General features: G+C 38.2%; 2 protein-coding genes and 1 non-coding gene across 4 annotated transcripts; 2 read left to right on the plus strand and 1 right to left on the minus strand.

The window, feature by feature from the left end:
* The first annotated feature begins 4,515 nt into the window (after positions 1-4,515).
* CTEXP (kinase family with ARM repeat domain-containing protein) lies at positions 4,516-47,921 on the plus strand. 2 transcript variants are annotated; one of them, XM_089165288.1, is made up of 21 exons: positions 4,516-4,774; positions 10,171-10,269; positions 12,940-13,091; positions 20,546-20,618; positions 21,146-21,265; positions 30,392-30,500; positions 31,329-31,408; positions 31,639-31,720; positions 37,743-37,882; positions 38,007-38,117; positions 38,310-38,426; positions 38,573-38,662; positions 39,064-39,117; positions 39,216-39,290; positions 39,677-39,752; positions 39,956-40,055; positions 40,718-40,787; positions 41,328-41,401; positions 42,199-42,305; positions 45,760-45,999; positions 46,735-47,921. In XM_089165288.1, the coding sequence occupies exons 1-21, from the start codon at positions 4,649-4,651 to the stop codon at positions 46,995-46,997; spliced, it is 2,358 nt and encodes a 785-aa protein (XP_089021414.1). In that variant the 5' UTR covers positions 4,516-4,648; the 3' UTR covers positions 46,998-47,921. The 2 variants fall into 2 exon arrangements, with proteins under 2 accessions (XP_089021414.1, XP_089021413.1); XM_089165287.1 differs by having other exon boundaries at positions 4,551-4,774; positions 45,763-45,999.
* Positions 47,922-51,123: 3,202 nt separating this feature from the next.
* LOC149007985 (ankyrin repeat-containing protein At5g02620-like) lies at positions 51,124-54,778 on the plus strand. Its single transcript, XM_089166517.1, has 4 exons — positions 51,124-51,402; positions 51,652-52,202; positions 52,306-52,715; positions 53,447-54,778. Exons 2-4 carry the CDS (start codon positions 51,887-51,889, stop codon positions 54,323-54,325), a joined length of 1,605 nt encoding a protein of 534 aa, XP_089022643.1. The 5' UTR covers positions 51,124-51,402; positions 51,652-51,886; the 3' UTR covers positions 54,326-54,778.
* Positions 54,779-55,798: 1,020 nt separating this feature from the next.
* On the minus strand, positions 55,799-55,913 carry LOC149007986 (small nucleolar RNA snoR100). Its single transcript, XR_016175397.1, has one exon. It is a non-coding gene; the product is annotated as a small nucleolar RNA snoR100 (small nucleolar RNA).
* Between the last annotated feature and the right edge of the window lie 5,035 nt (positions 55,914-60,948).

Consider the following 60,948-nt stretch of genomic DNA (forward strand, 5'->3'; position numbering starts at 1 on the left):
ATTTGTGTAGCCATATTCAATTAAGTATTAAAGTAATTATTCTATTAAAAAAAGAATTATTGAAGTAATTGAACTAAATATGATAAAATGATTCAACAGTGGGTATCGCATGGGCCCACATCATATGTGCGGTGACTTAATGCTCGCCCAATGCCAATGGGGAGTGATCTAGACTTATTATTCACCGCCCCCGTCCCTCCCCAAATGTTTAATCTTGGCTCCACCCCTATATACCTTATCTCCAACCTCAAGGGGTAGGCTCAATTGGTAAAGACCAACTCCTTGTAGTATATAATTGATAACCATCCCCAAGGGATGTATCTTTTTCAGATACCAATAATATGAAGGTTCACAACAATAAATTTTCTTTTTGTAAACATTCACAACAATGGTTGCCGTGTGGAACAAAGGAAGACGAGAGAGGAAAGATGACAGAAAGATGTAAAGTGTGGAGGGGGTATCGTAAGGTTTTGGTTTCAAGTGGTGTGTGCCATATTTCCAATGGAAACAGATGGGGCTCATGTAAAGAATTCTTGGTAATTTTTTTTCCTATTCTTAGGGTTTAGGGTTTCCAGTAGATTGTTTCCCCTAATTATATGCCCAGTAAATTCAAGTGATGGGTAAGTTCTACGGAAAAAAAGAACTGGATGAGTGGATGGATCTGTCTTGGGCTTCTTTTTACATATCTTTTAAATATCCAGGCCCATGTAAGTCGTTATAAAGGTCAGCCCATCTTTCATGTATGGAGTTGAATTTCCCATTTCTAAATTTGCTAGTTTCTGGACCAACCGAAGTCGGTTGTTTGAAGTCTCATGAACAAATGGATGTTTAAAGCTAATGTCATTGTGGAGGATGATTAATCCTAAAATTGATCCCCAGAGGTTTTATAAACCGGTGGTTCGACCCGCATCGCACACCTGGCTGTGGTGGCTGCGGGGATTTTTTGCATCCACAAGGATTCAATACTGGAACCTTGCTTAAGCAAACCAAGCTGCTTACCACTTGGACCAACCCCCGTTGGTATATAATTAATTTTACTAGAGATATGGATATTGCGTTTGTCCATTTACATGAAGATTTTGTTTTTGGTAGAGCTTTACATGAAGATTCTAGTTGCATAACAAAATCTCTGAGACAATATACAAGATTTTGGAGCAGATGGGGAAGAAAAAGTGAGAAAGAGAGAGAAGAACTGTGATCCAGACACCACTACCTTGACAACTGTTCTAGTCTATACATTCAATAGTAGATGAGTGAAGAAAGAGAGAGAGTAAAATTGGGATCAAGATAACACAATGGCACTACATTGATAATTTGATATCCTTTTCATCGTACACATTCAAGAGAGGGTTTATCGCCGATATGGTAGACCTCTCTTAAATGTATGACGGTGGGGGGTCAAGTATTGTTATGAAGATAAAGAAAATGGACTCAGAGAGAGGTGAAAACATGCAAATCAACTCGTGTATGAAGGAAATGAAAATATAGTACTGATTATGAGAACAATAATGGAATGAAAGATTGATATGCTTAATATTGATGAATGATGATCCATGTATAGTTTGATTAAAAAAAAAAACCCTCAAATATAGCTCTTATTGACATGGATCGATTATTTACTGAAAAAAGAAAGAAATAAATTTTGTGGAACATTGTGGTAAATACTTTATAAAACATTATATTTTTGGAAAAAAAAAAACATTTTATTTACCAAAGCCTTAGTCTTATGTTTAGATTAGTTGAGAGTAATTCTTTTCCCCTTTTGATACAAATTTGGAGAGTAATTTATGCTACTTATCAAGGTTCTAAATATCGTCGAAGTTTGCCGTTTTGCGAATTTTGATGATAATTCGCAAGAAAGTTTTCCAAAATTTTACCTCCAACGGGAATAAATAGATGAACCATCATTTTGTGCTATCACCTCACTTGCAACTCAACCCCTTATTCGTCGGGGTAATGTTTTACCACCCAACAACAATTGAGGAGTGCATTTTGATTTGGAGCCTGAATCAGGAAAAAAAAATTTAAAAAAAAAAATGAAGAAATCAACTTCACAACTTGGAGAAGAAGATGAGTTTGCAGTCTTACAAGTGATCTAGCGTAGCAAAGAAGAGGTTTGGGGTTTTAAATCAAGATGTGGATTGTGGTTCCATGCTTCCAACGAGCCTTTCTGTCTCCTTCTCCATCTATTGGTGTCTTCCGCTATTGTTGTTGCTTCTCTTTCAGCCTTTCTCTATATTTTTCTGCTATTATTGTCACTGACCTTCACTAGAGAGACGATGATGTAGAGGGATAAGGATACTTGGTCTTCGTCTCATCTCCGCTACTGTTTCCATCATCTCATCTTTGCAACTATGAGAAGCCCTTCTCTTCTCTCTCAATCCTTATATTTTTCTTCTCCTCTTCATATGGGTTTATTTGTTAATGTTGTCTGCTATTGTGATTCCGTGAAGAAATCTTAAAGGTTCGAAATACAGAGGTTCGATAGCATTTTCGCATATATTCACAAGTACGGCGATTTCCCAGTGACTCATGGCAGATATTGTGTTTTTTTTTTGTTGATACAAAAACAACAAAATACAACTAGTTTGGTACATTAAAAGGTATATTCGTCCAGTCCCATTGAGTTGCCTCTCCTAGTGCTGTAAATGCAAGCAAGTTAGCCGACTTTAAGAGTTCATGATCCTCAACAGTAGTAATAGGAATTCCCTCTATTTTGGAGGTGAGAAGCAGCAAGTCTTCGATTGCTTCTAATGGCCATCTAATTTTTGGATTAGGTATGGCTTCCTTGATCTGATCCTAGTTTGTTAAGATTAAGCCAGGCTGCAACTGTTGATCTTGAGCAATTTTCATTTCTGATGCTAATCCTTTAGCCATAGTTGCGACAAATGAGCTCCCCTCATATTTGCCAATCCAGCAGTAGACTATATTTCCTTGTCGAGTTAAACCCCAACAACATCCTATTTCCTTTGTCTCGTGATGCACAACTCCTGCACAAAATAGTGTAATGAGGTTTTTTGGCATTGATGCTTGTAGTCAAGAGAAATTAATTTCCCTAGATCCCCTATAGATAGAGGTCTGGAGATTACTATTTGTTTCCCCGGGTGGGTATAACTGTAGTTCCTGACACCAATTGTTTATGTAATTCAATACTCTTATAGGATCCGCAACAGCCTTCCTAAATATTATTGCATTACACATTCGCCACATGCTAAAGCAATTAATACTTATAACAGATATCAACCATCTTAGCATAGGTTTGTCAAGCTGTGAATTATAGAACAAATCTAGACATAAATCTGAAAGATTAGAGAAAGGCAGTAATTCTGTTCTTAGACCGATGGGTCCCGATGCCCAGATCATTCGTGTCCATTCACAAGTGAAAAATAGATGCCAACTCGATTCCGTGCTATGACCATAAAACACACAGCCACCTGTATTTGAATTCCATTTGGCAAGTATTGCATTAATTAGGATTATTGCATGCATAAGACGCCACAAAAAAATTAATAAATCTTGGATGGATCTTTAGTTTCCATAAGAACAACCCCCATCTTTTGTTTAGACAAGAGACATGTGAGATAATAGAATTAAAGAGCAGTTGTTGATATGTTAATTTAGTAGTCAGCGTTGCTGCAGAGAGAAATTTAACTTCCCAGAATCCTGTTTAGAGTTAAGCAAGAGAGAATTTAATGCCGACGACACTAATGGATCAAGGGTAAGTGAGATTTCATAGTAAAATCTACCTCTCATGTTAGCCACATCTGTCACCGTCGCCTTATAGGACGCAAAGTACATGTTAAAATCCCCCACAACATGATCATTTTTATTAGATATCCAAAGATCCAACCAGAAAGAGGTTTTTTTTTTTTTTCCATTCTCCACCGATCTAATTAATAACTTCCTAAGATTCGGAAGTATAGATTGGATACTATTCCAGATAGACGAACCATTCCTTTTCCCCACCTTGGGATCTAATAAGGAAGTGTGGGGAAAATATCTAGCCCTAAAACACTTTGCCCAGATCGAAGACTGCTCCGTCAAAAGTCTCCAGCCGAGTTTAACGAGAAGAACTTTATTCATAAGCTCCATTTGCTTAAACCCCAATCCCCCCATAGATTTTAGGAGGCAACACTTATGGCAGATATTGTGTTATCTATATTTCATATCGCTCTCTATAGACACAATGACATATCTCCAACATAATGTACCTAGCTACTTATTACTTAAAGGACTCCTTGAGATTTACCCTTTATACGGAAGAATTTCCTAAGTCTACCGACTTTTACTAATTTTTGACCAAATTGAAGTACACAATAATGCAATACTTGCTTTATTCTCGCAAGAATTTCCCACATGGTTAAAAGTGACACGAACAATATGTTCATAATTTATCGGGCCTCCAATTTGCCGATAGATGTTGAGAGCAAATATGCAAGAGAAAATCTACACCGTTTAAAGTCCAGAGACCAGAAAAATTCGTAGTTCGCGAAACACCAAATCGTCTAGATTCGCAACGAATCGAGTAATTCAATCACAATACCCCAATGCTGAGTGTTCACAGATCGAACGAGGAACTCGCTCTCCGCTTCCTCCCTCCCTCTCTCTGTGGATTTCCTCGCGAGATCCTGTAAACGTTCGAAGGAAAATGTTTAAATTCTTGAAGGGCGTCGTCGCCGGATCTGGAACCGGACCGAAAGATCTACCTTACAACATTGGAGAGCCATATTTCTCTGCTTGGGGCTCTTGGACTCACTATCGTGGAACTTCTAAGGTTTCAAAACCGATCCTTCTGAATCCCTTTTTTATGTTCTTCTACCTCTTCTCATATATTTTGTTTCTCAATTTCGATTTTACTTTACTAGTCATTGGAAGGCGTAATTGAGATCCCCTGTAACAGACAAAGTTATAGTTGCGTTTCATTTCTGAAGTTCCTGTATCGTTTAAATTATAATTCTTGGTTATTTGAATTTTGGTTTGCTTGGTGATGCGTCAAGGGTTTGAATCTATAGTTCGGGTGCCAATTAGAGCATTTACTAGGTTTTAAAGCATTTTAATCACAATTCATCATAGCCTAAGAATGTCATAAGCTATAGGCTTATTGTTCAACCTGAACAATCTCAGCGAACGTTCTCTTTTGATCCACCGGATTTGGTGATGCCTTTTATTGGCGGGTGGCGTGTTTTGTTGGCTTAATTGGTATTTCTATTTTGTGGGTTTAGCCTTTTGAATCCAATGAGCTACGTTCTTCTTGTTTCACCTAAACAAGCTTAGCTACCAATCTCTTCACAGTTCTGGTGGACATTATGATGTGTTTAACTCATTTCTGGATGTTTTGTCTGTTTCGTAAGTGTGAGAAAAACAAACCCGAGACAACACAGAAGAAATTGGACGTTGGTACTTCCAGGAGAGTTACAACGCCGCTTTCCTTAAGACTGTATTCACCCCCATCATTGTGTGCAATTATGTTACAGTGAATAGTCTCCCAAGATACAAGAAAACCCAACTGAAAGTTGTTATCAGATTTTGTAATGCAATGACAAAATTTGACCACCAAGTTCTTATGAAAGTACAATAGTCTGTTTTGTGATATGGGGGGTACTTATTGGCAGAGAGGTACTAATTTGTTAGTTAATGACTATACAAATAGGTACATTTCTGTATAGTCACATCAATACATGGTCAAATCTGGGCATTGTATCGTTTGGCTGCACAATTTGATGGTTCAAATTGATTGGATGTATTGATCAAGATTCATCTTTGTAACGGGTAGATTACTGATGCTAATCTAACTGTTGGATCTTCTCGGATTTAGATGGATCTACCTCCATCACCTTGATCGACCGTTGGTTAAAACAAATGGTCTAGATCAGATCTCGCTCGAAGTGATGCAAGTGTGTGAAGTGGCAAGTGCGTGCGTCAAAAGTAAACAACCCATTGCCCACACCACCGGGCTCGATGGTAAACAATCCTCACTCGTATGCCGCACACACTCATTAGCTTGTCCTGTTATCATAAACTGAGATTAATAGGAACACATTAATTAGTTTGGATTCCGACTCCTCGGTTTTTGATGTGGGACTAAATAAAAAATCTGTCCTAATAAAGAAACCAAATCAACACTTTATTCAATTAATTCCAATGACCTAGTAATTGTATATCCATTATAATTAAAAATATTACAACAATCCCCCACCATTTTTAATGTAATGGAGCTCTCACAAAACAACCTTGGAAATCAAATGCATAAATGAAAGGTGTCTCTTGACTCGAACATCCACTTAGTGAAACTAATCGAAGTTAGTTAGAAGTACACAGTAGATAAGTCCTCAAATTGGTAATTCATTAGTGACAAGCTGGACCCATCTCACACACTTGACTTCTTTACAAGTACCCTACTAAGCCGAGAGGTATAAAGGCCATGTGTCTATATCTAGTATCATGAATGCCTTAGAGTTCAAGCCTAAAACTCAACAGAAGTGGCCTCACTTCATGCACTCATTTAGTAGAGTTATAAAAGATGCCCTATAACCCAACACCTCGACACAAACTGTTATAAACCTTTTAAGAGTGACAATTCACCCTCCAACTCAGCACATTACAGGTAACAAGCCCTTACCTTGGGTTGGTGACACAATCCAATGCGTGCAGATCATTCTATATACCCAGTTTGATATTTCAAGTATTGGGATGAGTTTCCCCTATTGATGATCTTAGGGCCTGTTTGGTTACTTGAGTCTAGAGATTTAAAAAATCTAGAGATTTCAAATTTATGGAGTCATGATTCATAAAATTAACTGTTTGGTTAACCTAGATTTTTGAATGAAATTTGTAGATTCATCATGAAAAAACATATATGGAGTTATGGTTCAAATGTTTAGCACTTTTATAGTTGAGATTTCACTTCATACTCATTAATCTACAGATTCACGTTTTTAGTGTAAAAAGGCAAATCCCTAGATTTCATGCATCCAGGGATTCACACAACCAAACAGGTATAAATCTCTCATTTGTGAATCCAGAGATTTCAAATCTCTAGATTTATAAAACCAAACAGGCCTTTAGGGAATGGGCTTAAGACCCATCTCTCTTGTAGTATTGTTTACCAAATTCCTAGCAAGACGTTTTGTTAGTAGATTTGCCAAATTTTGGCTCAATCTTACGAAATTGATGGTAATCACTCCAGCAGTAATCAATTGTCTTATGTAATTGTATTCCAGTCCAATGTGTCTAGACTTTGTATTATAGATTTGACTATATGCTCTAGCCAATCATGGTGGGTGATCTCACGAGATATCTTGGTTTTTTCATAAGTCGAGATGAGATCGAGATCGAGATTTGCGAAATGGAATATCTCGCTCAAGATCTCGCCATATCTCGCCCCAGATTTAGCCATATCTCGCTGGAACTCTCAATTTTTGCCTCATTTTTTGCGGATTTCAGCCAAATTTTCACTTGCAACTACTTTTAGTACATCTACAACATTAAAGGAAGCTCAATCATTCTTTACTTGTCTAATGAACTTATGCGTTAATGACTTATATAGAACTTCTAACGGTTGTATAATTTTGTCATTCTATTCTAGAAAGTTAAGATTGTAATACTCATATGGATGGAATCTTGATGACATTTAAGTTATTTGATGTATTTGATACACTTGCCTTTTTATTTATATGCCTTAATGGTTTTATATTGCATGTTATATATCTTGCATTCTTTAATCCTACAACATTTCGGGTTCACACTATGGGTAGACTTAGAAATCATATATAGTGTTGTTTTCTCACAAATCCAAGGCCACTACTATGTCCAAAAGGCCTTAAATAGGCTGAATATCAAGTTTTAGCCCAACTGGGACCCTAAAACCCACCGAGATGGGCTACCGAGTTGATGCCTAAAAAATGGCATATCTTGACCAAGATCTCGCCGAGATGGTCGAGATCTTGGTATTTCATTGTGTTGAGATCTTGGTATTTCATGGTAGCGAAATCTCACTCACCATGTAGCCAATGTTGCTTTATTGTCATAATGTATCGATATTGGTACCATAGGTTTTGGCCATATTGGAATTTTTATTAACAAATTCTTGAGCCACTCAGCTTCTTTACCACCAAAAGCCAACACTACAAACTTTGCTGCCATAGTGGTATTAACAATACAAGTCTGATTCTTAGAGCCCCAAGATATTACCCCCATCAAGAGTGGATATCCAACCACTTGTGTGGATTGGTCATCGCTCTCTGTTATCCAACTAGCATCTGTGAAGCCTTCCAGAACAGTAGGATAATCAATATAGTCTATTTGTCCCTTTAAGGTATCTCAAAACCTTGAAATTGCTTTCAGATGTAAATTACTAGGGTTACTTGCATTCCTACTAAGTTTGCCTACAACAAATGCTTTGTCTGGCCTTGTATATGTCATGGCATACATGAGACAACATATAGCACTAACATACTTTGTTTGTGACACTGCTCTTCGATGATTCGACACTAAGTTGATGCTAGAGTCAAACGGTGTGCTCACTGGTGAAGAATCCCAATGGTTAAATTTGTTTTACATTTTCTCAATATAATGAGATTGTGTTAACATTAAACTATCCCCCAATTAAGCCTAGTTTCCCTAGTCCATAAAAATTCCTGCAGTCCATCTTCTTCCTCTAAATTTCTGCAATTTGTTTCAAACTTCTGAAACCTAAATCTACTGCAGCTCAGACCCTCCCTATGTTTCAGAACCGTTAGAATAAGGTCTGAACATTCAAGGCAGCAACCAGACCCTCTCCCACCCTAGCCAAAACCACCCCCCCCCCCAAAAAAAAAAAAAAAAAAAAAAAAAAAAAACCAAAGCTACAAATACCCTTTAAGTTCTAGATCAACCTTTCTCTTTGCTGGAATTCCTGGGCAGCCCTTAGTTTTTTTGAAATTTCACTACTACCCCTAACCCTAAAACTGGGTTTACATCAGTAAGAGGGGTATGTTACCACTTTTCGATGGAGTCCATGATGATTTGCTATTTTCTTAGGTTATTTTAGAGTTGATGTGGGACTGTGACGCTGGCACTGTGCTCCTTAAGTCTGAGGTGCATATTTATGGCTGGCGTCCCTTCTAGCAGTATTTTTAACTAAAATTAGTCTTTACCTCACTGCTGGTTCTGCTGTTATAGGTAAAAGGGATAACAAAGTTTTGTAGTATGAGGTACTGACGTACAGTTTCAGAAATATGATTTCATATGTATTCTAGAAATAGGAATTTGATTTAAGTTCGAAAATAAGCACTCGCTGGGAGCATGCAAAACTTAAGTAGATCTAGATGATATAGGAAATAACAGTAGTGTAGTAAGAAAAATAAGACCAGACAAAATGAAGTAGGAAAATAAGATAGACTAGTAGAAGTAAAAAAGTTGGCAGAGAAGAAGAGTGGAGAACTCAATTAGTTTTACATGTCATGGAGAGAACAAAGCACATGGTTTTATTTCATTATGAACAAGTTTGAAAAGTAATGTGTTTACTGATCTACTTGGACCTACTACTAGATCTTTGAACTTTCATTAGTTAAAATAAAAAAGAAAAAGAAAAAGAAAAGAAAAGCTGAAACCAACCAAACTAACTCCTTTTTTAAGTCAGTAACATGTTCGAAGAGAAATTCACCTCTAGAAAAAATATCTTGACATCCAGTGACTTCTATGATCAAATGGAATTGACTTCCTGCCTTTCCTGGCACTAATAGTGACTTGTCCAGTTAGCAGCATGATGATCCCTACAATTTACATATAAGTGATCACCGAATGACCTGATACAACTTTACGTTTGAAAGAGTAAACATGCAATTGGACCCCATATGAGGATCAGATTCTTAGTCGTTGGAGCCTAACCAATCCATGTGACTAGGCTTCTTGGATGCTTATGCGTCAATCCTTAATAATTTTTTTTTTGGTGAACCATGAATCCTTAATATTTTTTTCTATTTACATTCACTGGCTATAAGCATTGATCCTTTACAAGCCACAGTCAGTGAAACTTGTTTTGTATTTCTTGTATGTTGTCATAAGTAGATGTCGGTCCAACTGAATTGTATAATTATGATTTATGTAGACTGAAACATGATTCTAAAAAACAAAATATTGGTGCTATTTTCATGCCAGTTGATTAACTTTAATGGTCTATGTATTCATCAGGATGATGGTTCTCTGGTGTCAATATTCTCTCTTTCGGGAAGTAGTTCCCAGGATGGACATTTAGCAGCTGGTCGCAATGGCGTGAAGCGTCTTCGCACGGTGAGCTCCATATGGTTAATATTTTTCAATTTTCACCCTGTGGTCAATAATTAATGGCCTTTCAGCTTACTATATATTCCTGGCATCTCATCATATTGTTGTCTGGCTTGTGCCATTGTAGCATCAAGAAGTTGTGCATGCTATTTCTGCAGTCCTTTTTTCATCAAAAGTAACAGTTACTTTTTGTAAAGCAAAGTCACATAATAAAGCCTTACACAAAATTGTGCTTCAGAATGATACTTCTTGTTAAATAGTAACCCATGGTCTCAGATCCAGGGAGGAGCAAGTAAAACCAGCAGTAGAGTATCGGTCTTTCTTGGCTGCAGTTTTGAGATTATAATTATTAGGGATAATTACTGTTGCCCCACTGCAATATAGCTAAATTATAACCTTATCCCCTGGATCAAACTTTGGGACCATTTTCCCCCTATAATTATTAGGGATATAATGCCTAACCTATGCATATCCTTTCTCATCACTTCTCTTAAGATTATCTTAGGTCTGCCTCTAGTTTTTCTAATCCTTCAATTTGGATTATATCACTTCTCTGTACAAGGACATTTATAGGCCTCATTTGAACGTGGCCATGCCACCTCAAACGACATTCTCATAGGTTATCACTTATTGGAGCTACTCCCAGATTAGCTCTAATATGATCATTCCTTGTCTTATCCGTCCTAGTTTTGGCACTTATCCATCTAAGCATTTTCATTTATGCTACATTGAGTTTATTTATATGATTCTTTTTAACAGCCCAACACTTTGCACTATACATCATAGCTGGCCGAACGATGGTCTGTAGAATTTTCCTTTAAGCTTTAAATGAATACGTTGATCATACAAGACTCCGGATGCACCTCTCCACTTCATCAACCCTATTTTAATTATTTGGAAAATATCATCCTTTATATCACCTTTTTTATTTATGATTGAACCAAAATACCTAAAACAATTGCTCTGAGGAATCTCCTTATCATCAAGTTTCACCACCTTGTTGTCTGACCGATCATGACCAATGTAACAAACTAGATATTCTGTCTTCGTTCTGCTTAGTTTAAAGCCTTTTGACTCCAAAGCTGCCCCATGATTCTAACTTGGTGTTAAACCCTACTTGAGTCATATCTATCAACGTAATATTGTCAGCAAAAAGCATACACCAAGAAACCTCGTCTTGAATGTCTTTGGTTAATTTATCCATTAGGAGTGCAAATAAATATGGGCTTAAAGCTAATCCTTGATATAGCCCAAATGTAGTTGGGAATTCTTTATCCCCCCATTGTCCTTATGCTTGTCATTGAACCATCATATATATCCTTAACTATGTCCACAAATTTGCTGCAACACTTGTTTTCTCTACTACTTGCCAAATTAACACTCTAGGAACTCTATCCTAAGCTTTTTCTTGGTCAATAAATATCAAATGAAGGTCTTTCCTACACTCTCTATACCTTTCCATAGGTCTCCAATTAGGTAAATAAAATAAATTGATATATAATAAAATAAATGGAATGCGGTGGAAACACATAGATGTTTGAAAGGAGAGAGAAAATATGAAAAAAATAGTAAATAGTAATTAACTGATATTCTAAATTAGCCAAAATCGGTTTTTGACCATCTTTATTTTCTGATTTCGGACTGACCCGCTCCAAGATTTAAAATTGTGTCATTTTAAATTTTGGACGAAATGAACCCAATATTTAACCTATTTCAAGAAACTTCTGAATTGTCAAAATTATGATTATGTGCTTCTTTTTTCTATGGTTGGGCCCTCTAATGTGCACAACTGCTTGGGCTTTTTGGACTGAACTTCAACTTGTCTCTTGTTATTATAATGAAGCTAATTCTGATCTTGCCCTTGATCATTGATTGATTGATGCAAGTGATCTATAGGTGGTTTGGTATCGAAATATCATCATCTCCATCCATATAGCACTACTTTGACTTTCGACGCGTTGCCCTATAACCTGCATGTGTGTGAAAGCCAATATTATTTTCCCACTTTTATCTAGAATAATGAATAATTACTGATTACTAATTACTAATGGTTTATAAGTGTATAAATTGTGGCGTATGGATATCACCTTCACTTATGGGCATATTTGGCCCATTCATCAGTGAACCCAAAAATAAGAAGCCTAAAGCCTATAGAACCTAAGCATGGGGAAAATAAACTTTTTTGATGCAAAATAGATCCAATTGGACCATCTTGGCTGCATGGGAGGCCTTTCTTTGTAACCTCCCTCCCCCCAAAAAGGAGGGAACCCAAAAAAAAAAAAAAAAAAAGAAAGAAAGAAAGAAAGAAAGAAAGAAAGAAAGAAAGAAAGAGAGAGATCACGACAAAAAAAATCCCTGGATAAAATTTGTTAGGGAATGAGGAGCACTTGTGTCATCGTTTCCCACCTTTGGTGAAAATAATTTGATGTATTTTGGGTTGGTTGACAAGGTTGACTCTGCACCTTTGTTAAAAAATCATAGTTAGGTAAGCAGCTAGTTCAGGTTTCCCATGTCTCACCACTCAAATTTAAAAGAATGCTTAAAGCCATTTTCGACGCAACCTTGGAAGACTCCTTATAGTACTTGTTGACAACTTTTAACATAGTTCTCCAGGCTATTCTAACTTTCCTGTGTAAGTTTTGCCTTTTAAGCTTTTGTGTGCGCGCTTTTTTTCAGGTCAGGCATCCAAATATTTTATCATTCCTTCATAGCACTGAGGTCGAAACTTCTGATGGTTCTTCTGCAAAAGTTACCATATACATTGTAACTGAACCTGTTGTGCCACTTTCGGAGAAGATTAAGGAATTAGGCTTAGAAGGTACACAGAGGTATATAAACTCTCCATTGCTTGTTTCTATGCTTCATTGAAGTCAATTTGTTTTTCCTTTGGCAAGAGAGCTAGGTTTTGGTAAGGTGACGAGAACTACTATGGGATATAGGGTTTTATATGGATATTATGTAAGTAAAAGATGCATGGTTGTTGTGTCTGCATTTCATGTTTGTTAATGTGAGCTACTGAGCTAAGATCAGGGATGACTTAATCACAATTAAACCCTCTAATCAGAAATCTCATAACTAAGATAGAATTAGAAGTCTAAGGGGGCATGGCCAAATCAGATTGTAGAGACTAGATCTGGATTTGAATGAGGTACAGCATTAGTTCAATACAGCAGTAACTTCAACACAGGCTTGAACAAGAGAAGAAAAGAAAAAGGGATAAATGTGTTTCAACTCTCTCAGCTAGGTTCTTCAACCCCAGCTATTTAGCTCTCAACAGCAAGGTCCTGATCCTTCTTATCACTCAAGCAAAGGGAAAAGATAATAAATTCAAAGCAAAGCTTTGTTAATAAGTGCATTAAGATCTGTGGGCTGCGAATGGCCTATTACATATCTATAGAGTGCTATTACTTGCTCTCCAATTTGTATAAACTATAGAAACTATGGGCTGAATATTTTGTCGAGCTAGCTAATATTTTCAGCCACAGAAATTAGAAACTTAATATAATTAGAAAAAATTAGGATCTAGGCTCTATAGTCAGCCACATGCTTGAATGATAAAATAGAAACTTTCTTTCAGAATTTGGTAAACAAATAATACAACAACAACAACAACAACAAGAAGAAGAAGCCTTGTCCCAACTAAATGGGGTTGGCTACATGGATTCTACTAAGGTCTTCAATCTTCCAAAGCTGTAGATGCAAACGGATCTCATCAAATCTTTCATAATACTCTCATTAAGATCCCAAAACAAAGCTGTGACACTGTTAAACGTTACTGCTCAATGAACAGTGTTTTGGCCCTTCTAGAGTATTTCCCCAGACTGGTTTTACTTGGCCCAGTTGGTCCAGTAGAAGCACTGGTTTGATTCTGCCCAGGTTCTACATCAGGTGTAGAGTGTGCTGGGGATCAAGCCAAAGGGAGATGGAGGACCCATCATTTATGTAGAGGAGATGGTAGTGAGGGCTAAAGGCTTGAAGTGAGCAATTTTGCTCAATATCTAGGAGGTCTCTTTAGGTTGTTGAGCAGTCTAGATGGAGGCTTTTTTAGCAGATAAGAATAGACCTAATTGATTTAGATAGAGTCCTGCATAATGGAGATTTTTCAAATTAGTTTGAGAAAGCCCGTAATACTGTAGTCGTAAATTCTGCAATTGCCAACACCTCCTTCCTGTTTGGGTTGGAAAATGGCAGCCCAAACAATGGGGTGTAAGAACCATTAGAAGACTTCGAAGGTGGATTAGGTGGATTTAATTGTGAAGATTGGAGGGCAAACATGCTATACCAATATATGTAAGAGGTTTGGTAGTTTGATTGGATCAACAAAATCTTACTGGGGTAGGAAAGAAGTTTCCCTTCCAAAGCTGGTGCCTCTTATGGGTGAGATCCAACATGGGAGTATAGTGATGGGTAATCGACCTAGCCGAGATAAGGAGGAGCCTAAGGTGTATCACAGGAAGGGATCCAAGGGAAGAACTCAGGTAGGCGGTAGAGAGTGGCCTTATCAGTCCCACAATCCCCAGAGAGCAAGATTTGGTACTTCAGTAGGTTGATATGAAGGCCCGTGATTTTCAAAAGATGGAGGATAAGATGGATGAGATGGAAGAGGGCGACGCCTTGGACAAGATCGTGAAATCATTTGTAGAGGTAAGTGGATGAAATTGAAAGACTTCTATTTGGAGAGGGGAGAAGATTAGGTGTTGATTGGTTTTAGCTTGGATGCCCTAAGACAAGACCTCAGCCTCAGGTCCTAAGGCAAGGAAGAAAAAGAAAGGAGAAAGGAGGCAGCCTTAGCTGGTGCTCAAAGTTGCGGTGTGAATAGGATGCTCCATTGTCAAGAGGAATTTTCCTTTGTCAAGTGTTGTGTAGCAGTTGAGTCAATGCTCAGTTTGAGTTAATACTCTTGTTGGTGTGTTAGCTAGTTATTAGTGGATGTGTTAAATTTCCATGTTTTTAGATTGCCTATATAAAGGAACTTATGTTATCTGGTGCATTGCTTACCACATAATGAAATTTGAAGTAGCTATTTGGAAGTTTGTTAGTGGTGAGAAAGGATATGCGTAGCTTAGGCCTATCTAGTATGGCCTCAAACAGAGCTGATTGGAAGGCAAGAATCCATGTAGCCAGCCTAGTTAGTTGGGACAAGGGTTGTTGTCGTTGTTGTTTTTGCAAGTTTGTTCCTGTGAAATCCCCTTGTGTTTGGTCTAGGAAAGTAGGTGTTTGTTCCAATGGATCCAGCTTGCGGTATGAAGCTTGGGTGTTTGGTTGTTCTTATTGTTCCTTCACTTTTGTCATCCATTAGCCAATCTATTTTGGTGATAGATTCTCTGTTTGCAGTTATTATTCAGATATGTCCATTGTCTCTGATAGAAATCAAGCCTTTAATAATCTAAACAGTAGCTGAACTAATGAAGAGAAAGAGAAGATGAAGAGAAGAGAAATTGAGAAAAATCACAGCAGCAAGGGTCTGCGATTCTAGCTAAAGACTCGTTGAATCGCAGCCTCCTATTCATAGAATTCAAAAAGTCTTGATTACAACTTGAGAAGCAAGCCATCTTGCCGTCTAAAAAAGGAAAGATAAATACATCTCATGGACTTGTGTAAAAAGGAAAGTATTTGAAATTATAAAGAACTTGAAAATAGAAACTATGCTGAAAATATAAACTCTACTTTCTAATTCTCCTAAACCTTGATCACTAAGGAACCTTTTCCAATAAAGGAAAGTAGGCAACTCATGAGCAGACCAAGGCTGTCCAAGGCTTGCGTACCAAGGCAGCAGACTTGGATCATGCACAATTCTCAACAATTTCATGTCAGAATTTCAGCATACCCTTTCTTCTCTATTTGGTAAACTTGATTTCGGCTTTGTCCAATTCTGACCTACAGATCTGCTCTTGTTGTGAATCTACGATTCTGCCCCATTGTCTGATGTTCTTTAGATGTTACCATTAATATATCAATTTTAGTTTCTATCCTACTTACCCTATGATCTTGTGCTATTGATGACCATCTCAAAGCTGGAATTCAATCTCAGTGAAAAGATCTTGTTTGTATATTGTTTTTGATCACTCAAATATTGTACTACATTAGGGTGGGGTTTTGAGAGAAACTAGGAACGACTTCAGTAAGATTAAATTTTTGGTGGTACATTACCATCCAAGAAAAGGTCTCTTATTAAGACCTTCAAGACTTGTAGCTTTATTGGAATTATGCAAGAGATTTGGTTAAAGGATTTTTCGTTGGAAAAATTGAAAAGAAGCTGAAAAGGAAGGGGGAACAAATTTGTTAATGTGGTTTTAGGGGATGAGGAATAGGGTAGGGGGCAGATTGGAAAGAGAGGAGGAGGAGAACATGTTGTCCTCAATATCGGATAGCAGTGACTGAAGAGCAATGATGAGCTAGGGGCAAGGGAGGAGAGAGCTTTTAGAGATTGATGGAAGCATGTCTTATTAGTTACCAAGCTCAAGCCATTCAATACGTAATTTTTGGTACTGGATGCTTTCTTATTGAGAGGAGAGGGAGGATAGCTTAGATGAGAGTATATTTCTTCCTTGTTGACTATAGGATTGTGCCTATCCACCAGAAACTGGGGTTGGAGAGCAGAGAAATTAGAATAACAAGAGAACGTGCAAGAGGAGACGTTATCAAAAGAGGTAGAACTTCAAACTGTGTGAGCAACTTTAGCTTTGCTGAGCTGTTTTGCAATAGCAAGTAGCAGGGAGGGAGAAGCAATGAACATGTTTGTCCTGATCCTCATGGATAGTGGTAAAAGAATAAGGGACTGAAATCAAATGAGAAAAATGTTTGGATGAGTAGATCAGGGGTCTAATAATCCGACAGAACAGGGAAGAGGAAAAAGGCATCGGATTTGGAGAAAAAGGAGAGCCAGGCTTCATTGATGAGTAAACCCAGTCGACACTAAGTATCCATTATGCCATGTGAGAGGGGAGCATCTCAGGTCACTGTTACTAGATCTTTGATACAATAGTTGAAACCCTTAACTGAAGGGAAGTGATTGGCAGACCATCAATTATTTCATGGCCAAAACGATCAACATTGAAATCTTTTGAAATATTCCATGGGAGAGATCCAATCCTAGATTTCAGGAGAGAGAGGCCACATAATTAGAGACTTTCAACAACTCTGTTGAGACTTGAGAGCATAAACAACTGAGATAGAGAAAGTGGATGAGTTGGGAAGGGAGAGATGAAGGGGCAGAAGTTGGGAGAAGAGGTATGGATTTTCGGGGCTACAATAGAATCTGAATGCAACTTTTAGGGGAATGATTGTAGTTGACCACAAGGGGGCGATAGAAGACGTGATATGGGTGGCATTACTATGAAGAGACTCTAGTTTCCAGGAGAGTAGATGCTTTAGTGGATTTTATGATGGCCTTGATATGGGCATGTTTGGCCAGGGAGTTCTGACCCTTGATGTTCTAGATAAAGCCATTAGATATAGAAACTAAAGAAGGATCACGGTGAAAAGACTTTTGTATCCCTTGTTAGGATAGGCAATCAGTTGGTGCCTTACCAGGGAGGGGCTGAAATTGTTCGGATGACCATTAGAAAAGGAACAAGATGGATGGTTCCTGCTGGTGATCAGTAATGAGAAGTGGGTAGGGGCTGGACATGCTAGATGGAGAATCAGATGCAATTGCTCACATAGACAATGTCAGGGTCGCAGTCTGCTTCTGGCCATGATTTGGTTTGCAGGTGGTGACAGGGTGAGGTGGAGGAGGTGGGTAAAGAGTAGACCCCTGGAGCAACTTTGAGCAGCAAGGTGTCAAGGCAGAAGCTGAGGGATCTTGACCAATGACCAGTTGGAGTTGGGGAAGAAGCCAGGGCTGGAGATACTACTTTTGTTGGAAAGGACAAACCAGGGGCATTTGCAGAAGATGGACCTGAGGAGAGAACTGGTCTTCAGGGACAGTGAGACACCATGGGCTATTTGAGCTTTACCAGAAAAATGGTGCCCAAAAACTCGGTACAGTAAGGGGGACATGTTTCATGAATCACCAATTACTCAAAACTAAGCCCTTCTTCTATGATGGAAATGATGGCAGGTAGAGGAGGCTCAGTAGAAATTTCTACAGAAATTCAAGCAACCAAGGGTGTATCCATCATTGTGGTGCCAGCATTGGTGCATAGGGGAAATCCATGGACTGAACGAATTCTACTAAGGCATCCAGAGCTCCAGTACTTAGTGGAAGACCAGGTGGGGCAACCCACATGGTATTGGAGCTGAAGTCGACCTTGTAGAGTTGCAGGTTGGGATCCCACTGGCAGAGCAAGATTGGTTGAGCGCCTACTAACCATAGAGCCCCATCATCAGAGTAGATCTTAAAAATGAACAGACCATTTACCAAGAGCTGAGTATTGCTTATGAGTGATCTTTTGACAATATTAAACGATTATCTGGACCAAGGGAGACCAACAAGACAAGGTTTCCATTTTGATATCTCAGGGCTTATTCTTTTCTTTTCCTTTTTTTTGGGGGGGAGGGGTTGGTATCATAGAGCAAATTTAATGGAGCCATCAATGGAGGGTTTGACATAATGAAGAGAGAACCAAGAGCTAGAAGGTGGAAGGGATGACGTGAAGAAGGAGGACCTTTTTTTTTTTTTTTTTTTGGTTCTTGCAGGGGATGTTCTACACCAGAGGGTGGGGAGTGAGTGGATACTGAAGGTGCAGGAGGGGAGGGAGGGCTGATCTGATAGGTCGTAGCATCTGAGGGTTACTTGGTAGTAGCAAAGGTGGGGGCATAGAACAAAATTCCGTTGAAACTTGCAAAATTTTCACGGAAATTTCTCATTTTGGGAATCTTGAAACGAAAAACTAAGGGACCAAAAACAATCCCCAGTTTCGATCAAAATAGTCAAAATTTCGTCAAAATTTCTCGAAACCTTGAAACCTGTCAAAACCTGGTTCAACCTAGCTGGACCAGCTGGTTCATGGGAAAAAAAATTCCCAAATTTTGTGGGAAACAATGGGAAATTTCGTGGAAACTTGAGACTTTTTCCTACAAGTTTTGTAGCTTTCCCAAATTTTCAATTTTTTTTGTTTCTTTCATGTTTCTCCAAATACCATGACAAATAACCCCTCCATCAGGACTTCCCTATTCAAATTGAGTATTCCCTCAGACTAGTTATTTTAGGCATGTTGATGACCAGACTTATAAAGTTTCAGTTGTTGATTACCTTGACAACCATAGACATAAAATGTCATGGGATGTCTATGTTCGTTGGTTGGAGGAGAGGATGTTACAGGCATAGTCCTACTTAGCTCATAGGATGGATCCACTCTTGGCACTCCTCGTGGCACTAAGTTGTACTTTCCTTTTATTGTTAGTTACTTTGTGTTTGATGTTTTGAAGTTAGAAGTTATATATTGATATGTACTTAAGTAATTAAGTTTATAGTGTACTTCTCGGACAACTCTACATTGATGTTGTATACATTGAATGACATATCTACATTGATTTTTTTAGCAAAATACAACCAATGTGTTCTTTATACTCTAATTAGCTTAAATGTAGAGGCCCACCCTAAAATACTCCCTAAAACCTGTCGAAACTTCATGTCAAAACTTGCACGAAAAAGTCCTAAGTTTCCTCGAAATTTCCCAGTTGCCCACCTAGGTTTCCCATTTTCACCTGGTCAAAACTTGATTTTCCGTCAAATTTTTTTCTATGGTGGGGGCAGGAGGACCACCATCAGTTACTCTAGCATGGAATAGAGGGACCGGGAGGAAGGAGAATGGCAGAACATCAGAAGACGGCAACCTGGTGAATGGTATGGCAACACTTGCAGTTGGACCGCTGGCAGGACAAGCTGGGACTGGGTGTTCCAGCATTTTGGAGGGTGGTGGAGCATCAACTGACATTGCATCAGGCATTGATAATCAGGCAAAGCAAAGGAGGATGAGAGGTTCTCTAGATCTGCCAAGGCAGATCATGCTTGTCTCGGGGTGGGAGCAGGAGCAATTAGGCCTACCAGGTGGAGAACCTGAGCCTGCTTGCTCCTGGCGGTATGGCAAGAAATGTTTTTGGCCATGAACATAAATTCAGCCATACATGATTAAAATCATGTGTTGTGTAGTAGATTCTCATAATAATTTCAGCAGAACTTTGTCAATTTCTAAACTGGTCTTCTTCTTGTTATTATTTGTTGTAAAATCTTATTCTATATCATTGTTTGTTCTTTAACTTTTCTTTAGTACTCCAATATTTATTGGACACGAACAACATTTTGATATTTGTGCTTCCTTGTATTTTTTCCGTACAGGGATGAATACTATGCGTGGGGATTGCACCAGATAGCTAAAGCTGTGAGCTTTCTCAATAATGACTGCAAACTTGTGAGAACTATTTCCTGTAGCCCGTTATCATCTGTTCTGGTGGTCCAGTAATATATTCTGCATATTGGAAAAACATTCATATATTTTAGCATGCCTTGGATAATAATTGGAGAGAGAGTTTTTATACTATTTTTATTTCAGTGGTGAAACATGAGTCGAAGAAAGAAAGAAAAAGTAACTAAAGAAATGGTTGGTAATTTCAAGTTTTTGAGTTTGTCACATGCATGCTTTAATGCAGGGTGATAGAAAAGCTTTAAGCTAGTCCTTTGCAGTCTTTCCGATATTAGTTGCAGCTTTATCTCCTGCTTTTGTATGACAAATGTTCTTGCCATTTCTTTTTATGGTGTCAGAATTTTCGGATTGTTGAACTTTTGTGTGCTTCATGGTCCAACTTATATTGTTCTTGTTCTTCATACCATACCATTATTTCACTAGTGTCTTATATCCCATTATGTAGCTGATGCCTTATATTCTACTCCAGCCTGTTTTGGAAGTCAATTGCCTGATTAGCTCCTCTAATGTCACAGGTTCATGGTAATGTCTGTCTAGCCAGTGTTGTTGTGACTCAAACTTTGGACTGGAAGCTGCATGCTCTTGATGTGCTATCTGAATTTGATGGAAATAGCACTTCTACTGGTCCAATGCTGGTAATTATCATTTTCAGGTTTTATTCTTTTGTTGTGATATGTCTTGTGATGTGGACTTGAAGTCTTATAGGAGTGTCTGGGCATAAGGCAGAGGGCTATATTTTTATTTGGCATTGCTGATATTTTGTGGGATCCATTTAGTAGCTTTGCTAGCATATGAACAACACCACATGCAAGGCATAATTCTTACTTTTTGATGGTTATGTATTTGTTGGGTTTTCAACTTTTAGTATATCATACCTATTACCTATTAGGGTATTCTGGTGGGTCTATGATTGTGCAGAACTTGGCCTGTCCTGGTCCAGATGTTGGTCTCTTTAATATTTTTCTCCTCTTTAGGGTTTACTTTTGCTCCAATTGGTTTGTGTTTTAGTAGTTTAGTCCCATGGGCAATTGGATTAATACCAACCAGCCTTTTTATGTTACTGTCAGTGTAAGAGTTGTGCTAGCATAATCCTGGGAGGCTGACAACTTTCTTACTTGAAAACTAAGATAGGAAAAGGCAGTTGACTGCACACCTTCTTCAAACTACTTGTCTGACCTAGTCTACGAAGTACATTCATCTTGTGTGGGAGAATGGGAATCTGATTCTCTCATGGTTTTGAATGCATGTCTAATCTGTATCCATAGTTACTTCATTGTGTATTGATACCAGTTGATAAGAACCTTTTAGTCACTATGGAATTCAATGGCCAAACAGTAGAAAATTTACAAGATAGAACTGGTTTTAATGGTGCCAGTCACCCCCAACACCTAACGGTGCCCCTCAGCCTACGGCTGCCCAAAACTCACACACATAACATTCCATAATCCCCCCTTTCCTCTCCCCTTCCCCTCTATTTATAACCCCCAATGCCCTGTCTCTTTCCTCTATGTAGCTTAATACCGTGATCCCGGGGCCCTATCACAATCCCAGGAAATACTGTGTTCAATTTGCTGCCATGTTTGAAGGGAAAGTCCTCCTTGATGCCAATGAAGTTGTGGACCCTTTTGAACCTCAGAAAGGAACTAATGGATCCATGACTGGGCCATTGTTACTCCCTCATCCATCGTTAAAAGAGAGGCAAGAAAGATGCTAATTCTTCTATATTATTATTCATGTTTCAAGTCAGTCTTCTCCACTGGTTGCATCTTAGCCTCCACAAATCTAAGGAAAGGTAATACAATGTTCATTGGTCAAGCGGCTGAAGAGTCATAAGTGTGCTTTTATGAGAAGTAAATAATAGAGTGGAGGTTTGGAAAACTTTGCTCATGCACTAAGCAGCATCCCTGAATGGAAAGTAAATCACAATAAGAAATGGTGGAGTAAATCATTTGTAGACTTTATTATTCCTTTCCTTTCCTTATTGATAAGAGCTAACAGAGAACTGAACTAACAGAGAACCCAATTATTATTTGATTACATCATCTGTTGTGCCATATTGTGGAGATTAGGTGAACTTTGTTTGAAACGGTGCTTAATTGAGAGCTATGCCAATCGTGGTTCATGTTTCAACCGAGATGGGCTGGAATTTTGGTTAAAACCAAGACGAAACCATGTGCCAATCAAAGTATCTGGTCATGACAGGTTTCTGCTAGTTTAGACAATAAATAAAAAATATTGATAGTTTTGACCAATAAATACCAAGTTATGACTAAATTCAACTTATTTCAACCAACCGAGTTTCAGTAGTTTTGATTGGTTTTGATAGGTGATGACAAGTTTCGGTAGTTTCAACCATTTTCAATGGTTTCTTCCAGTCTTGAACAGGCTATCACATGTCAGGTTTTACCTGAAAAATTCCTGATTTTGACACTTATTGGCCCTCAAGATCTTGAGCTTTCATGCCAAGAATATTTGGCATTAATATAGATACAAATAGACAATTTGAATGAGGGAGAGTTAAAGATTTAAGAAGTCCATTGGTTTGTGAAATGGGATAGGCTCCTGGCTTTTTATTTATTTACTCTTCTTTGGAAGGTTTTTTTTTTTTTTTCTTTTTTTTTTCTTGGTTCATAGTAGTTGTTATGTAGACTCATTATAAGAGTAGTCTGTATTTGCTCTTTGTTTTTTATGTTTTTTTTTGTTGTAATGAGCTCAACTATTAAGCCCAGAGCTCAAGGATTCATACCTCAGAGGGATGAAAAAGATGACTTGTATCTGTAAGGAATAGCCTCCCTTTTTTAACTGAACCAGTTTTTGGTTCTGTTTCACATGGTTGAGTTTACCGTGTCGTCTATCTTAGGAGCTTATTTGGAGATTTATTTTGTCTTGTGTTTCCAAAAGTAACAGATTTGTATGGGCTAGATAGAAAAGAATCCTTTATTTTATTACCTAGTTACTCTTGTATAGTCTTGGGAAACAGCCTCTCTGTGAAAATTAGAGTATGGCCGTGTACATATTGACCATCCACAGACACTGCAGTGGTGGAGGGTCATAATGTACTCAGTGAGCTTGTTTTGTTATTTATTTATATTCTCTTTAGAGTCTGTTTCATTTAGAACTTCTCTAATAAATGTATTGTTAGGCTCTTGAGCGCACTTTGGTTGAATGAATGAAAGTTTAGTTTGTTGCTTTCAAAGTTCTGTGGTGATTCTTTACGCTTGATTGGTGGGACTTAAATCAAATCTTGTGGTGTGTCCAAGGTCTTAACCTTTTTCCTTTCTTCCTCAGTCAAACAGATCCTAAGCCTCTACATGCGCCACTATTCTTTTTCATTTTAGATTTTGTTTAGCTTAATCCTAGGTGTGAAATTTCGTTGACATTAAGGGGTTCAGTGGCTGGCAAAACCGCCGAAACACTGAAATGTCGGCAAAATTTTGCTGGGTTTCAGGTGAGATTTCACCCCCCAATTTCGGGGTGTATTTAAGGTCATTTTTGTCTATTTTTATTGTCTAGCCTAATGTGAGGCCAATTAACACACTGAGACCGTTATTTTGGCCTGAAACATCACCTAAAATAGTGTTCTTGATCCGCATATGCCTGGCTGTATCGGGCGAAATTGGGATTCTAGAAAACTCATATAAACCAATGTAAACATGCAAAGAGAACACAAGTACACAATTAGTGAAGAGAAGTACTGAAGTCTACAATTCGTTGTACAAATATACAATTAGTGAAGTCAATTGTATAGATACAACATATAAGGTACAATAGAAGTACATCAGTGTAGGCAAGTACATAGGACTCATTTAATCATCTCAAATCTCAATACCAAGTATTGTGCCGAGGTGGATCCATCGCTTGACTCTTCGATGTCATACCCATAGTGGAAAGCATCCTCTCCCCCAACCTTCATACATATTGATCCCATCCCATTTGATATTGATGGTTGTTGAGATAGTCCTGAACTACGGCTTTATAGTGTTCATCTTCCGCCTTTAAGAGAACTCCAATGATAAGGAAGTAAGAATAGGGCCAAGAAAGGTGCTGCAGTGGTGGTGGTAATATTGGTGGTGCCAGTGACTAGCATATGGTGGGTCTATCTACCACCCGAAAATGGACTTTGCAATTGACTCTGGCCCTGAGAGACCACGCTCATAATAACCATTGCCATGCCTATAGTGCAAACTATTGGGGGGGGGGGTACCTATACCTATAACATAATGTCCATAAGGGGGAGGGACACCAAAAAGACTGATAGCCTTATAAGCAGATGTAGAGCCTATAGACTCATCCAAGCTTATGCATCCCATCGCTCCTGCTAAGCTGCCCACCAAATCCGGACCTGAAGGATTTATGTAAGAACTGTATAATCCGTAAGATCCATGTGGAAAAGTGATGTCATTATGACCACCTCCGTGTTGCTTCGCATGGCTGCTCCCCTTCTGGTTGCTGATGCTCACCACCATGATCCTAATTATGGATGGCATGTATGAATTGAGTCTCCCCAGTGTATCTCAGTGGGGGTTGCTGTGTCTTTGGTAGTGGAACCTATAAATGCTCCTCAAGTCCACCACCACAACCACCACCACCACCATCACCATCATCTGAATCCCTCCGAGTCGAATTGGGATTGGGAGCAAGTGTGTCATCTAGATCGTCTTGCTGCGTGCCAAGTGCCACCATCCAATTGTCATCCATAGTAGCAGTTGCATGCTGTGCATATACTTGCCCATCTCGAGATGCTATAAACTCATCCACATACACCCTATAGTTTGAGCTAGCTCTAGGTTAGCCCTCCTTTCAGGTTGGTCCAACATGGGCTCACCCTTGTCCATCAACCACTGAGTGAGGGGATTCTCGTCTTCTGTAGCTACCTCGAAGATATCGTCAAGGTCAATGCCCTGCCGACCATCCTTAGCCTGTTCCCTGGCGTGTTGTAGTTTCAACCTCATGTTGTAGTGGCAATACATAAGGTCATTAAAGCGTTGGCTCTCCAATTGTTCCTCCTCTTGGGGTGGATCATGTTAAATGTACTCCAATCCCTCTAGCACCCAGAGGCGGAGCAAGTCTGGGAGAGGATCCTGATCGCCACTCTCTGGAGGTTTGATGCACTGTTTCCATGGAGAACCCACCACTCAGCTGCATTATCACTAATACATTAAGTTAAAAGTTTAATTCATAACATAAAATTAACTTATCTGTAAGTTGTAGTAATAATATTAATGATGCATCTAAGATTCAACTTGGATCAATGTTTCTGGAACCCGAAAAGCATCTGAAGACTCTGAACTAAAGGACCCAAATGCATCCTTGAACAACTTCATCTAGAATCATTTGTATTAATGGTTAGGTAAATTCTTTCAAGAATAATATACAAGTTCTAACAACTCGAAGTCCCTAATATCTCACCTCGTTGCGGCAAAATGATTGGACCAGTAGGTCCGGCTCCAACTTCAAAATCACCTGCATCACAACATCCAACAGGTTTTCGTCTAACCCCAAATGTTTGCTATATTGATATTTGGGGTTGAGATAATAGGTTGCACAATTCATAAACTCATAATTAGAGTTAGGATTGAGTGAATTACCAATACCTATAAGTCAACAATCCACAATAATTACTTACAGATGCATCAAATGAGCGGTCCATTGTTTATGCACAATATTCAAGAAAACTCGGTGCCCTCTGGGGTTTGCTTTCTATATGGCAACCTTTATACACTCAAGGGCTACATACAGGTGGGGCATAGTGGGTCACTAAGGCCCTTCAAGGAGGAGTCTATCATACGCAAGACCTTTATAATGGGCTTCAGGGTCTGCAACACCACAGTCACATTTCTCCAGAAGTCATCAGATAATATAGTGCTATGCACCTCGTGCTTGTTGTTCATACTGAATTGTCATAAACACATTAAGTCAATAGATAGTAGATATACTAGATAGTTATAGAATAATAATTTGTAAATAGTAGATAGTAATTTTACTTGGATCCAACCCAATCAAACCACTCCTAGGATGCAAACATAGATCTGAGGCTCGACTTCTTCTCGTGCATAAGCGATCAATTTGTTGCAAATCTTGTTAGACTAGGTCACACCAACTCACCTCTACATGATTGCATCATCATGTCTGGAGCAATGTTATGACCGTAAATGAATTTTCCTACCTGTCTAGCCCTTTCCATTGTAGTCTAGACAATGCTGATCTTCCCAGTGTCCTTCAACATGAGGTTGATAGAATTAGCTGTGCAGGGTGTAAAAAAAAGATGATAGTCGAGTGAACTTGTCAACACCGTACTTGCCTTCTTAATGTTGGAGCCATTGTCGGTGACAATTTGCACCACATTCTTCTTCCCAACCTCATCTATCACATCTTGTAGGAGATCAAGTATATATCTGTGGTCTTTTGTATGACCAATAGCATCCATAGATCTCAAGAAAACTATCCTCTTATCACATTACACCATAAAGTTGATGATGGACTTTTTCGTCGGATCGGTCCATCCATCAATCAAACATAATGGTGCATCCATATGTATCTTAGAAGGGTCTCATACTGTCTATGCACTTCTGCAGCTCCTCCTCCTACTAAAGGAAGGTGATCATCAACTCTTTAGGGTTAGACCCATATATCCAAGACCTTCATTTGCAATAGTATCAATCATTTGCCTGTACTATGGACCTTGCGTTATGTTTGTTGGAATCGAACTGTATAACATCCACTTTGCCACTGCCCTTTTAATTTTCTTACCCATACCTTTCCATATACCAATTATCTTGGGCTGCTTGGCCCCTTTGCTCGTAAAAATTTTAGGATCCTGCTCTAAGATTGGGTTCCCATGGCGTGGATAGTCACATGGTGTTGGATTGATTGTACGAGTGGGCCTCTGACTTTGTGATCTGCTAAACATGCCAAATGTACCACCCCTCCTCCCAGATCCAGATGCTTTAGCCCTTGCAGGTCGAAAGGGACCTGCTCCTGAAGCTCTAGCTCTGGTCTTGTCCTATTCTTGATAGTGCATCTCCCTACTTTCTACTATAGTCCGCCTTAACTTAAGTCCCTCTCCTTTTGATCTCACATCCTTCGAACTCCCGGTGATGTGACACTTGAACCTGCTGATGCCACCTGAATTCAACCTCTTCCCACAAAAATTACATTGTGTTCTATTCTTGTTTCCATCAATAGCCTCACAGTACTGCCATACTGGGTTAGCTTTCCCTTCTACTACGTGTCTCTGTGGTGGGTCGGCTGTCTATCCTGTGATCCCCTTTGACTTCCACTAGCAGACATGATAATTGTTGCATTCAAAATGATTGCATAAGTCACTGAACAACACCAAAATAATTTTCTCTACACAAAGAAACAATCATGTACCTAGCTAGCATTTTTTTAAAATATAAAATAAAATTTTAAAATTTTTTCTGTAAAAAATGAGCCGCCTATACCAAAACCAGCGATGAAACCACATGAGCAACACTTGAAAAACACTTGCATAGCTATTCCATAATTTCTATGATTTTCAAAAACCTTTTCCCCTATTTTTACTATTTTTTCATAATTATTTATATTCTTATTTTTATTTTAATAATTATTAAAATAAAATAATTATTTATTGGGTGGAAAAATATTTTGACTCTGTTAGTCCATAGATTGGCCTATGAAGTTTCACAAATGTTTTTTCCATCACCATACAACATATTTATCATGTAAAAAAGTAAGCATTTTAGTGTAGGAAATTACAATTTTTTACGCCTGAAAATAAAAAAATAAATTACTTTGCGAAAAAATTCAGTTGGAGAACAATGGTACCTCTGAGATGAAAAATCTCGCAGTTTTTTGTGAAACCCCGCTTGATCGAGCGCAAACAATATGATAGCAGGCAAGAGTGAAGCAAGATCTACTGGTAGATGTTGAATATCAAAGCAAAATAGAACAAGAATGCAAGAAACAAGAGAGAAAAGCTTTGGAGAAGAGAGAGAAAATAGGTAAAGTTCGAGTGAAAAAGTGGTGAAATTTTGCCCTAAATTTTCACGATATTATGAAAAATCAGCTGTATGTCGTCAACTTTTGGCAAAACGATATTGGTCCCTCTTTTTGTTTTGGTAGGTATCGACCCAGTGAAATTTCACTGACTTTTCATACCATGGCTTAATCAACTACCTGTTCCGTGAGTGTTTCTGCTTTTAGTTGTTGTTCTGAGTTTCACACTGGTTCACATGACGGGAGATTTTTTTATTTTGCTGTCAGACCCAGTTGTCCTACCCTAATTGTGATTTCTTAATGACTTTAGTTTCTGGTGTATGATTTGAGTTTTAATTCAGGTAAACATTCTGTCGCCATTGCTCGGACTAGTTGACTTTTTTTATTCATTAATCTGAACGGTACCCAGTACTGTTCAGAGCACTTCACTTCTGTCTGTGATTACACAGTTCTTGAAGCTAACCTACTTCTGGTAGGGCTTTCAGTATCTTAACATCCATACTTAATACATTGCATTGTCCTTATTTTTCCATAATCTGTTTGCTCAATTAATTAGAGCGTTCTACCAGCTAATTTCTCCAATCAGTCTCCATTTACTGTTTTTAAGTTTATTTGGACTTTCTTATATTGGTTTTCCAAACTATTTCGTCTGATGATCCAGATTCCAATCTTTTAGTCCTAGGGATACTTGAATTTTAAGTAGTTTCCTTGTAGTATTAGGAGTTTAGCGGTCTAACAGGTTTTCTAACTGTAGTTTCATTTGGTTCTAAGGTTTTTAGTTAGTTTTTTAATTCCAAGTCAGTCTAGGAATTGTATTATTCTCTTTCGGTTTAATATTGGTCAAGTAGGCAACAGTAAGAGTTATTTCAGAATCAGGAGAGTTCTAGTTGTTGTAGTAATATTTTAGGAGTCTTATGTAATATTTTTAACCTGTCTCTTGCTGTTTGTATCAAATGCAATAGATCTTCTTACCATGGCTGGGTGACTGTTGAGCAATTGAAGGATTCTATCTGATGCTATGTTGGATATCTGAATCATACCCACAATAGAATCAGCTGATTCACAACCAGCTGGTTAACATTACATGTAATTCATAGTCTTCTGAACTCAGATCAATTGGTAGTATCCAAAAGTACTCCAATCACCCGAAACACTTGAAGATCCAATGGTTAGATCTCAAGTTATGATCAAGATGAGAAAATATAAGCTTGTTCTCAAGTTCAGAAACAATACTTTATCTCAGCCAGTATGGGGCAGAAAAACATGGAAGCTTTAGTACAGCAAGCACTCAATTAATGGTTTGACATATGTGGAAATGAAACCAATCCAATTATTCTGTAAGTCAGATCACAGCACTCAAAATCAGCAGATTAGGGTCAAATTTGTAACTAACAGTAGCCATGAATCCACAGGGCAGAACGGTTGAAGGAAGACTGATATAGATCAAGCATGAAGAGGAAACATACAAGATAACTATTTAGGAAATAACTGCTCATCTGAACAGTGCCATGAGTATGTTCATCTGACACTGTTTGCATGGTAGTGTTCATGTGAACAATGTTGTTAGTTCAGCCTGGATATGTTGGCTGTAATACCTCATTGCTGTAGACAGCTTCTAGAAGAACATCTTGGAGTAAACAATAGATTTCCTTTTTTCTTTTTTTTTGGGCCCTGCTGGGGGGGGGGTGTTTCTGATGGTGGGAGCTTAAAGCTTATGTATAGTTGCTTATGTGGCGCCGGGGGGGGGGCTGAGGTGGTTTCTGACATGATGTTTATTGCAGCAATACGAATGGCTAGTTGGTGCACAGTACAAACCCATGGAGTTGCTGAAGTCTGACTGGGCAGCAATCAGAAAGTCTCCACCATGGTCCATTGATTCTTGGGGGTTGGGTAAGTTGTTGTGTTCCTTTACAAACATGTTATTATTTGTCAGTTCATCTATTATAGTATTTTTGGTTAATTATGGAACATCATGGAAGTTGCACAAAAAATTAAATTTTTTTTGGGGTGGTGGGTTGGGTTGGGGGTTTCGAAGGATTGAGCCCCCCTACTTCCTGATTTTTGCACCAATCTTGCACTTCACAGCTGTGGGTGTGCCATATCAGCAACTATGCAGCCTGTTTGTCAGAAGCTGACCTCTAATTAAAAATTCAAGCTTGCCTCTGCAAATTGGAGGTGATTGGAAGGGGTCTGGTATCTTACATTAAAATTTTGGTTTATTAGATGATCAATCTAGGAAGGCCTTTCTCAGTGACCCCAATAGTTGCCACATTGCATATCAGGTGGGGTCAATGGTCCTCCATTCACCTGGAAAAATTCTGGTCGAAATACATTGGCCTTGTGGCAGAACAGAACTCACTGTGATTCTTTAAAAATGGTTGAGAACATATGGATTGCTGGAAATTGTAAACACATGCTATACAATTGGTTCTGAAACCTGAAAAGTAGCCAACCCAGAAAATACCCTATGTGTGCTGTAGTTGATTTATTCAAATCACCATGCCAAATTTCAAAATTACATGATCTCTTTCTTTTTCTTCTTTATTATTATTAGTATTATTATTTTGGGGGGGGGGGGGGGGTAGGGAGGGATGGTGGTGAGTTTTGGCTTGGAGGCTTCCAGGGCAGGCCCTGTAAATCACCTTTCCTAGTTATTTCTCCAGAAATCTTACCTACTGAAGAATGCCACTAATGTGAAGCTCTAAACTATTCTGTCAGGGTGTCTGATTTATGAACTTTTCTCTGGTACGAAGTTGGCAAAAACGGAAGAGTTACGGAGTACTGCCTCCATTCCAAAGGTTTGCATTGCGAATCTCACAAGTCATGTCTTATTTATATAGTTGGTGGGTAAAGCAACCTGCAACCGCATGTGAAAGCTACCAGGTCTCATGATGATTAGGTGTTTGATCATAGACATTTTGCCCTGGGATATTTTTCCTAGAAGTTTTATCTTTCATATTTATGTCAATGTTCAATTTCACATGTTTTTGCCCTTTTTTAATTTTTTTCGCTTTCTTTCATTTCTCAGTCTCTACTTCCAGACTACCAGAGGCTTTTGAGTTCCATGCCCTCTCGGAGGTTGAATACTTCAAAGCTTATAGAGAGTAGTGGTGAGTTAGTCTTGTCAATGATATATATATATATATATATATATATATATATATATATATATATATATATATATATATTTTTTTTTTTTTTTTTGGGGGGGTGGTGGTTTAGGGTGATGGTTTGAATGGAATCTTTTCTGCACATGTTTATTATTGTAGAAAAATTACTCCAGTCTTGGCAGTGTTAGGGATCATGCTGTGCTGTTATATGGTCTTTGTTCAGCTTGTGATATTATTGGTGTTTTACATTATGACACAGCAAAAGCAAAGACTCTTCAATATATTGGAGGGACGTTATGGTAGGCACCACTTTCAAACCATACTTCCAAATATTTAGATGGAGAAACATCTCCACATTCTACTGGTCCAACTTTCTGGATCATGTAAGTTAATCTCAGTTAAAAACTTACTGAATCGGTCCCAAATTGAGGAAATTTGGGGTCTATTTTGACTTCGGGATCAACCCACAGAGGCTCAGGGTTGCAAGTCTGTTGAAACCTTGAAAATTGAAACATTGATCCAGCACATTCCAGTTTCAGGCCTGACTGGAGCGTATTCATTTCCTAGTTCTGTGCAAGAAGTTTGTGACTATATCTATATTCGATCACCATCCCAGATGCTCGTCTTCCTCAGAGCTGTTGAGTCCACTTACTGAGAATTTTTTTAGCTTATTATTTTCTGGGCCATGTGCAAACTTTTCTACCTCAATGAAACAAACCTTGTTAGTTGTTACTTCTAAACAATTGAACAAAAAGTAATTTTTTTTGGATGAATAAAAAGTTCATTAACCAAAGAGGGAGAAGGAACAAAGACAATAAAACGACAAAGCCCAGAGGAAGCCATCAGAAGGCTCCAAATTGAACCACCGCTAAAAAGAAGGAAAACTAAGAATTATAAGACTAAGGAACCAGAAAACCAGGCCAAAAGATGAAGGCCTAGCAAAACTGAACCAAAAGTTAATTTCTTGAACAGATGAAATAAATAAAAAATGTGAAAAATTATGAATTACCTCACTAAAGCTATCAGCCTCTCATCGGCCAATTTGACTTTCTTGCATGTGAGCCGAACCTATGGTGCATGTTGTCACTCCATATTAATTCCCAATATGTGTAATCATTTATCTAGAATAGGTGTTTGTCTAATGATTTCATCGGTCTAGTGAGCATTAGAGCTCTTCAAATTTACACGTATGGATTGTTCCTCTTTGCATTGTCATTGTCAACCCAATGATTTTAATTGTCCCTTTAATTGTCATGAGACTGACTTTGTTTAATGTCACAACTTGTTCCTCTCTTTCCTTTTTTCCCTTTCCTTACCACTGCATGGCCTATTTGGTGATGCCTTAACTGAAGTATCCATTTCCCTGTATGTGATCAGTTGTAGGTATTTAGGTGGACTTAGGCAGTGTCAGTCTCTCTCCAGAGTCTGTCCAGGGACCTGTTGAAGCATGGTGGGAGATCTTGTCGAGATCTCGCGAGATATCTCGCTATTTTGAGATAGTGAGACGAGAGGAGAGACGAGATCTGAGAGATGGGAGATCTCGCCACATCTCACCGAGATCTCGCCATATCTCGGCGAGATCTCGCCCTCTCTCGCTGCAACCATCAAAACTTGCCAGAAACTTGATTTTGGCCGGAATTTGTTGGGGATTCAACTTCTAAACATCTTTAAGACATCTACAACATTAGATTATCATCATTCAAACCTATTTCAACTAGATCTTCAACAAAGGTAAGATTTTCCCCCAAATTTGAATTTTTCCAAATATAGTGTTCTACAATGGGCGTGTGAGTCTAGTGTAAATATATGTTGATCCACAAGCTTTGATCTACACTTTCATGGAAACCAATTTAATGTGACATTTAAACCAATATGTGACATACTACAGTGATGAGTTGACTTGGGAGTCATATGTGGCCACCGTTTAGAATCAGTTGATGCAGAATGCTGAGTGATACTCTTGTTGTCTTGTAGTCTTGTAATCTTATTACTCACATACTTTTGTGATTGTGAACTTATGGATTATGGTTTATGATTTACTAGAAGTCTAAAACTTCTTATGGTTGTAAAATTTTGAAGACATTTAAGTTCTTTGATAGTTTGATGTGTAATGTATTTGATACTTTATAGTTGTTAACAAGAATTACTTGATATCTCTACATTACATGTTGTCTAACCTTGCATTTCACAGCATTTCGGTTTTACACAAAGGGTTGATTTAGAAGGCATACTTAGGGTTATTTTCTCACAAATCTAAGGCCACCAATGTGTTCAAAAGGCCTTTAATAGGCTAAATACCAAATTTCAGCCCAACCGGGGTCCTAAAACCCACCGAGATGGGCCACCGAGATTACGCCAAAATTTTGGTAGATCTCGACCGAGATCTCACCATCTCGGTTGAGATCTCTCTATGTTGGAGAGCTTACCTTCAAAATTATCTTTTTGACCTGATATGGCTCTAGAAATGCATCAGCCATTTTATAAATCAACTGCTGAAAGTGGCCGTCAGCAATCTATGACTTCAACATGTTACAGAACACATTAGGCATTACCATGATTCCACTTCAATTTAGGTATAAGCATACCCCTTCGACATGCTTCCTCACCAGGATTGATATGTGCAGTCTGGAAGAAATATGCAGCTTCCTTCAAGCCTTACAATTCTTTTCTTGTGTTAATTGACCATAGACATTATGGTAACAGAAATTTTACACACTTCAGTTGCATATGGTGTAATGACCATGCTCAACATCAGGTAGTGTAATGATGGTATTGCTGCCCTTCTGGTTGAGTAATAGAAAAAGAAGATATATTCCTCATTTGACTGCCATAACTGACTTACACAAATATATGCTCAACTTTTTTTTCTTAGATTCCCATGGTAGCCCCAAATGCATATACAGTAAACGGAAAGGGGGGGGGGGGGGGGGGGAATGTACCACTCCTTGTGATGGGATTTCATTATCATTGTTTAGGAAAAAGTTATTCCCACCTGCTTGAACCGTGTTTTTCACTGCATTTCCTCTCCTAGCCAACAGAAGCCATTTAATTCAGTATTCTACCTTACTCTTTTCTTCTTCTTCTTAATACAGAACCAGATGTAACCTTGAACAATCATTTGCTGAGACCCCAGTTCCCAGCTCAATCTGTATTCCTCCACATTCCTTATGTTTCATTTACCTCTGCCCAAATGACCATTTGTGTTTCCTTTTCCATATTAACCTACCTGCAACTCCTATGTTTCAACTTTCTGCTTAATATAAGGGTTTGCTGTTGGAGCTTTTCCTGGATCACCTGTCACCTTCTCTGGGACCTGTACCTGCAGTTAAGGGCATCCATTGTGTGGGTCTTTTCTGCAGGTTGTGTTTGTTTAAGGAAAAATAATAAATTTGCGAAAGTTATTACGTTTCCTTGAATAACAGTCTTTGACCCAAGTCTAAACTAGTGAAGCAACACAGAATCCAAATCTTACGGCTGGGAGTTCCATTGGAGAGAAGTTAGTGAAGGCTTTTAATTCATATCTGGTTATTGAGAGACTCATTCTCTGAAGGTCTGCTAAATACATTTTTCGATGGTGGCGACCTTATCTTCAACAGATCGAGCTACCTCTCTTCTTCTCTGTAATAAATCTTCGAAGGTGCTATTCTTCATCAAAACCCATATTCGATTAATTTTTTGCAGAAAGAAGTATCTCAGATATGTATTATGGTTAGAGAATGGAATCAATTTGCGAACAACTGCTTAAATTTCTCTGCTGGTAGCTGATCTTAAAAATTCTCCCTAGTTTAATCTAAACCTTACAATCCTGCCTCACCGATTGTTCACCCCTGTTCCTTTACGTGGATATCTTTGCCCTGTGTTGCAGTCTCAGAGTTCTATGATGGTTGGATCTTTGAATTCCCTGCCCCCACCAGCCCTCCTAACCCCCCCCCCCCTTTTTTGCTCTCTTTTTGGAAAAAAGGGGCAACCAAACTGGAAATTGCAGGAAGCTTGGGTGCTGTCATTCATGGATCTGCCTTCTGCAGAGATGAAAAGTTTTCTAGAGAACAAAACATAACCCTGAATTATTTCCCATGCAATTAGAGGTTTGGTTTTTGCATAAAGGTTACAATATTAAGTTACCTTGGTCAAGGCTAGTTTGGCCATTTACTGAAATCTAGCCTGATATATCATCAGTTAACATGAATCACCTAATAGAGTGGACTAGTATGATATTATTGCAAATAAGCATAGTTTATCCAAAATGTGGGACTAACATGATATAAAGTGATGCACTGAGTGTTACATTAGATTTACTGTGGACTGGGAAAAAAGGATTCTCTATCCGTAATAGAGTAGATGCCCCTTGTAACTGAAACAATATTTAAGCTATAATAGGTGTCTCACATGATTAAAACAACAGCCATAGTAGGAATAGAGTTCTATCCATGCAAACCTATATTCTATCTATTGGGAAATCCATCCTACATCATCTATAGAGTTGGGCATGTGCGTGGGAGTGGTGGGGATGGGTAAATGGTAGAAGATCTCGCTCTCGAGAGAGATCTTGACCATCTCGGTGAGATCTCGGTCGAGATATACAATTTTTTGGCGTCAACTCGGTGGCCCATCTCGGTGGGTTTTAGGGTCTCAATTGGGTTGAAACTTGGTATTTAGCTTATTTAAGGCCTTTTGAACACATTGGTGGCCTTGGATTTGTTAGAAACAACCCTATGTATGATTTCTAAGTCTACCCATAGTGTGAAACCGAAATATAGTAGGATTAGGGAATGCAATGTTATACAACATGTAATATAGAACCTTTAAGGCATATAAATGAAAAGCAAGTATATCAAATGCATCAACTAACTTAAATGTTATCAAAATTCCATCCATATGAGTATCACAATCTCAATTTTCAAGAATAAAATAATTATACAACCATTAGAAGTTCTATATAAGTCATTAAATCATAAATTCATAAGACAAGTAGAGAATGATTGATCTTCCTTGTTGTAGATGTGCTAAGAGTAGTTGCAAGTGAAAATTCAGCCAAAATCCACAAAAAAGGTAAAAGTTGAGAGTTCCAGCGAGATCCAGGGCAAGATATGGCGAGATATAGAGAGATATGGCGAGATATGGCGAGATATGGTGAGATCTCGAGCAAGATATCCCAACTCTCTCCTCTCGCTCTCCATCTCGTCTCGCCAATGTGAAAAAACGAGATATCTCGCGAGATCTCCCACCATGATGGGTTAAATGATAAAAAAAAAAAGAAAAAGAAAAAAAAGGCTAACTTAATATAATAAATACCATGTTTCCTGCCTCATACTGGCCTGTTGAAGTGACATATTACAATGAAAACCTATTGGATCGAAGTCCCGACAAAAATTACTGTCTAAAAAATAAGCCCATCTTTATGACTTATCTGCATCAAGATTGCTCTTGTAAGAGTAGGATTTTAACTTTCTAGTTGAACTTGTTGTCAATGGAAGTTCTATACATTCATTGGGGATCTGGGATGTGCCTAAATCATTCACAGATTGTTACCTTCACAAGTAATTGTTCTGAGGCCTCATGACATTGAGAAAGAACCTTCTGTTTTTGTGGGAACCTAACGTAGGCTACAATTTAGGTTTATAATATTGTGATGCCGTGCTCTGTGGGACCCAGCCCATTAGTTTGAGAAGGAAATCTGGATGAGATATTATATAAAAAACTTGGGTTTCATCTTGGGGGAGTCAAGCTTGTTTATGTCTCTGATTGTTGTTGCTTCTATGGCTTGAGATGTTCCTATTTTGTTGATCTATCATTTTCTCATTTTCTTTGAGGATATCTAATTCAGGTATTTTATCAAACAATTTAGCTGTATCTGTGGGACCCATTCTTACCTCCCTCTATCTTTCTCTCTGTCTTAACACCCACACACACACAGAGACGGATGTACACAGTGCTTCAGCTGCTATTCAACTTAGCTAGATTGCAAATTTTGCTGTTAGATATTACTATTAGCTTCCTAATTATCAAGGTCTGTGTTTGGCAGAATATTTTCAGAATAAATTGGTAGAGACCATACAATTCATGGAAATTTTGAATTTGAAGGACAGTGTTGAGAAAGACACCTTTTTCCGTAAGCTTCCTAACCTGGCTGAACAACTTCCTCGCCCAATCGTGCTGAAGAAGGTCTAATACATGACACTCAAGCTTAGAACCTTGGTTTATCTTATCTTGATATTACATATTTACATTCCCCTGTTTATTTCCAGAATCCATGTTGACTGATGCTTTGATCTTCTGATTTTCTCAGTTACTTCCTTTAGTGGCTTCTGCTCTAGAATTTGGTGCAGCTGCTGCTCCTGCCTTAACTGCATTGCTTAAAATGGGTTCTTGGCTTTCGAGTGAAGAATTCAGTATCAAGGTGCTACTCTTTCAGTCTTTCAGTGGTTTGGCTTAATTTGAGGAAGTGACCAAGAATGTTCTCAACATTTTATTCTGTTCTTTTGATTGAAGGGGGAAAAAACTCAGCCTTTTCAGCTTCTGCAATGCAATTTCTGCATTGAACACTTGAGAAAGGCTCATAAAGTTTCTGATTTGTCTTTGTTTTTTGTAGGTGCTGCCATGTATTGTCAAACTTTTTGCCTCCAATGATAGAGCTATTAGGATCAGCCTTCTTCAACACATTGATCAGTATGGAGAGTCATTATCTGCTCAAATAGTAGATGAGCAAGTACGTAGTTAATGGTGAAACAGCTCTTGCTCCATAACACAAGTTCTAGTTATGTTGATGATTATATGTAAATTGCCATGATAGATATTTTACTTTCTGTGTAATCATATTTGATTCCTAGGTTATCTGGCTGATGCTTTGATCAGGTTTTCCCTCATGTTGCCACTGGATTTGCTGATACTTCTGCATTTCTTCGAGAGTTAACACTAAAGTCAATGCTTACTTTGGCTCCTAAGGTATGTTATCTTTTGTGGTTGCTTTTGAATTTGTTGTAAAATTGTGAAATACTTAAATTTCTTGGCATATGTGATCCTGTTGCGTATGAATAAGAGGCCAATATTTGTTAGATGAATATAGTCTAAGATACATGATGAAATGATTATTATCTTTCTAGAGACTGATAATAGTATCTTGTATAGACATAGACACTAACCTTATTGATTCTCATCCCAGCCTTACGCTATGCATCTGCTTCTTGTTGACTGAAACTAGATGTTTGAACTATTCTTTCGATTGCTTTTACTGGATGGTGAAATTCTTCTTGCTAGTTGTTACCCATCATGGTTATGTGGATATTTTCTGTGCATTCCTTAAGCCTCTCATAAGTTTTAATCCTTTCTCTGGCTCACTATTGCAGTTGTCTCAGCGAACTATTTCAGCATCTTTGCTCAAGTATCTTTCGAAGTTACAGGTATTTCTTAATTTTTTTTGGTAATATAGCTGATGAGCTTTTCTAGTTTCCGGTTTGTGTTTCTAAATGTGTAACTCAACAGTTGTCTAATTGTCCAGGTGGATGAAGAACCAGCTATAAGAACAAATACTACCATTCTGCTTGGGAATATTGCTGGTTATCTTAATGAAGGGGTCAGTATCAAAGGAAGTTGTATTCCTTCCTTTTCTTTGCTGTTACTATTTTACAGTTATTTTATTTATTGGTGGTTTGGCAAGTTGCTGAATGCTTCATCTACATTTCGAAAATATTGATATGAGTAGTTTTACATCTGGAATATGCGAAGCATGGTTTGAAAACTCTGTTTCGAGCCCAACTTGATCCAGCTTAAAAACCAAGTTGGACTGAGATCTCACTTAAGTGGTCAACTTTCTTTTGTTGTTGGCTGAATTGAAGCCTGGTTTAAATAGGAATCTAGCTGAGATGCCAAGATTTTACCAAGATACCTGAGACATTAACTCCTATCACATCTTATTTCAGAATCATCCACACTGACTTTTGGGTTTCAATGCCATTGCAGACAAGAAAGAGAGTTTTGATCAATGCGTTTACTGCTCGTGCATTGCGTGATACTTTCTCTCCAGCCCGTGGAGCAGGTGTGTAAATGTACAACTTTGGTTGATTTGTCTTTCCTCACATTCTCATCTATTGCATATTGCCTTTTATGTTAGTGACCTACGATATAACTTTCTGTTAGGGTCTTTGTTTGTGAATTTTGGGTTGAGATTCTTTGGGTTTGATGGGTTTGACGATTCTATATTTGATATGTTCTAATACAAATTTGATTATCTTTTGGCAGGAGTTATGGCTTTGTGTGCAACGAGTTCCTACTATGACATAACTGAGATTGGAACCCGCATTCTTCCCAATCTTGTTGTACTTACCATTGATCCTGATGGGTAAATGCCATCCATGTCTCATTTTTCCATCTTCAAATGATTTGATTCATGTTTCATGACTTCATCCATAATTCATGTGTACACTGGTTATTTCTTATTATGACTCGTGTATCTCATTTGATTTGTTCATTTTGTGGTGTCTAATCTCAACCCTGATTGGTGGATATCTTTTTGGTGAAATTGTGTTTATTATCCTTCTTTTGTATCTATAGATTCTTATTATGCCAAATACTGATTATTAGATAGTAAAGTATGCATATGAACTGAAATTTTTTGGAAAAAATTATATCTAGTTGATATTTTCAATGACCAGAAAACTCATTTATACTCTGGTTAAGATTGTGAAGTTTTTACACGTTATTTCAAATTTTATTGTATTTTTCAGTTTAAGGCTTTTCTGTTCTTGGACCTTTTTATAGAGATATATTAACAGTTCTGTTAATGTTTCTTTCTATCCCATCAAGGCAAGCTTACATTTGTATATCTTATAAACGTTTTGTGTATGCATAACATTTTCAGTATTTATGTGAAACAATTATAAACATACGACGCCATGTTATTTCAATCAATGACTTATTATAATTGTTTTCGTAGAATAACCTGAAAAATATAGTATGTTCTGTGTATGCCTGATCATAATTATTTTTTGTATTGAATTCCAGGGATGTTCGTTCGAAGGCATTTCAAGCAGTTGATCAATTTTTGCAGATAGTAAAGCAGTACCATGAAAGGGTGTGTGCTTTTCTCTTTCCTCTTGTTACATTGATGGGCATTTTAAGCAAGGCAAAAAAGATTGAAAATTTTTTTTGGAGGTCAATGTCACACTTAGGTAGGAAAATTCTTGTTTTTTTTTTTTTTTTTTTTTTGGATACATAAACGGGGTTAAAAAACCCAAATCAATTTAAAGAGAGCTGGTCAAACGATCCACCTGAAGGAACTCCTCTATACCTTGAGGGGGTTCTTGAAAGAAATGCGTAGAAGACTCCAATGTTGTTGTTCTCTTTGCCATCCAATCGGCAACCATATTTGCTTCTCTATTAGTATGCGTAGGAAAATTCTTGTTTAATCACAGTTCTTTGCAGATTTCAGTCATAGAAGATGGATGGTATTTTGTTTTTACAATCATCATGCAGGACAATAAAAGATAAAAAAAGAAAAGAAATTCTTTTCTCATTTATTGTTTAATTTCAGTTCTGATTTAAATTATACAACTGATTGTTGTATCTCAACCTTTTGGAGCATATTTATAGATCCTTTTGTGGCCTCTCACAGATAAATACAGGAGATTCTGATGTACAGTCAAACTCTGGAATCTCAGCAGTACGTGGAGATGCAGGTCTACTTGGGTATGTCAATGTGAAATTTACGTCACTTGAGGATTTCTATCAGCTTGTAAACCAGAGTTTGTTTTTACTTTATTCTTGTGCTTTTTTGATTATTTGATTTTACATTCCTATGATTCTAGTGGTTTCTTCTCTCTCTCTCTTCTCTTCTGTTTTTTTTTTGGTTCACGGCAGGGGGGGTAAAGATTTCCTTAGTAATTCACTACAACAAACTTCAGTACCAATGTGGTGACTAGTTCATATGTTAACAGAATCTCCCCCAGTACTTGTTCCAACTATTCTTGTTGGTTACTTTAATAGAGAAGTTGCTTTTCCTTTAGTTGTCTGTATGTTTTCAATGCTAAGTTTGTATGTGAGCTAAAAGTAGGAAGGGAAAGTTAGGGTTTAAAGTTCCAGCAAGATTTATAAATTTTCAGTATTTTGTTCTAGATAGAGGCTAAAAACATGGTGGAGAACAGATAAGAGAGAAAATAGAGTTACAAAAGAAACAGAAAACTGAAACCTAGAGGGTTTAATGTTAGTAATTTTTCTAATATGATCTAAGCTTAAACATTGGTTAGAAATGGCCTATTCATCCCATTGGAGATTATTTTTGATTAAGTAGGCTCCCTTTAGGTTAGTCTGCCTATATTTATTTCACTTTCTCCATGGTGAGAAAAAGTAAAGATTCAGTTGTTGGTTTACTATATTTGGAGTATTATTGCCAACCTTTCAGGGGGGAATGTAAGAACTATAAGTGGTTGTATTGTTTGCTTAAGTAAATAATGATAGTGATCGCACTGATCAAGATTAAAATGCAGGTGGGCTATGAGTTCGTTAACAAAGGGTAAAGCTTCTGAACATGCTCCACTGGCTGCAGCAAATTCTAACACCCCTCTCACTTCTAGTGCTTCCACTGCCAGCTCAGGTATGTTTACTTGATAGCTTCAAAAGAATTTTTTTTTTCTTTCCCATTTTTAACTTTTCGGGGTGATAAAACAGCTTCTGTGGTGTGATTCAAAAAATTGATCAACGGGCATTGGTGATGAGTTATATACCCCCCCCCCCTTTTTTTCCCCCTGGGACAAATTCTGTTTAGTGACTTGTGAGAGAAACCCTGTTCCTCTCTATAAAAAAGTGATGAGAATAATCTATTAATTGATAAATCATTAGTAGTTTTCTGCTCACTCTTTGTCCCCTTAGAGGTGCAGTTCTAATTTTACTGCATTTTTTAGCTTAGCAAGACCTTGATTAGAAAAATGTCAACTTCAAAATCATGGATTAAATATGTCTTTAGTGTTGACTTGTTCAATCACTATTTCTGCTACATGTGGAAGTGGGATATTGGATAGAAATGGAGGCATCCTTGGGATTTGCTAAATTCCAAATACAGTGTGCTCTCACAACCACAATGACTTTTGATTTGGGCATCCTTACTGTTGTTGTTGATACTCTGATCCACTTGACTCCTCCTCGCCCATGAAAGCTATGGGCTGATTTGGGTCATATTCCTAGGCTATTGATTGGGCGTCTACTTTTGAGAATGTCTTCAGCCTGCATCATCTAGAAACTGGCATAGTTGAGGACCACAGTGGGAACATCAGCCACTGTTATAGGCTTGATTCTAACCTAGGACCTTTACCATGGTCTGCTAAGCCACCTTCCTGCTATGTGCATACCTTTACTGTGTCACTTTGGTTAATATTGAAGTATTATCCCAAATTATTTCTGAATTTACCAGTCTTAATCTTGTCAGATATCAGACCCTTTGTACTCCAGTCATCCAAACTCAACATTGAGGTTCCAGCTAATTATCAGCTGGTGTTAAAAATTCCAGCCGGGATAAAACTGGTCACATTTAATGGATGAGAAGTTTTAGTTCGAACTAAACAGACCCACAGTAGATTTATATACTCTGGACAACAAGTTACAGCTCGCACTACAAAGTAGCCTCACCTACCCTGGCCCAAAAAATTTTGATCACTCATTTGGTTTGGATCCATTTTTGTCATCATTTGAGCTGATTTAGATGGTCCCTATTGTCACACCCCACCCAGCCGGATCCGGTCATTACCCGAATGCCCGTGGGGGTGATACACCGCAAGATCTAGGTTCAGTGACAAATCCATACAAAACATGATATAGCATAATTAAATGGACAAGAATAAATCAAGTACATACTAAGTACAAAACTGAAATAATGGTACAACCATCCATACTTCAAAATAAAAAATAACACGAGGAAAAGAAAAGAGAGTAACAACGCAAAAACTAAACTAGACTAGCCAATGGAATCCAACCAAAAGAAGCGAACCGGCAGAAGCTCCAGCGCCACCCTCGGTCACTCCTTAAGAAGACATACGAACGATCCTCCAGGAAGAAGTCCCAAACCTCAGCATAATCAATAGAAAAAAGACATATAAAAGGAATGAGTTCAACGAACCGAGGTCAACCAACACATACACACACATCAAAGATTCCACACCACACATATAACATGAATATCAACAATGTAATTAATGACAATGATATGATAGTGAATGATTATGCTCCTAACCTACATGAAGTCTCATGGTAGACACGCATAAGCATACACCGCCGGGCGGCTCACACTCCCCCACGCACCAAGCACGCCGGGGCCCCGGGTGGTAAAGCTCAAGCCAGGGGGAAGGTCACCACTCCCACACACCATTGGTATAAGATGCGCGTGTCAAGGATAATCTAGGCCCAAGCAAAGTCAATGGCTCGACACATAGGTCCGGATACCCTCACGCCTAGTGCCGGGCAATACCTCCCACCTATGAATGGAATCCTCAAGGAGGCATCCGTGGACCCCACAAACCGGCATCCACATATAAGGACAGGATGATCTCCAGCCTCCACGGGCACACCGGCGAGCGCCAGAGCCCACAATAGCAACCCTACCCCTAGATGATAGTGGGCGGACACACGGACCCACCACAACACACGGGAACCGCCAAACCCCCGCCGAAAGGGTAGTAGACTCAGAGGCACCAACCAAACACCAGACAGCCCTAAAAGTAAAAGTAACGGAAAGAGCCAAGGGCACCAAGGAATGCCCCAACCGCCTCCGGTACCAGGCAGAAAGCCCAAAGGGCACCCCACCCAACCACAAAAAGCAACAATAATACACTAGGGCAAGGGTGAACCCACAACCCTAGTAGAAAATACAAGGTAGAAGAAAAAAAACTCCCTCAACAATCACACCACATAACAACAAAATAGATCAAACAAGACAACACAAGTAATAAAAACATAAACAAGCAACAATAACAAAAGACATAAAATAACCACAAGATAATACTAAAGCAATACAAGATATCAATAATGAAAAGAACGACATCAACACAGTAATATAAAGTAAGAACCCACCACGCCCCAAATCCAAGAATCTACTCCCACAAAAGTGATTAAAGATATATTAACCTACATGCAAAAGAAAAAATCACAAAAGAGCCAAGGGTCAAAGGATATCCAAAACCCCACAAACCCAAAATAAAACAGGTAAAAATGGGTAGCTCAACCTCACAGGAATGGTCACAAGCCACCAACCGAAGAAATGAAGCAAAACGGAAAACAAGAAACAAAAGGATCCACGGACCTAAAAAAGACCAAAACAAAAGCCCCAAAGGCCAAACACCCGTGAGTGACCAGAGAACAAAACAAAACGCAAGAGGAAAAGCAACCCAAACCAGAAACAAAAAAAAAAAAACACAGGGACCACAACCACAAACCCCAAAGAGAAAAGAACACTCCCACAAAAGGAAGGAACAAAACAAAAAGGAAAGCAACCAAGAACCAACAACCCCCCAAACCTCAAAAGAAAGGAGAGAAAAACCACAAAAGAGAAGAAAGCAAAAAAAACAACCAAACGAAAGGACACGACACCCAAAGAAGAAACGCCCCGCCCCCAAAGCCCGCCCCCGCCCCAAAAACACGGAGAGATAAAACAAAAAGGGTAAAACCGAACCAAGCCCCAAAAGAAAAAGGGGGGGTGGCACCCAAACGCCCAAACCGGCAGGTGGCCCCAAACAAACCCGATTGATGATCTGCCGTGGAAAGTCTCCGATCTCGATTGTACTTCGCAAGGTCTCCACCGATCCGAATCCAAAATACCCCCCGGTACTCTCTCCTCAGGGGTTTGGTCATATAGGGTCATTCCAACATGTTCCAACCTCGGGCCGATGTGGTCCACTGTCGCGAAACAGGCTCGATTTCGGTCTAAAACCACGGGTTAAAGGGTAGAATCGGGGTTTCCCCTATAGAGAAATATTTTATTTGTACAAGAACAATCTCCATATTGCTTCATCGTAATTAATGTAATTGTTGAATCACTGATTTTGATTTCCTTGTTATGATAGTAGGTCTGGGTGCTCCAGATACAGGTCCTGTCCGTTCAAGTTCAAACAATGACTTCACAGATCAACCTGCTCCCTCTTCTCCATCTTCAACTGATGGCTGGGGAGAAATCGAAAATGGGATTCAAGAAGAAAATTACGGTGACAATGACAAAGATGGGTGGGATGATATTGAGCCACCTTCTGCACTTGCAAATATCCAAGCTGCTCAAAAACGGCCAGTTGCACTTCCAAAACCTCAAGGTAAAATAATCCACTTTGATGTAAAAGATAGTCTACTTTAGATTCCATTAATAGAAGCTTATTATAGGGGGCTTTGTGGGAGGCTGATGCCCTAGTATGATTTTCATCTTCTGCTTTTCTTGCTATTTATTTGCTGAAGGGGAAAAATATCAAGTACCTAAACTAATAGCTTACTAGTGACTAGAACTACAGATTTGTGACTTGACTAGTAATATGTTGTAATTAGTATCGAGCAATGCATTAGTTAGTTAATAGTGGGACGTGCTTAGGGCTGCATGCCCTGAGACCCAATAGACAACATTAGGGGCATGGCAGCACTGATCTGTTGCATGGTCTTTGGAGTTCACCATTGTCCAGAGTTGAAATGCAAATGATATGGAACCTAGTAGCATGCTTTATCTTTAGTTATTACTTAATTGGTGCTCAGCAGTGTCATGTCACCCTAGCTTGGATCTAATATCAGAATGGTCCTGGGATCATTTTTTATGAGAAGTTTAATATATGTAGCTTTTAAACTTTCATGTACTGTTTCCTTCCTTATTTTGAAGTCTAGATTTTTAATTAGGAATGGGTTCAGCTTATTCTTTGGCTTTATGTGCTGAAATTTTTGAATTTAGTCAATATTTAAGACATGATAGCTGGCTTCTGGAAACTCGCTTTCATTGCAAGCTTTGATGTCTTAATTGTTGGTAGTGGGTACTTCATTGAATTAAAGGGGATTTTCCTATTGTGCAGTTACAAATGTAAAGCCCAAAAATACAAAAACATATATAGATGAAGATGAAGAAGAATTCTGGGATTCAAAGGCTGCACCTTCTTCAAAGCCATCCAAACCCTTGAGTAAGCCTGTAGCATCACCAGATGATGACTTATGGGGAGAAATAGCTGCTGCTCCACCGAAAACAGTTGCCAAACCCTTGACTCTCGGCAGAGGTCGTGGAGCCAGGCCTGCCCCAAAATTGGGGGCACAAAGGATGAACCGTACGACTTCTTCCTAAGTCCAAAATGAGATTGCAAGAGTAGTCGAGGAGAGATTGACAGAGAATGGATCTGGGTTGACTTCTTCCCAAGTCCAAAATGAGATTGCAAGAGTAGTCGAGGAGAGATTGACAGAGAATGGATCTGGGTTGGGTTTCTTTTTTTACTTATGTTTTCTTAATCTTGGTTACTATTTTGGTTTTCCTCTTTGGTGGAAGGGTTCAGTAGATGATTTTATCCCATCTCCACAATAGTTGTAACATTCTTTTCACACATTTGATTTGTAAATTTTTGTTTCGAGTAGGTTTGTATTTATGATGGTTAACTTCTTATTGTGAATTTTTCTAGAAATGTGTGTAATTCTTTATAATGGAAGATCATTTTAGTGAACATATGAAATTTTCCTGCACATGAGTTTTCTACTGACAAAATGAAATGGTGACACCAGGTTGCTATTGTGGTTGTTAAAAGTTAAGCTTCTTAACAGCATTTCTACTCTGCTTTGTTCCTGTTTTCTTTCAATATAGGGATTTTTGGAATGCTGCTGGACATGGGTTCTATCACTAGTAGATAGTCTCCATGCATGGTTATTTGGTTTTTGACCCCATAACCACACAAGTGGAGATCCTCTCCCCCAAACTGTCTGTCTTTCCATCCCTCATCCTAACACGGGGGCCTGCCCGTGGTATCAGACCCATTGTGAGAGTGGGATAATGGGTGGACAGCCGCTGGGTGGAGAGGATCTAGACTCTAACTGCACATTGAGTTTAAACACGAAATCTAAGCCAACGACCTTGTCAACCATACGAGGATTGATTTGTGCATTCTGGATGAAATAAGCATTTTCAAGCCTTACAATTCTTTTGTTGTGTTAATTAACCATAGACGCTATGGTAACAACAATTTTACACATTTCAAGTGCATATTGCGTAATGACCATGCTTAACATCAGGTAGTGTAATGGTGGGTGGACAGTCTGCTGGGTGGAGAGGATCTGGATTCTGAGTGCACATCGAGTTTAAACATGAAGACTAAGCCACTGACCTTATCATTCATTTCCCTTTGAATAGAGGACACATGTTCATCAGTTACATCCAAAAGTTAAGATTAAATTTAAAAAAAATAAAAAAAAATTATATATTCTAAATCTTATCTCAATCTTGGATGTGACTGATGGACATATGTTTTTCGTCTAAAGGGAAATGGATGAACTAATGCGCCTGGTAAAGTTTCATCAACCATACCAAATTTCTTTTCTTCTCTTCTCTATCTTTTTTTTTTTTTTTTGGGAGGGGGGGGTGTGGGGCGCAAAACCATCCCACTTGTGTTTTTTTTTTGTCCAAAGGGGCTTATTAAGCCGGGATGGGGATATTAATATGCCTTAATAAGAGTCAAACCCACAACTTCGTCACTAAGAGGTGTTGGTTTCACCACTAGAACAGCTCTGCATTGGCAACCATCCCACTTGTTACTAATGATGAAAGGAGGTCTGGGAATGAAAAGTCACATTTATATGAAAACTTTTGAAATTTTGAAAATAAATAAAGTATTCAATACATAAAAGAAAAAGCTGAGCAATAGACTAATAGCTGATCCCAAGGGCAGTGTTTGAGAAACCGAGCAAGCAAGAGGCAATGAACATGAGAGAAAAAAAAATGTTCTAAAATGAGAGAAGACTATTTGGTTTTGCGAGAAGTATATTCTAGAGAGGCATATTGAATCACAGATGGAATCTTTTAACTCAAGTTTTGGATCTAATTTGCATCTGAAACCTATTGATGTGATTTTGAAAAGATTATTTCTTAATGAAGATACCTAAACTGAACTTGGATGTTATACTTGAAGGAAATGTAGGTATTACTTTAATAAAAATTATTTTAAATACTTCTCCAAATATGAAGTGGAAATTGACACATACACAGCTTATCTGAAGACACTAGCTTTTCTTTCGTTTTGGTAAGGGAAATTATATTCAAAAGCTAGGGGGATTCATGACCTCAGATACATCAGGGGTGGGTGTGAAACCATGAATAGAAAAGAGGCCAAACCTCTGTTTTACTTGCTTTTCATTCTCAAAATGTAAATGGGTTATTGATCTTTTGAGAACTAAAAAGCCATATCCAATGGAGAAGCAGAAGGACATGGAGATCATTTCAATTGGATGGGAAGACAGATTCAAGTTGGACACAACACAGACTTTTTCTTTTGCCTCTTACAATAGGATCAATCTTTGTCTTTCCACACCAGCAGAAGTATTTCTTCTTTCCAAAAGTATCTTTATAGTGTTTTCAGATTTTCATCCAGATTCCATCTTCCAGATTGTTGAGCTGTGGAGCAAATCCTTTGCCAGAGAGAAATGAATGGGTATTTTTTGAAAACAAATTCTGATCGTGATTTTTAAATGGACAACCAAGATTCTTTCTCCTGTGAGTCAAGTCTTCTGTGAAGTCATAGTGATGCAAATGGAATCTTGGCCGAATTGTCAAAAGTAGATTTACTCTGGCAAAAGAACCACTGCGTTGTCATTTGGTACTTTTTATCTTTTTCTAGTAATTCTGGTAAAGTCGCCTTTTGGGGGTTGCCAATCAGACCTTCCCCTTCAGTTTAGGAATTTTCTTTTTTTGATAGCTATATTTTATATAGAGGGTTTGTCCTTATCTCAAAGAGATTCAAATTCTTCAACTCTTGAGCTCATATTGAGAGATTTGTTTTGGGAACACGTGCTTCTTTATGTACTGGGGATGCAAGTAGAGATGCAACAGGGTCAGGCAGGGCTAGGCTTTTGCAATCCCAAGCCCAACTCTATATATTCTAATCTAAGTTTATTTTCATCCTGACCCTAATCAGGGCCAATGATTATTGTCCCTGACCCTAAGCCTACAGAGCCCAGTCAAGCTCATTTCCGCCCTAATTGGCATTGTCCTTGGCTCTGATTGACCTTATCCCTAGCCCTAATTGGCCTTATCCTTGACCCTATACCTAGCCCTGATTGATCCTATACTGCTTTGGCCCTGATTGGCCGTATCCTTGTCCATGTTCCTAATTCATTGATGTCAAATATTATGGACAAAATTAGGATAAGGATTAAGGCTAGAATCAGGGCTAGGATTAGTACAAAAAATCAAGGACGTGTCAGAATAGACTCAACGGGCCAAAGAATAATCACAGGCCCGCCCTTGGCCCTAACCCACCCTCAAGGCCAAAATCTTGAGTTGAAGCCTTATTCAAGCTCAGGGTGGGCTTAGGGTTGGTCAGGGCCGTCAAAGTCAAACTTGCACCCCTAAATTGGAGTATTACATAATAAAAGGTCAGGCGTCGCTACTTGTCCCCAAGTAATTCGAACACTGACCTTGTACTTGAAAGTGTTGATTTTTAACCAACAACTAAGCCACTCCTCGAAGTTTTCATATTGAGATATTAATCTTTGTCAATCAAACCAACCCTTCGGATTTAATTCAAGATTTATTGCATGGGGATCTAACATACTTCACCCTTCAGATTGTTAGGATCCCTAACTAAGTGTTCACTGTCATGGCGAGGAAGGTCATTAAACTTATCTTGCCGTGGAGACTTAAGTCCAATAATTCTGGTACATAATCAAAGTAATGGAGTAAGACTATTTGGTGCCATTGCAGACCAGTTATCCAATTAATAGGAGTTACCTCTTGCATCCCTCCAAAATCTGGAGTCGAATCAATCGCTGTCGATTCTGATCTAGATCTAATAGATCCTATGGATATAAAATCCGTTATAAGAACTCTATAATTGACTCTCAAATTTATGAAGAAGATAAGTCTTATAATTATGATCGTCATTATGTGATTTATAGTTTCTAAATCCAACTTCCCATAACTACCCATACAGACATTCCTTGGTTAATGGTCAAGGATATATTGATTTAGCTTTGTTTTCGAGTCAGTTCCTCTGAATTCGAGTCAATGTCTCTCTTTTCGTTGCCAAATTTCTCGTCCACCAATAATAGGTTTAAAGGTGAAACTTCTTGCTTAAGTCTTCTCTTTCCACTTTGGACCTTTTGAGATGTTTTCTTTTCTAAATTATATCATTTGATTACGAATTTTTCCTCATATACACGAATTGGGTACCCATTTTGTTGATTTGTTTGGTTGCTTCAGCATCTCTCCCTCTCAAACAGGGTGGCATATAGGAAATAATCGTTCTACCTTTGTCTAGTTTATTAATTAATCTCAGCAAATGCGGTTCTCATCAGCTTTTCAGAAAGGGTCCCCTTAATTAGTAACTTTGGAAGAAGTTGCCTGCATATAGGTTCTGTGTTCCATTCTGCTACTTTTTCCTCGGAGTTATTCCACCAGATTCCGAAGAACATGTAGCTTTGTAATAGGTTTTACATGGGTTCTGCGGATTCAAGGTGAGGAGGAAACAAGGGTCTTGTTCTTCGAAGATCAAGTAAGCATTCTTCTTCCTTCCATGTTCTTCTCTTTGTGTTCTTTCTTCTGATTACAATGCCTGCAGGAAGGAAAGCGAAATGCCAAAATCTTTCTTAGTGTTTGGGTTTCAGAATTAATAATCTGTTTTCTAGGTGCTAAATTCTATCGTTGTAGGAGAAAATGGAAGAACCCAAGTGGGTATTTATTTATCTAACATTTAAAACCCATATCATTGTTGTGACCATGAGAAGATTGATTTTATTTGCAGTTGTTGCCACAACCTGAAAAGATAAAGACTTGAATTGAAGGAACAGAACCCCAGGGCTAGCATGTTCTTAGTTTCTGGCGTGTTACGAATTTATTCGTACCTGGTGGATATGCAAATGACATATTGGATGCACCAGAGTGTCTGTTGATCTGGGTTTTTCATGGAGTGGAGATTTTGTTTGTTGTCTGGAGGGTAAGTATTAGCAGAAGATAGTAATTCCTCCGCAGTTAGGACGATGGAGACACCTCGGAGGAAGAAGATGACGAAACAATTGACAGGGAAACGTGAGGATACTCCCCTGCATTCGGCAGCACGGGCAGGCAATCTGTTGGCAGTTATGGAAATTCTCACTGGTACCGGCGAGGAAGCCCTGAAGGAATTGTTGTTGAAACAGAACCATTCTGGAGAGACAGCCCTTTATGTGGTAGCTGAATATGGTTATGTTGATGTAGTGGAGATGATGATCAAGCACTATGATATTTTATCTGCAAGCATCAAAGCCAAGAGTGGTTATGATGCATTTCACATTGCAGCCAAGCAAGGGGACCTGGGTTTGTTCTCCATTCAGTACTATTATATTTTCCTCCATTTTACATTAATCTTGAATTTGCTTATTGGTTATAAATCTTTCTTTTTATGTTAAAAATATCACAGAGGTTGTGAAGGTTCTGTTTGAAGCCCTCCCGGAGCTGTCTATGACTGTTGATTCATCAAATACCACAGCTTTGCATTCAGCTGCAGCACAAGGCCACATTGACATTGTAAAATTTCTCCTGGAGAAAGGTAGTAACTTAGCTACCATAGCAAAAAACAATGGGAAAACAGCCCTGCATTCTGCAGCAAGGAATGGGCATTTGGAGGTCATGAAGGCACTTCTTAGCAAAGAACCCGGGATTGCTGGAAGGACTGATAAGAAGGGCCAAACAGCTCTCCATATGGCAGTGAAAGGACTTAAACTTGAGCTGGTGGAGGAGCTCATCAGGACAGACCCTACTTTGATCAACATGGTTGACACCAAGGGCAACACAGTATTGCATGTAGCATCCAGGAAGGGTAGAACTCAGGTGAATATCTTCTTTACCCTGCCTTACTTTTTATGTACTTAACCTTGTATAGAATTTCATTCCATATAAATCTGATATCAGTTAAATTAGAGCTGTGTTTGGTAGGCATTCTAGATTGGTTTCACATTATTGCTCAATGGATACTGGTATTTTATCATCCAAGGAGGCAGAAGCGACCTAGAATATTCATCCAAATTTTAGACCTAGAATAGGGATACAGACCAAATGGCAAACTAAGAAAGATAAAGTAGGGAATGACCACATTAAGGCTGAGGTTAGAGTACCTCTAGCCTATGAGTGAATCACTTGAAATGTCATGGTTATGTACTTGTGTTCAATGGAAGAGTGATTTGATTTAAAATGAAGGAACAGGGGACCTAGGGAATTAGTTTATGTGAAGTGGTCATGAAAGACATTCATGGAGCTTAGGTCTCGTATGCTGTGTGACCTCAAATGGAGCTGCTTAACAATCCTATCTAGTTGGGATAAAGATGTATCATTGTTGATTAAGTCTGATATTATGTTCCCTTTAGTCATTTCAGTTCTGTTATGATTCGCCTCTTTGACGTCTAATGCTTTTGCAACTGGGTTGGTTCATTTTGCATAAATATTTGGCCTTGCCTTTTTGGCATTTCTCAGAAAACTCCCCAAAGAATCCAAGATCAATCAATGCATCAATTTGCTGAATAGGACCTTTGTTGTAATTTGTAAGACACCCCATGTTTCTGCAGATTGTAAGGGAGCTACTAAACCACAGTGAGACTGATAAAAAGGCTGTCAATAGGTCAGAGGAAACAGCCCTTGACACTGCCGAGAAAATGGGTAACTCTGAAGTAATGGTCATCCTACAGCAGCATGGTGTCCAGAGTGCCAGAGCAATAAACCCAATACAGAGGAACACAGCACGAGAACTAAAACAGACTGTGAGTGATATAAAGCATGAGGTCCATTACCAGCTTGAGCAAACCCGCACCACCAGGAAACACATGCAAGGGATTGTCCGCCGGATCAACAAAATGCATGCAGAGGGCCTCAACAATGCAATCAACTCCACTACTGTTGTTGCTGTCCTCATCGCCACTGTAGCTTTTGCTGCCATCTTCACAGTTCCCGGCCAGTATGTTGATGACCCAACTGATATTCCACCTGGGCTCTCCCTTGGGGAAGCAAACATTGCTAAAGGAGCACCCTTCCTGATCTTCTTCATCTTTGATTCCATTGCTCTTTTTATATCATTAGCAGTGGTGGTGGTACAAACTTCAGTTGTTGTCATAGAAAGCAAAGCCAAGAAACAGATGATGGCAATCATTAACAAGCTTATGTGGCTAGCTTGTGTTCTTGTGTCCATAGCATTCCTGGCATTGTCATTTGTGGTGGTAGGCACCCATGAGAGGTGGTTGGCAATTGCAGTCACAATCATTGGTACACTAATCCTGACAACAACACTCTGCACCATGTGTTACTGGGTAATAATGGACAGAATGGAAGACTCAAATTTAAGAAGCATTAGGAAATCATCTCTGAGCAGCAGGTCACGTTCCTGGTCCATGTCTGCGGTCTCAGAGACAGAGCTTCTTAATGCTGAATACAAGAAGATGTATGCAATTTGAGTGAGGTGTGCTGGTCAGCATTCATTTTGGTTCACCCCTTTTCTTTCTTGGGTCTAATTTGGCTTCTCAGGTTCTCTTCTATTCCACTGAGTAATTCATCAGATGTATGTTTCTGGTCAGGCCAGGTATCAAATATGATATCTTCAATGTCAATGCAACTGGACCAAGAGATCAAAACCACACTTAAAGGAAGACACATTATACTAGTGAAGAGATCATTTTAGCCTTGTGTCTCTTCTAAAAAAGATTAAAAAAATAAAACAAATAAAAACAGTAGTAAAATATATAGTATCTTCTCTTCTCTCACTGAATCAAAAAGCTACCTCATGATCCTTTACCATTTGCTGCAAATTAATCTTGACTGTAACATATTAATTCCATTTATTTCACCTTGACTTACTGATTGTTTCTCATTGAACATGTGAGTGTTTTGCATTTCATAGCCATCTGTCGGCTTGGATTGGATACCAATATAGGTTACTATTACTTTTTTTTTGGTGAAATGCATTGTGTTCCATTGTATAGATTTGAAATTGAATCTCGACTGCTAAATTTCAGTGGTTAAGATCAAAATTTCTGTTCAACCCAACCCATAGTTCTTAACAACCCATAGTTCTTATAAAAGCAAGATTCATATAAAATGGCCACCACTAACAGCCAAGCAAAAATCTTTTCTTCTGGGTGTTTATGTATTTTTCTTTTTTGCGTTATTTTGTATCTTTTTCAATTTGGCATACTTGTGTTTGATTGCATTTATCTTTTCTTCTGGGTGTTTATGTATTTTTCTTTTGTGTTATTTTGTATCTTTTTCAGTTTCTGAAGATCCATTCTTACCAAAAAAAAAAAATTTGAGAAAGTGGTAAAGACAAGTATGAACTTGAACTTGGGATTCTAGTCACCAATTTGTATTTTGTTTCAGTGCTTCAACATAGCAATTCACAAGGTTGAAGTAAGACCACTCTAGATCAAAGATAAATTGTTTTTTGAAATCATTAATATTTGGCATTGAAGATTGATGAACCATCAGGTTAGATCATAGATGGAGATTAAGGGATATATACAATCACAGAACTGTTTAATTAGGGAATTGGATCGGATAATAGTACTGAGCCAAAAACCCTAGAACTTTTCAGTTGTGACTCTCGTAAGGTTCTCAATCACCAGTTCTGTCTCCAACTCGAGATTAAAAAACTGTTAAAAGAAATTCTTAAACTCAGAAACGGAAATAAAATGGCAGAAGTTTAAAAATGATCGCCAGATCCAAAAAAAGGAAAATTTTCTAGGGTTTATGTTCGCGAATCAACCATGAAGAATTGGCGAGAAACCAAGGCTATTCAACAACCCCCATACCTCATTGAATCAGGAAATAAGAGTAAGACTCGTCCACACGTATAAACCTCAAAACCAAAAGTTGCAAAAAACGAAATCATGAACAAGCCTAGGAAGAGAGAGAACGAAGAAAAAAATCTTCAAGAATTTAGGTCGGATCCAGGCCCACAAATCATAAAACCACAAGGGCTTCAGTGCGAGCAGACATGAGGACCTTGTTTGTTTCATCTCTGTGCACACTACCATGCTTCCTTCATTACTATTCCAGAGCATCGGCTTATTGTACACAGATCCATTTACAGAAAGAAAATATTTCTCTAGCATTCGTGGTGAGAAGCATATCAACATTTTAACAAAATCGAAGAAACAGAAAATCTACATAGATGATAAGAAAAGAGAAAACCACAATCAATTCAGAAATCTCGAGAGAAAACCAAAATGATGCCAAGATACTAGAAAACTTATCTCTGCAATAGAAAACGTTTTAATGATTTAAAGCAAAAGGTGTGTATTTATAGGTCGAGAACAGAAGATTTTAGGGTTTTGCTTCAGCTGCGCTAAACCTAACCCTAAACTTAAAGAGTTAAAGACTTAAAGTGGAACTCTGTAAATGACGAAACTACCCCGCGTCCTCATTCGGTGTAACTCAGAGGAATCGGAGTCCGGTCAAGACTCAATAGTAGAAGATAATCCTATCGCCACCTGTCACCATTATGGGGGTTCGCCTTTTCAATATTTAGAGGTGGACCGTTCCCTCCTGAATGTGTGATCGAAATAACATCAAAGTAGGATTATTGAGCTTAGATTCTCTCCGTACAAGCCTTTTGCCCGACTATCGGATGGGTGACACATGGAAGGAGAAGATATAATCCATTGGATCCAATTCCAGCCTTTGCATCCAATGGTTGCCATTCTCTCCGTTTATGCATCGTCCATTCGACGGTTGGACGAACCAAGCGAAAGGCTTGGATGGCAAGGATCTGAATGCAGAATGATTGATCTCAATTTGAGGAGTCGATTTGATTTTGACTTTCGACGACTCAATCCCGGCCGGAGGTAAATAATCATTGCCAATCACAACCTTAGATCAGCCCATTTTTCGAAAGAATGCTTATTCTAATTCAATGATTCATTTTTGAGTCATTGTTCTATGAATTAATCAAATTTTGGGTTAGTTTTCCCTTAATTGCATCTTACATTATATCTCAATTATATGACTCATCAACAACAAAACAGAATTGAAATCTACATACATTTTGGAAGGAAAATCTTTTACAACTTAAATCAGAATAGGAATACTTCTTTCTTGTCTTCACCAACAAAATCAAGCTTATAGAGTACCCAAACTAACAATACAGATGATAATACAAGAGGCACAGGACCACATAGCATCCATAACAACAATGGAAAAGCAACACATAATGCCCGACTTCCGGCGAAAGCTAACACGAATCCCCGATCGAAAACCACCAACGGGTATTCCGGCAAAAAATCAATCGACACTCCTAAAAGGAAATTAGCTTCCATCATGAATCCAAGAGCCATGGAGCAGCATAAGAAGCTAAAGAGAAGAAACATTGACACCAAGCTGAGCTTTAGAACCATAATCAATTCAGATTGGGTGCCAAAGAAAGTGCTGTTCAAAAGATGAGCTGCACTGTATGTGTTGTTTGCTAGAGCTGCCAATGAAATGTAAAGAGTAATAGCTATGGTAGAAGCCAATATGATGCTCATCTGAGAGTTCCTCAAGCTTTGGACAGCCACTATTCCCAGTTTCTCATTATCCTGCACATAGTTACTCATCTTAATGTTCAAAGCAGTCATACATATCATTGATATTCTACAACAAATCAAATTTAAGATCGTACCCAGTACACAAGGCTTCGATGTTAAGTCAATGCTCGTAGCCTTACCCTTATTTCCAAGACTAGAGACCGTGATCGAGAGCGAAGAACTATGAACTCGATCCAAACTAATTTTTATCTATAGGGAATGAAAGAGTGTGTCTGTTAGTAACTCACCTTCATTATTCTATCAACCCACAAGCTTTTTGATCTTCTGTCAGCTCCAGTGGAGGTGTTGGAGGGATTTTTCTTGAAGATCTGCCATAGATAGGCATGATAACCCAGTAACAAGAAAAGGCTTAAGGGCACCAATATGGTGTCTAAATAGCTAAAACTTCCCATCTTCAACTACTTCAACTGAGGAACAAAGGCATCAGAGATGGTTCTTTGAATATAACATCAAAGACTATTTATAATGTTGGATTCTGTTGCTCTTAACTTCTAGTGCCATAACCAAAAAAAACAACAAAGGTGGAATCCTGGATTAACAGACAAGATATTATATTAAAGTTTCTGCTGTGGTTTGATTTATTGAAAGGTTTATGAAATGATAAGTGGCTTAAGTGCCCTACCCACTACTACTTGCATGCCGTATAAGTTACTTCTCTTGCAATGTTAACCACATGTTTAGTAGATTCAAGCTTAGAGGCTTAAATTCAGTTTCGTCACCTGGTTGATTTATTCTATTTATTAATTGATTCAACTATTCAACTTTCTTTGTTTTCTCAATCTTTTATTTGATATATATGTGCACTGTTGTGCACTGAGAATAGTGCACAGTAAAGAATGTTTACTCGTTATCTCAACTAGCAAGTTATAACGAAGCAACATTATCTCTACTTTAACACTTCATGCGAAAATGCTTTCCAATTCAAATCAATAACCACCAAACTGCCATTAAAGTAAGTCAATGATTTTATATGAATATCAATGTGAGTAGTTTATTCGATTTTCAGAAATATTGCATTAGTGGTATAAAATGTTTACCATCTAGGTTGAAGGTTAGTTGGGTTTCTACATTCAAAGTAAAGATACTCTTCTAAGGCTCTTGTCTGCTTTTGTTTTTGTTGATCGGTGAGATCGATGAAATATCATTCGATCGAGCACTTGGGTATGTATGTCGACCTAGATATAAGTATTAAGTAGACATGAAATAATCAATATATCCTTTCAAAATCAGGATAATCAAATAGTTTTTTAGACAGATTTACTTTCAGAATCAGGGTAACCAAATAGTTTTTTAGACAGATTCACTTTCAGCATCAAGGTAATCAAATGATTTTTCAGACAGATTCACTTTCCAGAATCAGGGTAACCAAACAGTTTTTTTTTTACGAATATGATTCTACAGAACCTAATTCCACAGACTCGTGATTCCCTCATAATCTGATTCCTAGGAAATTGCGGAACCAAACGCCCCCTTATCTTTCCAAAAACGCAGGATGATTATCTTATACCTAATTGTATCTAAACTAAGAAATAAGCTAAAACACATGATTAGGTGACATTCTTTTAAGAGATTACTTTTCTCAAAACAAAAACCATGGAAGAAGGAGTGGTTGATTCAGAAAACACTCTGGTAAAATCAATCCCTTTCAAAGTTTGGAAACAAGGAAGCAGAAGCAGCACTACATGCTGGTTCTCTGGATCAGCACTAGCTATTACTCATCTGTAAACTGAAAGCAAGTTGAGTCTGATTCATCTCAAACTTACTTTACCTAACCAATTATGAAACTGTAGAACAGGAAAACCCACTAGTTCTTAACTTCTTATACAATATTTATTGTTCTTCTAACTTCTTTATGTAAGGAAATTCCTTGCATACGCCGGAGAATATTCTGTTGGTAAATTGCTTTTAGGTACATGAAATGACTTTGTCCTTGTTCAATATATTATATGGAAGGATCAAGTAAACACTTTAATTATCCCCTAAAAGGTGATTATCTCACCATTTCTAATGCTTTTTAAGTATTCTTTCGTTGGGGGCAGACGTGAATGCTTAATGCGTCGTACTTACTACAAATAGTCGAGATCAAAATCTCGATCAAGATTTCGATCTCAACCATCCGTCTCGTAGGTGGTTGAAAGTGAGACGGATGGTCGAGATCGAGAGTGATATCGACCATTAGCAGCACAGTAATACGCAGCACGTACTGAAGTTGAACCCCCACCCCCCGGGTTTCGTTGGCCCTTGCACCTTCATGTAGGCCATGTTGTCTTGCATGAGATTCTCACCTAGGGCTGTAATAAAGACAAATAAGCTAGCTTCACTTAGGGCCTAAAATTCTTATCCCTGACCTTGAACTTTGATGAGGCACGCCAAATTCAATTTTACTCTAATTGTCCCTAATATAAGGGGACCAAGAAAGGTTAGTCTTGCCAGTCATTGATGGCACTATTCCTAACCTTGGCCTTAATAAATCTAATATAAGAAATCAATAATTTGAACCTTGAAAAAAATATAAAAACAAATAGCTTTAACCATAAAATGAAATAACATTTAGATGATGATTACTTTCTCTATCAATTTGCAAGTTGTTATTTTGTCTCCTGGGAAAGCAAAAAAATCAAAGATTAATCGAGACAAATCGTCCGTGACTAAATAATAATCTCCCAGCTACTTTTTCTTACGCAATTGCACACTAATGTCAACATAAACATATATAAACGTGTCATTTTATAATCTAAAATAGTTTTATGTATTTTTCTAGGGATTTGGAAAGAATCTTTTGGTCGAATCATAGGTATAAGTCTAAAATGGTGGTGGAAAGATTTTCTTTTATCATTTAATTTATTTTCATCCTATATTTGTTAATTATATGGTGGAAATGAAACATTTGGAAACAAACAAAGAAAATTTTTGAGAATCACATCCATTGAAACTGCTTTTGATGTTTATATGGCAAATCAGTTTTTCAAATCTTCTGTGGAAAGGGGAAACAAGATTTTTCTTTAACCCCAACATTGTAGCTTCTATGTTAATTTTTTCCTTTTAAAATTCTTTGAAAGAGTCATTGATTTTTCTCACTGTTTTTCTAAATAGAAGAAATACTCGAGAAGAAATGCTACATAACGTCATACCTTTCTTTCTTCCCTTTATATGATGTAGTCAACCTAATGGAAAGATAGAGTAAGGACAAAGATTCAGATTTGAGATCTCCCTAATTTTACTGCTTCTACATAATAGCTAAGAGGCTTCTGCCATTGTGTTAGAATAGTTACATACGGTAGAAATGTCTACCCTGCACTTCTTCATGTACATAGTGGCGGACTTGTAGTGCAAGGAGAGACAAATGATCAAGATAAAACACATCTAACACTGGAACCAATGATGCCAAATAATTAGCACAATGGTTCTTTTTAAGCACCATATGGGATATAATACAAGAGCTTCAAGTGTGAAATCCCCCATAATCTTAACCCCGAAATCCGTATTGTATGTCCGTGAAC

Source organism: Hakea prostrata, chromosome 8, assembly GCF_041222555.1.
Source record: "Hakea prostrata isolate BN-2017 chromosome 8, UWA_Hpros_2, whole genome shotgun sequence".
Classification (NCBI taxonomy): domain Eukaryota; kingdom Viridiplantae; phylum Streptophyta; class Magnoliopsida; order Proteales; family Proteaceae; genus Hakea; species Hakea prostrata.

Excerpts from the sequence above, each read along its gene's own strand:
- LOC149007985 (XM_089166517.1), top strand. The coding sequence starts at position 51,887 with ATGGAGACACCTCGGAGGAAGAAGATGACGAAACAATTGACAGGGAAA. Across the intron at positions 52,203-52,305 it reads AGCCAAGCAAGGGGACCTGG|AGGTTGTGAAGGTTCTGTTT; the intron begins GTTTGTTCTCCA and ends AAAATATCACAG. Across the intron at positions 52,716-53,446 it reads CCAGGAAGGGTAGAACTCAG|ATTGTAAGGGAGCTACTAAA; the intron begins GTGAATATCTTC and ends ATGTTTCTGCAG.
- CTEXP (XM_089165288.1), top strand. The coding sequence starts at position 4,649 with ATGTTTAAATTCTTGAAGGGCGTCGTCGCCGGATCTGGAACCGGACCG. Across the intron at positions 30,501-31,328 it reads CATTGATTCTTGGGGGTTGG|GGTGTCTGATTTATGAACTT; the intron begins GTAAGTTGTTGT and ends CTATTCTGTCAG. Across the intron at positions 37,883-38,006 it reads GCCCAATCGTGCTGAAGAAG|TTACTTCCTTTAGTGGCTTC; the intron begins GTCTAATACATG and ends TGATTTTCTCAG.